The following is a 72089-nucleotide window of genomic DNA, read 5'->3' as shown; positions in this document are numbered from 1 at the left end:
GGCTAGGGGTCTAATCGGAGCTGTACCGCTGGCCTAAGCCAGAGCACTCCCGAGGCATATGGAGGTTCTCAGGCTAGGGGTCTAATCAGAGCTGTACCACTGGCCTAAGCCAAAGTCACAGCAACACGGGATCCGAGCTGCATCTGCAACCCACACCATAGCTCATGGGAACACTGGATCCTTAACCCACTGAGCAAGGCCAGGGATCGAACCCATAACCTCATGGTTCCTAGTCGGATTCATTAACCACTGCACCATGACAGGAACTCTGAGTAAAGCTGGTTTAGTGGTCCTGAATTCTCTTAACTTTTGCTTATCTGTAAAGTTTTGTTTTCTCCTTCAAATTTGAATGAGAGCCTTGGTGGATAGAGTAATCTTAGTTGGAAATTTTTTCCTTTCATCACTTTAAGTATATCATACTACTCCCTTCTTGCCTGAAGAAATTCTGCTAAAAAATCAGCTGATAACCATATTGGAGGTTCACTTATGTGTGTTTTTTTCCCTAGCTGCTTTCAATATTTTCCCCTTTAAATTGTGGTTAGTTTGATTAATATGTGTCTTGGGTTGTTCCTCTTTGGTTTATTTTATATGCAACTCCCTGTACTTCCTGGATTTGAGTGAGTTATTCCTTCCCCATGTAATGGATATTTTTGGCTATTATCTCTTCAAATATTCTCTGGTCCTTTCTCTCCCTCTTCTCCTTCTGTCACCCCTAAAATGTGAATGTTGGTGCATTTAACATTGTCCCAGAATTCTCTTGGAGTGTATTCATTTCTTTTCAATCTTTTTTCTCTTTTCTGTTCCATGTCAATGATTTCCACTAGTCTGTCTTCCATCTCACTCTTTTGTTGTTCCTCCTGTAATCTGCTGTTAGTTCCTTCTAGTGAATTTTTCATTTCAATTATCATATTTTGCATCTCTGCTTGATTAATCCTTAAATCTTTTTCTTTGTTCAGTGTTTCTTGTAATTTACCTAACTTTGCCTCCAATGTATTTGCAAGATCTTAAATCATCTTTACTCTCATTAGTCTAAAATCTTTTTCATGGAGGTTGGTAATCTCTGGATCACTTAGCTATTTTTCTGGTGTTTTTTCTTGTTCCTTTAACTGAGTCATAATTCTCTGTCTTTTCATTTTGTATATGTTTTTGGTGCAGTCGCCTCTTTCTGCAGACAATAGGGTTGTAGCTTCTCTTGCTTCTAATGTCTGGCCCCCTTGTGGCTGAATTTTGATGAAGTCCAGTTTATCTATTTTTTCTTTGGTTGCTTGTTCTTATAGTGTCATATCTAAGAGACTGTTGCCTAGTCAATGTCATGAAGATTTACATGTATTTTCTTCTAAGATTTTAATATTTTAGCTCTTACTTTTAGATTTTTGATCCATTTTGAGTTAATTTTTGCACATGGTATGAAATGATCCAACTTTTTTTACATGTGAATATCCATTTGTCCCAGCATCATATGTTAAAAACACTTCTTGATTTTGTAATGCTGATTCAAATTTTCATTCCTCAAATAAATCATATGTTAGACTCTATTTGCTAATATTTTGTTTAGGATATTTGTAAATATGTTTATGAGAAATATTGGTCTATAATTTCCTTTCTTGTAACATACTCTTCACTCTTTGGGATTAAAGTTACAGTGACCTCAAAATAAGTTGGAAATTGTCTATTCTTTTTCTATTATTTGGAAGAGTTTGTGTAAGATTATTTTCATTTCTTTAAATATTTAGAAGAAATTGCTAGTGAAGTAATCTGGACCCAGAGATTTCTTTGTGTGAAGGTTTTAGTTCTACATCTAATTTTAAATATGAATTGGATTTTAACAAGAATTTAAAGATAATTCATATTGTCTTTTTCCTCTTTAGTTGGTAATTGTGTTTCCCTGTCAATTTCATTTCATGTGGATTTCCTGATTTTTTGGCATAAAGTTCTTTGCAGTATCTATTTATGACATTGATAATTTATACTTTTAATATATTTTCTTGATCTAGCAATTTTTTCCTCACTTATATTATTAGTCTTCTTAACAAAGACTAATTATATTAGTCTTCTTAATGAAGCAACCTCTAGATTTGTTGATTTTGTTTTATACATTTTTCTATTTCATTAATTCCTGCTACTACTTTCATTATTTTCTCTACTCTTCCATCTCTGGATTTAATTTATTTTTCTTTTTCTCTTTTTGAGTTGGATACTTAGATTGATTTTTAGTTTTCATTATCTTTTATATGAAGATTTAAAGAAATTCCCCTTTAAGTACAGTTTCAGCTTTCTTCTTAAAGTTTTGATGATATGCCACATTTTTATTGTCATTTAGTTCAAAATATTGTCTAATGTACACTGTAATTTCTTTTGTTATTTAGAAATATATTTTTTTGGGCATTCCCATCATGGCTCAGCAGAAATGAATCTGACTAGTATCCACGAGGATGCAGGTTCGATCCCTTTGATTCCTGGCCTCACTAAGTGGGTTGGGGATCTGGCATTGCCATGAACTGTGTGAGCTGTGGTATAGCTCACAGATGCAGCTTGGATCCTGCATGTATGGCTGTGGCATAGGCTGGCAGCCAAGGTCAGATTTCAACCCCTAGCTTGGGAATTTGCATATGCCATGAGTGTTTCCCCCCTGAAAGAAAGAAGAAATATATTTCTTAATTTCCAAATATATGAAGGTTTTCTAGTTATCTTTTATTATTGATTACTACCTTAATTCCATTTTGGTCAAAGAACATATTTTGGATGGTTTCACTTTTTGGAACTTGTTGAAACTTACCATTATATGGTAAATTTTGGTAAATGTTCCACAAATACTTAGAAAGAATACATAGTCTGACAATGTTGGTTGCATGTCTGTTATGTATATCAATTAGATTAAATTTATTACTCATGCTGTTGAGATCTCCATATTCCTTTTTTCACTCTTTGTATCATCAGTTCCTTATAGTTCTGTTTTCGTAGTTTCTATATTTTGAAAATTAAGTGCAACAAAATTATTTTTAAAATTCATTTATTGAAGTGTAGTTGATTTACAATGTTAATTTCTTCTATACAGCAAAGTGATTCAGATAATATACATGCACACATATATAATATATATTTATATATACACATATCCACCCATTCTTTTTCATATTCTTTCTTATTATAATTTATCACAGTGTATTGAATATAGTTTCCTATGCTATACAGGAAACTGTAGGGCCTTGGTGTTTATCCATTCTATGTATAACAGTTTGCATCTGCCAATCCCAACCTCTCAATCCATTCCTCTCCCACCACCCATCCCTCTCCCACCACCCCTCTCCCTTGGCAAACACAATGCTGTTCTCTATGTCTGTGAGTCTGTTTAAAAAATACAAAATTACAGAGTTCCCGTCATGGCTCAGTGGTTAACAAATCCAACTAGGAACCATGAGGTTATGGGTTCGATCCCTGGCCCCGCTCAGTGGGTTAAGGATCCGGCATTGCCCTGAGCTGTGGTGTAGGTCACACACGCGGCTCGGATCCCAAGTTGCTGTGGCTCTGGCGCAGGCCGGCGGCTACAGCTCCGATTAGACCCCTAGCCTGGGAACCTCCACATGTGGTGGGTGCAGCACTAGAAAAGACAGAAAGACAAAAAAAAAACAAAAACAAAAACGCAATTACTATATCTTCCTGATAGACTTGTCCTTTTTTAATGAACTGACTATCTTCAGTAATGCTTCTTGACTTACATTTACTTTGATTGAAGTTTGATCAACCTCCTTTAGGTTAGTCTTTGCTTGGTGTATTTTTTCATTTTTTACTTTCAATCTTTGTCTTTACACTTAAAAGTGTGCCTCTCAAAAGCAATATATAGTTAGGTTTTTAAAATATTTTTCAATGTGGTAAATAGCTTCTTTGAGGTGATCCCAAGGGTTACCTGGTAGCCTAACATAAGGATATGGTGTTTTCACTGCTGTAACCCAGGAACTTCCACATGCCAAATGTGCAGCCAAAAAAACCCCAAAAAACAAACAAAAAAAATGTGATGATCCTAAATTATCCCCACCTTCTAGTATTCAAGCTCTTGTATAATCTCTTGCCCCTTGCATATGCACTGAACCTGACACATCTCTAGTGAATTCTAATGATCAGCCACACTCATAATTTGTTTCACACATACAATTTTTCACAGATACAGTTGTATCTGTAAGAAAAATTCCTGGGATTGTTAGGTTAAAAAAAATGTAATGTACTTTTGTAATTTTTTTTTTTTTTTTTTTTGCCGCCTTTTAGTGTCACATGTGCAGTATATGGAAGTTCCCAGACCAGGGGTTGAATTGGAGCTGCAGCCACTGGCCTATGCCACAGACATAGCAACAGTAGGATCTAAGCAACATCTACAAACTACACCACAGCTCATAGCAATGCTGGATACTTAATCCCTAAACAACCTACACCACAGCTCATAGCAATGCTGGATACATAATCCCTAAGTGAGGCCGGGGATCAAAGCCACATCCTCATGGATACTACTCAGGTTCATCACCACTGAGCCATGACAGGAACTCCTATACTTTTGTAATTTTGATAGATATTGCCAAACTCCACAGTTACTATTAACTTTTACAGTGTGTGAAAGTGCCAATTTAACTACATGTTTGCTATTATAGTTTTTTTCCCTCAAACTTTACTTTTTTTTTATTTTTTATTTTTTGTCTTTTTGCCTTTATCTAGAGCCGCACCTGCGGCATATGGAGGTTCCCAGGCTAGGGGTCTAATTGGAGCTGTAGTCGCTGACCTACGCCAGAGCCACAGCAACGCGGGATCCGAGCTGCATCTGCCACTTACACCACAGCTCATGGCAATGCCGGATCCTTAACCCACTGAGCAAGGGCAGGGACCGAACCCGCAACCTCATGGTTCCTAGTCGGATTCGTTAACCACTGCGCCACGATGGGAACTCCAGTTTTTTTTTTTTTTTTTTTTTCTTCAAACTTCACTATTTTTGATAGGTAAAAACCTTATTACAAGTGAAGTTTGGCGTATTCTCATATTCACTGAGGGCCATTTGTATTTTCTGTGAAATATCTGCCTATTTTTATGTCAAATTGCTGATCTATTTTTTATTCGAGAGGCTCTTTTTATGTTAGATAAATTAGTCCTCATTTTGGTGGAGTTACAAATACCTTGCATAAGTTCTCATTTGTTGATGGTGGTATTGTCATGAAGAAGTTTTTTTTCTCTCTACGAAGTCTAATCAGGCAACCTTTCTTTATGTTTCCTGGGGTGTGTGACATACTTAGAAAAGGCCTTCCCCACTCTTAAGTTATAAAAGAATTTTATCTTTTCTAGTATGTTTAGAGTTTCATTTTTTACATTTAAATCTTTGAACTGTCTGCAGTTTGTCCTGATGTAAGGAGTGAAATATGGATTCATCATACTTTTTTTCCAGAACACTACTCAATGATCCCACTTTCTGAATAATCTTTTTCCCACTGATTGAAAAGCCACCTTTATCATATACTCATTTCATATGTATTTAGGTTCATTTCTGAATCATTCTGTTGTGTTAATCTGTCTGATTTGTTCACAAATTATTACCACACTGCTTTAATTGCAGTGGATTTACAAATTTTAAAATATCTACCAAGCTAATCTCCCTTTGTTACTAACTCTTTCTTTCCTGGATATTCTTTTTTATTTATTTTTCCATATGAACTTTAGAAGCAGCCTGTATAATTTTTAAAAAGTCAAATTGGTATTTTCTTGGATATCTCATTAAATGTATGGATTAAGGAGAGATGACATCTTTATGACATCAATTGTTCCATACAAGAACATGGTATGTCTTTCCATTTGTTCAGGCCTTGTTTTGTGTCCCTCATTACCATTTTAAAGTTTTCTACAAATATTTCTTAATGTATTCCTAAGTATTTTATATTTTGTTTTCTTCTATTATAAAATGGACAGTTCTTTCCTTAGAGCATGTAATTGGACGTTGCGTATACAAAGGCTATTGTTTCCTGAAATTAATTTTGTACTGGTCTAATTTATTAAATTCTTATTTGTAAATTGGTTAGTTGTCTTTAGTTTCTAGTTAAACAATCCAGTCATATTTAAAAATCATAACTTTATGGTCTCTTCTAATTTCTATCTTTAATTTCTTTCTTTTGTCTAAATGTTTTGTCTAAACAATTTTAAATAACGGTGATGATTACTGGATATCTTTGTTTCTGACTTTAATGAAATTGCTTCTCTAATTCTCAGTTAAGCATGATGCTGGCTGTGGATTGAGATAAAAATATTTTATCATTTTAAGGAAATACCTAGCTAGTCTTAATACTAAATGATCCTAGTGTTCCTGAAATAAGCCTCACTTAGTGATGGTACATAGTCTTTGAGCTAGAGCCAGTTGGACTGGGTTCAAAGCGTAGCACCATTGCTCATTAGTTGAGTTCAGGCAGGACACTTTATCTCTTTTTGACTCAGTTTCCTTGTCTGCAAAATAAGAATGACACAAATATTCACCTAAGTTGTTGTGAAAAGCAAATAACTATAGAAAGTTGTGTGTCTTTTCATGTTTAAAAGACATTCGCTTTTTTTTTTTGTGAACAGTCTTCATCTCCTTTCCCTATTTTCCCATAGGACCTTCTCTATTTTTAGAAGCTGTTAATTTGTGAAATAAATTGAAAGTACGTTTTCCCAGTTATCTGTTGTATTTTACTTTGGTATATTTGGGATGCAAAAGGTGTCTTTTTGTTTGTTGGTGGGTTTGTTTGTTTGTTTTTGGCATAGTCAACGATCTCTCTGTTGTATCTGGAGTTTCAAGTCATACTTAGTCTGGAGAATTACTTTACTGGCCTTAAATCTTCACCCTTCTCTGTATTCCCATCCTTTGCCATGTTAATTTATAATTTCTTTCACCAAAGGGGTGGAAAATAGTTTCCTACTGGTCCAAGAGAACTGAAAGACACGTGGAGCAGAGCTGCCCCAGTGGCGTTTTCATGCAATAACTAACCAGTACCGTTAGGAAGTTTTCCTCACTCCCAAGTCACAGGGCAGGGGCTGACAACCCTTAAAATAAAAATATTTCAGCAAATATTTTAGGGTTTACAACCAATTTTGTTCATGTCTTTTTCCTCCTCCTAGTTTATTAAATCCTTCAAAAGTGAAGAAAATTCTTATCTCCCACAGCCTAAAAGTAGACTCACAGATTTGGACAAGCTGGTCTACTGAGGAATTCATCTTACTTTTTTCCAGTCATTGTATGGTTTAATATTGTACATCTAAATCTCTACTCAATTTGAAAATTATCTTGGCACATATTGTTAGGAACAGATCTTTTTTTCATTTTCTGTATGGGTATCCAGTGATACCAATACCATTCATTTTTATAGTCCATCTTTTCCACCGACTGACTTAAGGCACCACCTTTTTTTTTTTTTTCCTTGAGGTATCGTTGATTTACAATATTATATTTCAGGTATACAGCACAGCAATTCAATACTTGTATAGATTATACTCCGTTTAAAGTTATAACAAAATAGGAGTCCCCATCGTGGCGCAGTGGTTAATGAATCTGACGAGGAACCATGAGGTTGCAGTTTTGTTTTGTTTTTTGTCTTTTCACTATTTCTTTGGGCCGCTCCCGCGCCATATGGAGGTTCCCAGGCTAGGGGTCGAGTCGGAGCTGCTATGCCAGAGCCACAGCAACGCGGGATCCGAGCCCTGTCTGCATCCTACACCGCAGCTCACGGCAACGCCGGATTCGTTAGAGGTTGCAGTTTTGATCCCTGGCCTTGCTCCGTGGGTGAAGGATCCGGCGTTGCCCTGAGCTGTGGTGTAGGTCGCAGAGGCGGCTCGGATCCGGCGTTGCTGTGGCTCTGGCGTAGGTGGGTGGCTACAGCTCTGACTCAACCCCCTAGCCTGGGAACCTCCATATGGCATGGGTGCGGCCCTAGAAAAGGCAAAAAAGACGCACACAAAAAAAATGTTATAACAACATAATGGCTATACATTCCCTGTGCTATGCAATATATTCTTATTGCTTATCTATTTTATATGTAATAATTTGTATCTCATAATTCCCCCTTCTCTCTCTCCATTGGTATCTACCAGTTTCTTTTCTATATCTGTGGTTCTGTTTCATTATGTACATTCATCTATTTTTTAGATTCTACATATAAGTGATAACATAATTTTGTCTCCCTCTGACTTATTTCACTAAGCGTAATACTCTCTAGGTCCTTCCACTTGTTGCAAATGGCAGAATTTCATTTCTTTTTATGGCTGAGTGATACTCCATTTGGATATATAGAGAGGTATAAATGTATATCACATTTTCTTTTTCCCTTCATCTGTTGATGGACACTCAAGTTGCTTCCACATCTTGCTGTTGTAAATAATGTTGCTATGAACATTTCATGCGTCTTTTCAAATTAGTGTTTTTGGGTTTTTTGGATATATACTCAGGAATGGAATTCTTGTGTCATATGGTAGTTCTATTTTTAGTTCTTTGAGGGGGTTTTTTGGGGGTTTTTTGTTTGTTTGAGGTTTAGTTGATATACAATATTATATAAATTTTGGGTGGACAATATATTCACAATTTCTTTTTTAAAAAATTATAAAGTATAGTTGATTTACAATGTTCTGCCAATTTCTGCTGTATAGCAAAGTGACCTAGTCATTCATATATATATATTCTTTCTCTCATATTATCTTCCATCATGGTCTCACCATTTCTAAAGTTTATGTTCTATTTATAGTTATTACAAACTACAGGCTATGTTCTCTGTGCTGCAAAATATATCCTTGTAGCTTATTTATTTTACACACTTTATGTCTCTTAATCTCCTACCCCCTCCACTGGTAACCACTAATCAGTTCTCTATATCTGTGAGTGTGGTTTTGTTTGTTTATTTACTAGTTTGTTGTGTTTTTTAGGTTCCACACATAAGTTCCACATCATACGGTATTTGTCTTTCTCTCTCTGACTTATTTCACTTAGCATAATCCCCTCCAAGTGCATCCATGTTGCTGCAAATGACAAAATTTCTTTCTTTTTATGGCTGAGTAGAATTTCATTGTGTGTGTACCACATCTTAATCCATTCATCTGTTGGTGAACATTAAGGTTGCTGCCATTATCTTGGCAACTGTGAATAATGCTCCTTTGAACATTGGGGGTGCATGTATCTTTTTGAATTAGTGGTTTCACTTTTTTTCAGATATTTGCCTGGGAGTAGAAGGTGCCAGGTCCCATGCTAGTTCCATTTTTACTTTTTTTGAGAAACCTCCATACTGCTTTCCACAGTGGCTGCACTAATTTCCATTCCTACCATCAGTTTAGGAAGATTCCCTTTTCTCCAATCCTTGCCCAAAATTTGTTATTTGTGTCCTTTTTGATGATAGCCATTCTGATATGTGTGAGGTGATGGCTAATTGTGTTTTTAATTTGCATTTCTCTGATGATGAATGATGTTGGACATCTTTTCATGTGCCTGTTGGCCAACTATATGTCTTCTGCCCATTTCTTAATTGGATTGTTTGTTTTTTGATGTTGAGTTGTACAAGCTGTCTTATATATTTTGGATATTACCCCTTTATCAATCACATCATTTGCAAACATTTTCTCCCATTCAGTAGGTTGTCTTTTCCTTTTGCCGAAGGTTTCCTTTGCTGTGCAAAAGCTTTTAGGCTTAATTAGGTCCTATTTGTTTATTTCTGCTTTTATTTCTTTTGGAGACAGATCCAAAAAAATTCTCTTCTAGTTTTATGGTTTCAGGTCGTAGATCCATTTTGAGTTTATTTTTGTGTGTGGTGTGAGGAAATATTCTAGTCTCATTGTTTTACATGGAATAGCCCAGTTTTCCCAGCACCACTTATTGAAGGGACTGTCTTCTCTTCATTGTATATCCTTGCCTGCTTTGTTGTAGGTTAAATGACCACAGGCATGTGGGTTTATTTCTGGGCTTTCTATTTATGTTCTGCCGACTTAGGTGTGTGTTTTTGAAGTCACAATCTTTATTGTATCTTGAATTTTCATATGCAGTCGGTCTATTTCTGAATTTTCTATTGTGTCCCATTGGCCCATTCATGTGCCTAAACCACATTTTCATTTTAGAGGCTTTATGTTTTAATACCCTCCCTTTCCCAAGTGCTCTCTTTTTTTGGGTTTTCTTGAGCTAGTCTTGATCATTTATTCTTCCAAATGAACTTTAAACCATCAACATGCCGGGATCCAGAAGGAGCTAGACATTTCCAGCATTTTCAACAGATCACACAAAATCTTTCTACAAAGAATATGCAGTCTTGGATTTTAAACTATTTACTAGACTTGTTTAATGTTACAGGACTAATCATATCTTTCTAGATATGTGTCCATTTTGTCTAAGCTTTCAGATTTATTGGCCAAAGTTGTTCATAGTTATTACTTTATTAACTTTCAAATCTCTGAATCTATTACATACCCTTTGATTCCTAATATTTTTGTGCCTTCCCTATTTTTTCTTGTTTAATAATGTTAGATTTGCCTATTTGTCTTAATTTCTAGCTTTGCTGATCTCTCAATTATATGTTCATTTTCTGTATCATTAAATCCTGATCTCATCACTATTATTTTATTACTTTTTTGCCTTTCCTTCTCTGGAAGAATAATGTTGTTCTTTTATGCTTACCTCATAAAATTTCAGTCTTTTCTTCTTCTTGAATTCAAAACATTTCAGACCATAAATTTTCCTCTAACTATCACTTTAGCTGTATCCCAAGAGTATTAATGCATAGGATTTTTATGTAATTCAGTTCTAAGTATTTTCTAATATCCATTAGGATTTTTCATTGATTCTTTGGTTTATATATGTTAATAAATTTCCAAATGCATTAGAAAAAATTTTTTTGACTTTTTAATTAACTTTCATTATGATTGGTAAGTGTGTGATCTAGCTGATTCTAATCTTTGGAATTTACTAAGGTTTGCTTTATGGCCTAAGAGTCAATTTTCAATCTGTGCTTGAAAATAACGTGTAATTGTTCATATTCTTGGGTGTAATATTCTATTTGTCATTGTGCCAAGCTTATTTATTTTGCTGTATAAATATTCTTTATTGACCACCATTTCTGTCCATTTGTCATGTCAGTTACTGACATTTTAAACTTAGTTCTGCTTATGTATCTTGAGGCTATATTATTAAGCTTAGTTGAGAATTAGTAAATCACCCTAACAAATTGAACCGTTTATTAGTAATTGAACCATTTATTATTTTGTAGAGATATCCTTACTTTCTCTGACATCTGCCTCTTATATATTTTTTTCCTTTTCAATCTTTCTTTAAAGATTTAGATATGTCTCTTAAAACTAGCATATAACTGCATTTTTAAAGGCTTTATCTTTCAACTGGAGAGTTTAATTCATTTATGCATTACTATTTTTCTCAGCTTTCTAGTTTATCATTCCTTTTTCCTCATATTAGCTTAAATACCATACTCTCTATATTTATTCTTTTAACAGTTGTTCCAAACATTGTAACATGTCTACTTACCTAAAGTCCTACATTAGTAAGACTCTTTACTCTCCTCTTGAATAATTAAAGGATGCCAGGACACATTAACTCTCATCAACCACTTTCAAAAGTATATGCTTTTGTTGCTTGGTATTTTGAAGTCCCTCTTTTATTTCTTGAAATATATTTGAAACATGTAGTTTATATTCCGTGTGTAAACATCTAAAGTGTTTGATAGTCTGATTCTCCTGTATGTCTTTTCTGATGACTTGCACTCATGGTATCTTTATTTCCTTCTTTGGTTTGCGGTTTTTAATTATGAGTTATCCATATTCTTTATAACTTTATCAGTGGGAGTTTTTTGATACCTAGACTGAAGTCTCATTCCTCCAGAGAGAATTCATGTTTGCTTCTGCCAGTTATCTGGGGGTTACCACCTACTGGGATCCACTGTAAATTTAATTCCCACTTGCAGTATTTTGGACCACACAAGTAGTATAAATTTGGGCCGTAAACCTCTATAAGGGACAACTCATTAAACACTTTTAGGGTTTAAAAAAAAAAAAGAAAGGTTTTCCTCTATCCAGGGCCAAGGTCAAAAAGGCATGTTCCCTTGCTGTTATTTCTGCTTGGTAGATTTATTTAGTATTTACACTGTAAGTGTAGCCTTTTGAGCATTTGAGAGTCCTCACTCTGTGGGAGGTCTCAGATTAAACTCCCTGCTTTGAGCAAACCCCACTTTACTTCCTGTTCTCATCACAGTCATAACGACAGAGGCTCAAGAAGACCAGGTCTCAGCAGATACCTTCACGGTGAAAGATGGCTTTCATCTTACTTGCCTCCCAAAGTTTGAGCTTTCATATCCCTTTTGACCTCTATAGATTCTTTCATTTCTTGCCACTGCTTTGTGCATTTAGAAAGATATTTTTTGACCCTCAATAATAAAACCCCAAAAGTTAAGGAATTCAATAAGGTAGCAGAATAAAAAAATTAGCATGTAAAAATCAAGAGTCTTCACATATAAGAACAATAACCAAGTAGAAGACATAATGGCAGAGAAAACTGCTTTTACTAAGTAACAAAGATTAAATTCTTAGAAACTTGACGAGAAACACCAAAAACCTTATGAAGAAAATGTTTATAAACAGTCCTGAAGAGGCACAAAAATATACTTGAACAAGTAGAAATACATCCCCTATTCTTGGATAGGTTGACTCAACATTATAAAGATGTCAGTTTTCCCTAAGTTAGTAAATGTAATACAATCTCAATAAAAATATCAACACATTTTTTTATGGAGTTAGGTTTATACTAAAGTTTATAGAGAGAAACAAGTAAGAATAGCCAGGAAAACACTAAAAAAGAAAAATTACAAAAGGGGACTAGCTCTTCTGGGCATTAAAATGTACTATAACGTTATAGTACATCTACTGTGCACAAGTAGATGAAAGTCCACTATTAGACAAACAGTTCACTATCTGTCTACTTGTGAGATAGAATAGGAAGCCCAGAAAGAGACACAAGAGCATATGCATCCTGGATTGAATTCTTACCTAGAGAAAGGATATTGCTGGGAAAACTGGTGAAATTCAAACGAAATATGCAGTTTCATTAATAGGATTGTCTCAATGTTCATTTCCTGGTTTTGATACTTGTACCATGGCCATGTAAATTTGTTAACATAAGAAGTTGGAAGAAGGGCATATGATAACTCTCAGTTGTGTTCTTGCAACCGTACTGTAAGTCCAAAATTATTTCAAAATAAAACGTATATTTTTTAAGGTTTTGAATAAAGGCCCCCAAAGAATTTAGAGAGGAGACTCTAAGTCATACTAATGACTCATCCTAGAAAAAAGGGCCCAAACTCACCACTGCTAAGAACAATCGGCTTTGTTTTACACAGTTTCAAAGAGTTCTAGCTCACTGTATTTATTTAAAGCAAGGGTATGGATAATATGAAAATCATGGGATCAGAGCTTGGTGGAGGCCAGCTGCATTGATTGGTTCTATCTTTTTTTTTTTTTGTCTTTTTGCCATTTCTTGGGCCACTCCCGAGGCATATGGAGGTTCCCAGGCTAGGGGTGAAATCGGAGCTATAGCCACCAGCCTACGCCAGAGCCACAGCAACGCAGGATCCGAGCTGTGTCTGCAACCTACACCACAGCTCATAGCAATGCCGGATCCTTAACCCACTGAGCAAGGCCAGGGATCGATCCCACAACCTCATGGTTCCTAGTTGGATTCGTTAACCACTGCGCCACGACGGGAACTCCCTGGTTTTATCTTAATGAACATTTTCTTTGGCCCTGAAATTGCAAAGATTGCAAAGATCCCTCATCTAAAAGATGTGGAATGAATCAACACAAGTTTATTGTCACTACTGAGAAACAAAACCCCACATGCATTTACTGGTGGTTGACAGTAACAATTTTGTTACTGAAAAATAGTACTAGGAATGAAGACATTCACATAGTGTATTAAATTTTACCAAGATAGCTCAAGGGGAATAACTTCAGACTGGGATCACAATAGACCATATAAGGGAACTGGTCAGCCATGATATAAACTGCTATTTCCAATTCAGTTTAACATACTTCTAAGGATGTCAGTAGCTCCTACAAATAGGTGGACCTGGTTGTATTTTCTAGAAAAGTGACCAAGAAGATGCAAACCAGTTTACATTACGGTTCCAGTGCTTTGTTCACACAATAGGCCAGTTGCAACAGGGTTTCCATGATTGCACACAAAATACTACCATAGCTCTCCAAATCAAAAAGCAAGCCAGTGTATACAGGGCCCTTTACTTTTGTCTCCACCCACTTCTCCCTGTTCCTCTCTGCTGTCTATGGCAGCCAGGCCAAAATACTTGCAATGCCCTGAGGAGACTATGCTCTTTACCCTTGGTTGGCCTCATCCTCTCTTTTAAATTCCTGCTCAGCTTTCAAGACTTGGCGCAGTATTTTTTGAAACCACTCTCTGTTCATTTTGAGTGACTTCTTCCTTGCTGCTAAAATACCTTGATATTCTTATCTCGCAATCAATTCACATTGTAATATTTGCTTTTCTTGTCCCTTCCTCAGAAGATCAAAAACTTCATGATAGCAGGAATGCCTTTCCTCTTTGTAGTTTCAGCTCCTAGCAGAATGGTCGGCATGAAATATGTTCTATGCACATCTGTTGATTGGAGGGGACATTAATAAAGGCCAAGACTGTTAAGACAGCTATTTTATAGCAGTTTTACACGATGTTTAGCAAGATGTTTGGAAGAGTCCATCACTACCCATAACAACTCAAAGCCATGTCCTCCTGGTTTCTGGATCAGTTTTGCTTTGTCGCACAAAGGACAATACCTTTTTATTACGATCAGTTCGTTAGATTTTATTGATTTTTTGCTCTAGTCACTTTCAAAAACAAAGTAGGTCATTCTAACAGGATGCCACAGAGATTGGCTATCTTCTTTCAGGGAAACGGGCACAGAGAAGAGATTAGCCCATTCACAGTTGCTTTGATAGAGAAACTGCCCACCAAAAGCAACAGGTACATGAAGAGTCTCAGCAGACACCCAGCCCTGGGCCCAGTGGCATGAAGTTTATTTCAGATATATATGCCCACCGACAGTTCATTAATATTGTAAAAAGGGGCAGCAGGGGATACTGCTTGGGAACAGAAACTCTAGTATCATACAGACTTATATTTGAATCCCGGCTGACAATTACTAGCTAAGTGACTTCGAGTAAGTTAATTTATCACTGTTAAGTGTATTTCATTGCTTTAGAACAGAGATAAAAGTACCTACCTTAGTGTTGTTGAGGATTAAGTGAGATGCTCTTTACAAATAGTACATAATACTCAGTAACAGTCACCACTATTAGCAGGAGAACAAGCTCTAGAGAGGGTTCTACTGGTTTCAAGGAAAGTGTATCTAAGGACCTCATGAATATTCTGCTTTGGGGAAGCCACCCTTTTCCCCAAGAGGTTGCTGAGAAAGCCTGCCGAGTGAGGGCTCAGTATCTGTTGAATCAGTGAACAGGGCAAGGGCTATTGTCATTCCTATCAGCTATTTGGCATCTAAACTGCCCTCCTGTGTTTTGAGGAATTCATACATCCCCAATGGAAGTTAAACATTCTCACTTCCTGCAATTAGGACTTAGGCACCTGACTGGTAATCACATCTACCTATCCCAGATTTTAAATCAGAAATTACTGACATAAAGAAGCCAGGAACACAGAGAATCCCTTCTGGTGAGGGTGGAACCCCTAGATACAGTTCCAGAGGCAGCACGCAGTGATGGTGGTGAAGTGGAAAATCAAGTTCCACTTTATTATTAGGAATAGTGCCTGAGATCCCAATAAAATGTTCTCTGATAAAGTAAGCTCCAGCATGGTACCTGAGGTCAAAAAGGAAAGGTGAGGAAATGGGTCTGTCTCATCCCCTAAACCCAAACTAAAATCTCACCAACAGCAGCAAGTGAAAAAACTGAAGAGAGCACGAGATGTGGTGAGCCTCCTCACCAGTCTAAGACCGTGGAAAGCACAACGCAGAAAAGGAGCCACAGTTCAGCCTGACTTTTCATGAAAAGCGACGAGTAAATAAATAGGGGTGATCAATGGTAGAATCTGACTAATGTGGTTAGCAATTCTTCCTACTTCGGAGGGCTTGAAGAGGGAACAAAAGTCAGGAAATGAACAGGCACATGGAGTTAGCCTTTCTAGTTTACAGTAACTATTAATGAATGTAAGTGCTTCACGCCAGTCTGGGCTTTAAGCCAGTGCATTAAAGTGGTACAGCTAAGGATCTGAAAGGCACAGGAGTATTAATGAAGTAATGGAGGTGAGGGCACAGTCAGACGTCCCGTCTGTGTTGGGCTGAACTACTGACCAATCTGCCCACCTGTGAAGACTAAGAAAGCACAGAAGTAGAAGAGTATCAGAACAGGATCAGAAAAAGGAAAAATTCCATAAAGAAGTGGTTATATGGTATCGAGACATAAAGATCAATTTAAGGACTAAATTTTGGTAATTAGAAGTCACTGGTGAACCCAGTGAGGACAATTTTAATGGTGGTGAGGGTAGCGGCCAGATTAGGCATGTTGGCTCTCAGCCCGTTCTGGTGTAACTGGCCTGTGGTTCAGGCAGGGGAATCAGGGTTTTTAAAAATCTCCTCTGATGATCCCCATGAGCAGCCAGGGTTAAAGAGTTAAAAACTACTGCTTCAGTAGATTGAGAACTAATGGATAGAAGGTGCAAGAAAGAACAGTACTTTGGTGCTCAGAGGGTAGAGAAAAGGTATTTTTGTTTGAAAAGGGAGTCTTTGAACATGTTTAAATGTAAGGCCCTACGTGTCAGGAGTGAGAAGCTATACTGAGCAAGGTAACTGATCAAGAGAGAGCGCAGGAGAAGAGATGGTTAGGGGCAGGCAGGCATTTCCAAGACGAAGAGATGAGAAAGGGCGTGCGTGGGGCTTCCCCGTCTAAGGCTCTATTACCTGCTAGGGTAGGGGGAGACAGCTGCTGGCACTGAGAAGTGGAGATTCAAAGGCCAGTTTGCAATAGCTGCTGACGACAGGTGGGAGGTTAAGTGAGATAAATATTTAGAGCAATTCAAATTGTCACCATGATTTTGGGGTGGCAGATGTCTCTTGGAGAAATACATGGCCCACTGGGAGGAGCAAGAATCTATACATGAGACAAGTTACCAAGGCTGTCTGTAAGTTCCCTATTATCTTCTTCCCTTTTTCAATTAAAAACATTTGAATGGGGGGTCTGCAAAAGTCAGAATTCACTTCTAGGGAAAGAAAACATTAATTTTCATAACTTACACAGTAAAGTTTTTATACTCCCACACCTTGATAATCGCTAGTAACACTGACCTTCTTAGCCAGAGGTACTTTGAACTTTTTTTTTTTTTTTAATACGGAAAAGAAAAATTATATGGTGTTTTAGAAGATTACAGAAATAGAAGAGCTAAACAGCCTATAAATGTGCATTAATCATGTTTTTTTTATTTTCTAATATTACGTTTTGACATCTTAAAAAACCTTCCTGGCTGGGGAGATTGTCCTTCCCAGGGCTGGCCAGTTCTTTGAGACAACAAAGGAATCAGCCCACAGCATGCTTTTGATGAGCAAACTAACCAGGTCTGATGGAGCCATACCTCCTTCAACTGGCTTGCACACCCCAGGAAGCAATCATCCCAGGCAACTCAAGCCCACAGTGTAGCTCTAAGGCCCTGGAGTTATTCACTAGCCATTCCTAAACTGTCCTCCCTGCCCTGCTTTTGCCTTTTTGGAGAAAACCCAATCAAGGCTTTCACCTAACCCTATCGCTTGCTCCCATCTTCTGCCTCCTGACCCGTATTTGTCCTGTGGCCTTGCATGGCAAGCCACGCCTCCTGTTTCAAAGGGACCTGTAACATTAGACTTTCCTTTCAATGTGTCATCACTCAGTCACCTTTATAAACAAAAATCTAAGCACAAAACATGAACATCTGAGGAAATGACACTAGAGAACTCCTCTGTAGCCACACATATTCCTACAAAGAGAATTTTGGTTTGTAGGCTTTAGTAATAAAGTAAGCCCCAGTCAAATTCATACAGATAAACTCAAAAGAAAAGATGCCATAGTTTCATTTCAAAACTTTAAGATTAGAATACTATCTTCTGAAACACTGAATCCATAAGACAACAAAAAAATAAAACTTGCTGTTATTACCCCAACCCCTGCAGAATCACTAGCTGAAATGTAAAACAAAGACAATAGGGTGTGATTAAGAGGGATCACTGTAAATTGACTTTTACATGCTGTGAAGTACTGATATTAATTCCCAGCAAAAGATTACCAATAACTCAACAGGTATTTATTACACAATAGCTATGTACTCAGAGTGGTTTTTTCTTCCAATTTTTTTTTTTTTTCATTTTTGTGAGCCACACTTTAAAGGCTTCATCATTATGATGCTGGAAAATACATGACATTTCCCATGAAACTAAGATGTGATGAACAAGGATCATAAAACCATGGATGGCAGTGTCTTACACAAATGTTTTCCTGTCAGTTGCAAAAAATGACTGATCGCTCACAGACTAAAAACCCATTGTTATATTTTAATCCACTTTTAAAAGGTTGTTTCCATTCATCTAAAAATGGTCTTGATGGCATTTTTCTCTCGATCATCTTTTCTCAATGTCTCCAGGAGGTCTTTCAGGAGCTTGAGGGAAAACGTATGAGCAATAACAACAGTTTCTGCAAAGAACCATACACAAAACATCTCTATACTTATGGAGGAAAGCATAAGAGCACCTCAGAGCTTAGGGGGATACCAGTATGTTAAAACATTTAACGCCTGTAGTTCTCAGAGTCCCCTGGAGTGCTTGTAAGACTGCTGGGCCTCACTCTGAGTTTCTGAGTCAGCAGATCCAGTGAGGGAGAGAATGTGTTGCTGTCGGTCTCGGGGCCCTCGCACCCCTGCATCTCTCCTTCTCTTCCTCTTGCCTTCCCACTCTGGACCTTTCCAAAACTGCTTTTCTTGGTGAACAGCATCAGGAACTCGCCCATTTTTCAATACTGTGCTTGAAAAACTTTTTTTCCCCACATTTGGCAGTTTTCTCTAGTGCAGTGTAATGGCAGGACAATTTCTTCTAACCATGAGTTTGTTTTGGCGGGCTTGTTAAAAACCTAGTAATTTTCACTCTCCAGCAAGGCCACTCAACTTCCTTATTTCTGATATTGCTATTTCCAGACATTTGATATTCATCTGCTTCATGATTTTTACGTAGGTGAGAGCATCTCCGGGCCACTTGCATTTAGCGCTAATAGCAGAACACACCAAATTCCTCGCCTTTTCTCTCTGTACCAGCTTTCTAATGGGGTAGAAACCCAACCTGATTGCTGGTCACTATCAGTAACTCCACTAACTGTTATGACCAGAACAGGAGAAAAGGAAATACTGACAAGTAAAACAGGCAGCTCAAACATTAACAAAGGAAGCTGAAAGGAAGAGCAAACTGCTTCTACCACCCCTCCCACCACCCCATGAACCATGATACAGCCTGTATCATGCCACCAACTGTATCTATAGCTGCTAGAGAAAGCCACTCTGTTCTCATCCCAGCTAAGGTTCAACAAACACAGAAGGGTGAATACAGCTTCTGACGCTGAGATTTTTACACAGCCTCCTCCCCAGGAAACAAAATGCTTGTGGCTCAGAACCATGGTAGTGAAGCCAAAATAAAGGAAAGACTTGAAATGAGCCATGCATCACCAGGAGCCTTTGCCTGGAGCCAAAATGGAGAACTCATCACATCAGCAACGACAGCGCCAGCGTAGCTTCTTTCTCACTACACTCTGTGACTTGTTCAGCTCTAAATGACTTCTGTGATAACTCTGCTCCTGTATTTTGCAGCATCAGAACTTGCTATGCTGTGGTCTAGATTGCATTTCAGATTCTAAAATGCAAAGATATATCAGATTCATCTATTTGGGATTCAGAAATAGTTTAATTACCTGTCCTAGGTGTTGAGCTTTACTTAGCAAAGCAGATACCATAAGATCACAGATTAAGAAGCTTTATTTCAGCTTTTGGTCATTTTGTTGCCAAAATGGCCTTGTTTGTGGCCTATTTCCATAGCCTGTCAAAACAATATCATCTGAAATTTCCAATTGCATTTGATTTCTAAAGAATTCAAAGCTAAATGAGGCCTGTTTATCAAGAACATACCACTCAGTAAAGATCACTCTGCTCCTCCAAATTTGGCACATGTGAACAGCTACTAATTTCTTCTTCTAAACAGTTCTGCCAAAAAGCAACACAAGAGTACTGATGCAAATGAAGCTGTTCCTTTAAAATATTGCATTGAAAAATAATCTCAAATTCCCTTAAACTTGTAAGCCAAACTATCTTTTAGAAATGATACTCATGTAAGAAGCTAATGTCTTAGTAAGAAGCTAACTGCCCACTGTGGAAAATACCCAAGATTAGGATTTAGATATGCAGACTGTATAGCCAGCTGGGTAAATCAGAACCCTGAAATAAGAACTGTGGAACTCTGCTTCAGTTATTACTTTTCACTAGATCAAACACATGTGTGTTCAATGGCTATCCTCAAACGAAGACAAGCTATCAGGTTTTGTTTTTTTTTTTTTCAACAAATTATAAAACCTGATTTGAAATTATATCTTTTGTTGAAAGATAAATTTTTCTTAATTTATGACATTATACACTTTGCCATATAAAAAGGAAATTTAAAATTTAAGATTCAAAATACATGTTATTCTAAGGTTATTCCTCTGGAATGGACTCATACAAAAAAGTAGTAGTAGTCAGTTCTGTAAGCATGCTCATGCAGCAGTTTAAAATAAGCACAATTTACAACCCTGTATTAGAAAAGCATTTGTGTGCTTAATGGCTATTCTTAGGCAATTAATTTTCTTTCCTACTTATTATAGGTAGATATGGCATTCTGGGGTGCTCCCTGCTGAAAATATTCAAAATATGTAGGAAAGCTCACCCAAGAAAGATAATAAGTAATCATAGCATACCGTTTCAAAAGTATGGGTCTCCGAGTGACTCAGATCCATCAGTAAAAAAACAGAAGATTCTATCCCAGGGCAGAGAACATCTAGGATTTGTATTGGCTTCATTATGGGACCTGGGGCAAGTTACTAAGCTCTGTGACTGTTCTTGACTATAAACTGATAGCAGTCATCTACCTTTACACAGCAGCGATGTTTAAAACGTAAATAAAATTGTATATATAAATTACTTTTAACCACAGGTAGAAAGGAGAACTACTAGGCTACATGTCATGAAGAAAAGACACTACCTGAACTACAAGAGGTCTTACTTAATAGGCCATGATCACGGGACCAATCTCTGCATGAGCCATGGAGCTTAGTGCAAAGAAGAAATTGTTTATGGAGTTCTCCCTTGAATCCAACAGAAATGTGTGCCTCACAATACTATAGGGACAAAGTAAGAATGCACGAATGACAACAAAAATCTACCTTTATCACTAAAACAAGCGAGTATGGCCCTTGCGCTTATCAGACGCCATGTCTTCTACACCCCTATGGGTGCAGCCCAGAAGGACGTGCACTCGCTACTACATGAAGGCCTGGGCAGCTCCCAGGGATGCAGGCTGGCTTCAGCACTGCTCCTCACTGCGTCATCTCCATCCTATTCCGTTATGGACAGTCGCCATGTTCTCAGTCTTACATAAAGTGCTATGTAAACTTAGCTTCAAGGTCCCCTTTCCCCCTAGGTTCAAACCCACCCCACTGACAAGGACACTGTGGAGCTACCACTGATGAGGACAATACTCTTTAAAGGAACACAACAGTGCAGTGCACCATCACATTCTGTGTGAGAAAGAGGCACAACTGCACTTCAGGGAAAGGAGGCTGTGCTCCGCTCAGGACACGGCCAGGTGCAGGAGTTGGGAGTTCCTCTAGAATATGACCAAGCAGGGGGCATTGGAAAACGGCTTCTGTGTATTTCAGAATAAAAGCACTGAATTTGTACAAAAAAAGAGCCCTTCTGTCAACCAGGACCCTGAATGACAGCCATCCTTGAAAATACTGTTTTAGAAAGGGTGGCTTTTCTCCAGCAGCTCCAGGCAGTCACTTATTCCTCATTTTGACAAAGTAGCATCCAACTTCAGGCATGGCGGTATTTATAACTCTACATGCAGCTGAGCCTTCATAAACACGCCAAGTATAAAAGCATGTCAAAAAGACACTTTCCTCCCCAAAGTATGCCCCTAAGAAGCCATTATTATAATAGAGTATGAATTTCTGCTACAGGTTATTGACCTATAAGACTAACATAAAAGTCTCATTTAGTACATAAAGGCTTACACCGTGACATGAAGTATTAGACATAATTCACCGACGATTTTAAATCTGCCGCACACCTAAACCGTCTTCTTCATTATACCAGTCTGTACATGTATATATATATATATAGGTCCTCTTTTGGTGGAACACGAACTTCGGAGATGAGGCAGAGTATAATGCAGCTGCTGGCAATCCCATTAGGCCATCTAGAGAAATGGAATAAGTTTCCAAGGCCCATGCTGCTGGTGTCTCTTCTGAGCCTCCAAACTGAGAACTTGGTGGATTCATCCTGTTGGCACTTGGCTTGGATCAAGACCAGGCTCAAAGGCAAGCCTTATCTCCTACAAACAATTCCACACAGAGGCCTTAATTCTGTTTATATTTGCCTGGAACTGGCTGTACATTTGGAACTTCCTCAAATGGTATTAAATGCTCTACACAAATATGCAAAAGCAGTTACTAGTTTTTCAAGAAAAAAGACATCTGCAAAAAAGCAATAGCTCTGTAAACAGAGCTGTAGGTAACTGTTGGGACAGCAATAGCAATGTAGCAAATACAGCACAGGATGACCTTTTTTTAAAAAAAAAATGTTGCCCCAATACTTTGATTAAAAAAAAAAAATTCCACAACATGATTTTCTAAGAGAAAGAGTCCACTTCTTTGCTGGAAGAAGAGTCAGTCCTGGCGGTTGAAAGGACTAGGAATGTCAATTAAGATATGCAAGACAACAGAATACAAAGTCTGATACTTGTTTCAACAATATCTCTTAGACGGTGAAATACTACTGTCTAGCTGTATCCAGGGCTCTTTTCTTGTGGCATTTTAAAAAACGCAGCTGCAGTTGAGTCAGTGGCTTTCTCTGCGGCAGAGGTCCTGACCAACCACTCAGAGTTTGGAGATTTGGGGGCCTGTGACGCTGGTGTGGTTGGCTCCACTGCATCCATGTGAACTGATAAGAGCATTACCATGAAAGTGAGGGGAAAAAAATCAAGGGGAGACAAATTAGAATGAGAGACATGTCAACACAAAATTTTCTTAGTCCTTATATTTTATATCCTCTTAAACCAAGTGGCCACATAAGGGTTCTTTTTTTTTTTCCCCATCAAAAAATAAAGGCTATATTTAAGTATGATAAATATTTCTCCACCTCAGAAAATGAGTTTAACTCAAGCAGTAAATAAATTCAGCAGTACAAATTCATAATGTAGTAATAATTAAACACTTATGTGTCAGGCACTGTAGTATCGAAACACTGCACATGTATGATATTTCTTTTTATGTTTTTTTTGGCTGTACTCTCGGCATGTGGAAGTTCCAGGACCAGGGACTGAACCCGTGCTGTGGCAGTGACAACGTTGGATCCTTAACCCGCTGAGCCATCAGGGAACTCCTGTAATCTTAATGTAAGCTCTTAGAAGGAGATACTGTCATCTCCATTTCCTGATTGAGAAAACTGAGACACAGAGAAAGTGGATAATTTATTCAGGGACACAGCAGAGCTGCTTACGTAGCAAGACTTAAACTCATGTACTGTACTCCAAACCCTCCAGCTCTTTCTACGACTTCCTATGCTTCCAATATGTCCAATAAATACTGAACAGTAAGGCAAATGTAGAAGAATCATACAACCAAGCCCAACATTTTTTGACAAGGACATTAAGACATTCTGAACAGGATAATCATTTCTTTTTTTTTTTTGTCTTTTTTTGCTATTTCTTGGGCCGCTCCCGTGGCATGTGGAGGTTCCCAGGCTAGGGGTCGAATCAGAGCTGTAGCCACCAGCCTACGCCAGAGCCACAGCAACGCTGGATCCGAGCCGTGTCTGCAACCTACACCACAGCTCATGGCAACGCCGGATCGTCAACCCACTGAGCAAGGGCAGGGACCGAACCCGCAACCTCATGGTTCCTAGTTGGATTCGTTAACCACTGCGCCACGACGGGAACTCCCTGGATAATCATTTCTTGTGCAGGGCTGTCCTAGTTTATTTTAGGGCACTTACCATTCTGGACACTACCCACTGAGTGCCAAAAGCATTCCCCAGTCATTGTGACAACCAAACACTGTCCTCACATATCTAAATGCCCCCTGAGCAGAAGAGTACAAACCACCATACCCCACTCTGTTGAAAACAAATACTAAAATAGACCAACATCTAGCAAAGTTTTATCTTTACTCTGTCACAATGATTCCATTCCCAGGAAGGAATATAACCCAGAAAAGTTATTTTCAAATTATGGGTCAGGAGTTCCCCTCGTGGCACAGTGGAAACGAATCTGACTAGGAACCATGAGGTTGCAGGTTCAATCCCTAGCCTCGCTCAGTGGCTTAAGGATCCAGCATTGCCGTGAGCACTATGGTGTAGGTCACAGACATGGCTTGGATCTGGCTGTGGTGTAGGCTGGCAGCTACAGCTCTGATTAGACCCCTAGCCTGGGAACCTCCATATGCTGCGGGTGCGGCCCTCAAAAAGATGAAAAGACAAAAAAAAAAGGTCACAAAATCAATGTAATGGGTCATTACTGTAGTGGGACCAATACTTTTTTTTCCCCTTAATGAAAAGGAATAGAAAATATCAGAGTGCACCCAAGGGTTTCAGATTTACATGTACACCCAATATGTATTCAAACATGAATTTCTTACTGTGAGTTATCAGAAAAAAAAAAACCTTAGAAGTTATTACTCTATGTACATATACAAGAGTGTTCTAGAGGGCAGTGGCTTTCAAACATTCCGAAACTCTACCAGAGCAGCAAGAAATACATCTGACATCACAACCAAAATCTCTCCCACTTTCTCACAAAAAAGGGGGGAAAAATTCATTCATTTCTATTTAAGTGAAAATAAATTTCATAAAACTATATCTACCATTTACTACATGATCTTCAACAACAGTGAAAAAAAACTCTCCTAGGAAAACATTTTTGCTACATATTTTTATTATGGTAAAATATACATACCGTAAAATTTACCATTTTAATAATTTTAACTGTATTGTTCAGTAGCATTCACACGTTGTTGCAAAACCATCACCACCATCCAGAACTTTCATCATCCCAAGTGGAAACTCTATGGCTATTAAACAGTAACTCCCCATTCTCTTCCTCACCCAGCCCCTGGCAATTACCATTCGACTTTGTTTCTAGGTATTTCATTATTTTAGGTATCTCTCACAAGTGGAATCATACAGTATTCATCTTTTTGTGTCTGGCTTATCTCACTTAACATGTTGCCTTCATCCATGTTGTAATGTGCCATAATTTCAGGCTAAATAATAATCTATTGTATGTATATACTTCCCACATTTTGTTCACCCATTCATCCAGAGATAAACATCTGGGTTGTTTCTTTTTGGCTATCGTGAATAACGCTGCTGTGAACATGGGTGTGCAAATATGTTTGAATCCTTGCTTTCAATTCTTTTGAGTATATATCCAGAAGCAGAACTGCTGGATCGTATGGTAATTTTACGTTTAAATTTTTGAGGAACCACCATAACATTTTCCACAGTGGCTGCACTATTTTACCTTCTTATCAGCAATGCACAGAGTTTTCAATTTCTCCACATCTTTCCCAACATGTGTTGTTCCTGGGTTTTTTGGCTTTTTTTTTTTTTTAAGCCATCCTAAGGACTATAAAATAGCCAAGAAAAACTTTTGCATATATTCCTTGAGAGAGTAGTGCAGTATTTTTCACAATAGCATGAGAAGCACAAGATGTCCATCAAGAATGGTTAACTTATACATAAGCAACTTATACAACCCAACAGCAAAAAAGCCAATCAATCAATGGAAAAATGGGCAAAAGACATGAATAGACATTTCTCCAAGGAAGATACACAGATGGCCAGCAAACACAGGAGAAAATGCTCAACATCGCTGATCATAAGAGAAATGCAAATCAAAACTACCATGAGATAACCACCTCACACCAGTCAGAATGGCCATCATTAATAAATCCACAAATAACAAACGTTGGAGGGGTTGTGGAGAAAAGGGAACCCTCCTGCAGTGTTGGTGGGAATGTAAACTGGTACAACCACTATGGAGAACAGTTTGGAGATACCTTAGAAATCTATACATAGAACTTCCATATGACCCCACAATCCCACTCTTGGGCATATATCCGGACAAAACTCTACTTAAAAGAGACACATGCACCTGCATGTTCATTGCAGCACTATTCACAATAGCCAGGACATGGAAACAACCCAAATGTCCATTAACAGATGATTGGATTCGGAAGATGTGGTATATATACACAATGGAATACTACTCAGCCATAAAAAAGAATGACATAATGCCATTTGCAGCAACATGGATGGAACTAGAGAATCTCATACTGAGTGAAATGAGCCAGAAAGACAAAGACAAATACCATATGATATCACTTATAACTGGAATCTAATATCCAGCACAAATGAACATCTCCACAGAAATGAAAATCATGGACTTGGAAAACAGACTTGCGGCTGCCTGATGGGAGAGGGAGGGAGTGGGAGGGATTGGGAGCTTGGGCTCATCAGATACAACTTAGAATAGATTTACAAGGAGGTCCTGCTGAGTAGCATTGAGAACTATGTCTAGATACTCATGTTGCAACAGAACAAAGGGTGGGGGAAAAAAATGTAATGTATACATGTAAGGATAACTTGATCCCCTTGCTGTACAGTGGGAAAATAAAAGTTAACTGTAGTATATTCACCCTACATATACAATAGAATATCACATTTAGCCATAAAATATGAATGGATTTTGGTAGGATAAGATATGAATGAATGTCAAGAGCATAACTGGGTGTAACTTAACATGACATTTTATTACACAAGCTTCAAAGATATGCAGAACTATACAATATATTGCTTAGAGATATATATGTCTGTCAAAACTATTTGAAAAAAGTGACAAATGATTAACCAAAAATATATATCAGGATAATGGTTACCTCTCAGGAGAATGGGAGGAAAAATTTAAAGGTGATGTTCTTTTTCTTAAAGTGGACAGTGGATACATGGATATTTTGTATTGTTTTTCTTTCTTCCTTATACATCTTCTACAAATGTTCTTTTGTAGCCATTCAGTATTTATTGAAAAAAAAAATGATTTTAAAACATTTAAACTTAATTAAAAGGCACAGCAGGCACTAAAAATCTGCCCTATGACTCCAAGACAAGAGCCAACCTAAAATGAAACTACTGAATCCAATCACAGGGTTAGAATAATATTGAGAATAACTCTTTTTCAACTTTAAGATTCTATTCACTTATTCATATAATATCTAGTGAGACTGTTCTATGTGTGGACTATTATTTTTAGATGCTAGGGGTACAGCAGTGAGCAAAACAGGTAAAAATTCCTGCCTTTGTGAATGTATCTCTAGCATCACTGGCCTGATAACTAGTTATAAGGTTAAACATTAGGTACCCTTCTGACTGATGCTCTAAGGATACATATCCTCTCCCAGGATGAAAGAGGTCAAAAAAGGCTCTTGGCATAGCCAACACAGGGTGCTTAATATCTTATCATCGCAATTCTCCATTATCTAAAGCCATGTATTTACTTTTTGAAGGAATGGGAATTCCACACCCAAAGCTCTGTTCTGCTATTCTATTGAAGAAAATCATCTCAAAGAAATGAAGTCTTGTTTTCATCTGACTTCCTTATGCTTCTTATAACTACTTAGTCTCAATTTTTGGATAAAAATCTTTTCCAGTCACATTCTTAAAGAACATATATAGCTGGTTCATTTCAGCATGAGGCAGACACTTGCTGGGCATTCCTTGTTCTTGTGTATCGAATTTAAAAGCAAGTTTACAGCTACTAAGATCCAGGGATGGATCTGTACACTAGACACCTCCATGTTACAAGCCGTAAAAGGGAGAGGAAAGGATATGAGAAAAATAGAGGTGCTATGCTTTCAAGAAGGACCTACCTAAGACCCTAAGAAAAGGTCCTTTTCCCTGGCCTTCATTAATATTAGTATAAAAAGGCAGGAAGGCATGTTATTCCTTTTTGCTCTTCACCTTTCTAGCCTTATTAATATCTTTAAATCCAGTCAGTTTCAACTCAAAACTTTCCACTAGTGGGGGAGGGGGAAAGGGAAAAGATTTGTGACTGCATGTTTAAGAAAGAAGCTGAATTCATCACAGTGACAGGGGGAGAGTGTTGGCAGAGATCTGAGCTATTTATTCTTTTAGGAAAATCCTATAAAGAATGACACAAGGAAGCCTCTATCTGCAGTCTTGTTCATCACACTGGTGAAGAGTCCGATAACAGATGTATGCAGGAGCGTGATTTAGTGCCAGGAGCTGGCCCCTGATGTGTATTAATACAGCGGCAAAGCGGAACACACCTCTCTTCATCACTCATTTCTATAAAAGAGGTGGAATCCGAGATGGCCCGATGTTAGGTAGAGCAAGCCCATTTGTTCTGCTGACTGATGGCGCAGGCTCGGGCTATGTACTTCACCTCCATGGGGCACTCAGGTTGTGGATAGGAAAAAAAAAAAAAAAACTGTTCAGTAAAGCAGGCCTTAGTCAACAAGTGAGGGGAGGAGTCGGGCTCAGGAGGGGAATGTTTAATGCTCAAGTCCTATTTAATACCTCCCAGGACATTTTCTGATTTGAATATGGAATAAGGACTGTAAACTCTTCTCAACAGTTCTAAGCAATTAAAAGCTAGAAACAGAAGCCAGATATTAGGGGCGGGGGGACAAAAAGATAAAAGAGGGCAGATTGTGTCTTAATCCTTCCAATAACCACAGACTGGATGAGAATCTGGGTTTTGATGTGGAGTCATGGTTTGGAACCAATCTTGTCACATATAAGACCAAACACCTGCAGTGTTTAAGAGGGCAGCTATAGAGTCACAGGGAAATTGGTCTGATCCTGGCTGCAAAGTTTATCAACTATATAACCTCAGTGGGTGATTTAACCTCTCTAAGCCTCAATTTTCCCATGCATAAATTGGGACTAAAAAGATCATCTACCTTATAAAGTTGCTGCAAAGATTAAATGAAATAATTCACACAAAATGTTAAGCTCAGGGCATGTCCAGGTAGAAATCACTAAAACAAACTTACTACCATCATCAGACCTGTGATTAAGACTAATGAAATACTATCAAGCAGTCATTCCGAACAGAAGCTCAAACAGGTCAGTTTCAAAGAGAGATCAGAGTTCCTACCTCTCTGAAGTCTACTCTTTATGTGGCTATCAACTGCTCTGATCTACATAATATGCAGTATTTTCTGAGGAAAATATGATACACTCAATTCTTTCAGAGTGAACTATCATCAAGAAAATAAGCACAGGTATTTCTGATACGTCCTACAAGCAGATCTGCTCTTTTTAACCAGAATAATTCACTAAAAATGTAGTCAAATACTCGAAGTATTTCTATGATTACTAATTACATTTAACTATCTTAACTCCAAAGAAAAATATCTACAGATATCCACTATCTGGGTGATACAAATACCGCCCTTTTTTCATCTAAGGATAATATATATACATATGGACTACGTAAATCATAAATGCGCGGCTCAGAGAGTCACTACAGGTGTACATACTCAGTAATCCCCACCTAGTTCATGACAGAAAGCATTTCCGGCATCCCGGAAGGCTTCCTCACGTCCTCCTGTCCTCCTCCGGTCACCACCACCCAATGAAGATAACCACTATTTTGGTTTCTATGAACTAATTCTGCCCAGAAAACTAAAGGGTTTTAATTTGAAAACTTATTTTATTTTTTTGTCTTTTTGTTGTTGTTGTTGTTGCTGCTATTTCTTGGACCGATCCCACGGCACATGGAGGTTCCCAGGCTAGGGGTGGAATCAGAGCTGTAGCCACCGGCCTACACCAGAGCCACAGCAACGCGGGATCCGAGCCGCGTCTGCAACCTACACCACAGCTCACGGCAACGCCGGATCGTTAACCCACTGAGCAAGGGCAGGGACCGAACCCGCAACCTCATGGTTCCTAGTCGGATTCGTTAACCACTGCGCCACGACGGGAACTCCTGAAAACTTATTTTTTAATTAGAAATTTCATGAATGGTAAAACATAAACACTCTATTCCACATTAAAACAGTGATAATGTACTGTATACCAAATATGAAAGTAAGTAAATCCATGCGGCTGCTTCACTACTGACCAAACTGCCACCCTACCAGGATTTCCATTACCAGACCCCATATCCTGTCTGAGCTAGAGCAAAAGTGCTGACGACTAAAGACTGTTGATAGTGGAGTACAAGGACTCAAACTCAAGAAAGCCATGAGATGGTGAAAATGCACAGACTTCAGGGTCAGAGAGAACTAGGTTTGAATTCTGAAAATATCTGTGACCTTATATTAAGTAATTCTCACATTCTCAGTTTTCCCATGTAAAATGGAAATAAAATGACCTACCTTATCATAAAGGTGAGATGAAAGAGTATATAAAACATACAATTTAGTGTCTGACAACTTAGAATAGATTTACAAGGAGATCCTGCTGAATAGCATTGAGAACTTTGTCTAGATACTCATGTTGCAACAGAAGAAAGGCTGGGGGAAAAATGTAATTGTAATGTATACATGTAAGGATAACCTGACCCCCTTGCTGTACAGTGGGAAAATTAAAAAAAAAAAAAAAAATTTAGTGTCTGACACATAGCAGGTGGTCAATAAAGGATAACTATGTATATAATTACCGGCACTTGGGCTGGACAGAGATGCTGTGGCCACAGGTTTCCGTTTCCTCTTGATGTCACGTGAACACGGGGGTCCCAGGTGTATGTTTGCCTGTCTGCAAGTATGAGAAAGAAAAAAATACTGTTTTAACTTTGTAATTCTTATTGTAAGATAGATCCAGATGAAACCTGTGACACACTATAGACATACACTAACAAAATGGGTACCAGCATTTGCCTCGAGTGTTGGTACAAAATTACTCAGAATTAATCATAACTCTTTCATGCTATACCCATTCTAAACTTCTTACCTGAATTCAGAATAGCAAAGATTAATTTCAATAAATATGTTTCATTACATGCTGACTCTTGTACAATTATTTTTCATAAAACCTATAACCACAATTGTTCGAAACTCACTAATGAAATACCTACTCCCAAAGGGTAATACAGTGAAAAGTTTAATGCTGCATAATACAGATATTTGCATAGAATTTTAATAGGAATTTAAATTCTATCATTAAAAACCTGGACTTTTTTTTTTTTTCCTTGAGCCACTCCTGTGGCATATGGAGGTTTCCAGGCTAGGGGTCAAATCGGAGCTATAGCCACTGGCCTACACCAGCGCCACAGCGATGCACGATCCGAGACGCATCTGCGACCCACACCACAGCTCACGGCAACGCCAGATCCTTAACCCACTGAGCGAGGCCAGGGATCGAACCCACAACTTCATGATTCCTAGTCGGATTTGTTAACCACTGCACCACAATGGAAACTCCTTTTTTTTTTTTTTTTTCTTTTTTTGACCACAGCATACAGCAGCTTGATGTGGGATCCAGTTCCCAGACTAGGGACTGAACCTGGGCCATAGTGGTGAAAGCACCAAGTCCTATCCACTAGACCACCAGGGAACTCCCCTATAAATCTGTATCACAAAATAAATGTTTCATTTCTGTGACTTTTCAAAATATTAATTATATGCTAATAATATGTTCCCTCATCTGAACATTCAGCTTATCTTAGAAACAAGAGAGAGCTTCAAAGCTAGAAAAGTAAAAGATTCTCTGAAAGGTGATGGATTTAACACTAAAAGATCTGGTATGCTATTTCTACTTCCTCCTTCTCAACCTAGACAGATCCTACCTCTGATTAAGAAACAAGCTGAGTCTCACATTTACATAAAGCTGTCCTTGAACTTCAAGGTCTTATTTACCATGAATCATTATTTAAATGGTGTATAAGTTATCTTGTTTCCCTAATGACGCTAATTTCCTTGGGAACAGGGGCCATATTTATACTTCTTACATAATTTTCCAATTTTAGCCCAGGGTGCATAGCTGATCCCTACTCAGTATCTACTGACTAAAACTGATATGAATAAAAGTTCTAAAAACCAATTACTCGATTGTATACTTATAGGTGGTTAAAAAGATAAATTTCATGTTATATTTTACAATTTTTAAAACAAACCCAGAGTATAAAACAGATAAAAAAGACTCTAATAAAATCATACCAGAGGAACTTCTAATTGGTAGGCCCAGCTGGGGAATCGAGTCTCATGGCTTAAGAGTCTAAAGCTGAAAGCTCAGTCAAATCTAAGCAAGCCTAGTTAGCAAGGCAACAAGACTACTGTTCAAAGGGCAAATTCAGAGGTCCCCAATCTGGCAATTTCCAGTTTAAAGGCATATGGGCATGTGCTCTCACTCTCGCACTCATGCACTCTCTCTCTCACACACACACACTGAATGGCAAAAACTTAAGAGTCAATTCAATTAATAAATAATGAAAAGATATTGAAGTTGTAAGGAATTTTTTAGACTGTCAAGAATACTCAATAGGCAGAGATCTACAAAAGAAAGCTTGTGGTTTGGAAAATTCCACCCAAGTCACCTTACAGTGTTCATCACCTATGTGGCAAAAGAGTTAAGTACTCCATGAGTAAATTCTGAAACCCCAAAATGAAATATAAATATGAACGTGAAAAACGGGGGAAACAATCCATTTTTTCTACCTTACAGAGTTCTGGGGATAAGTCTAGATCAACATGCTGATTTAATAATAAGAAAAACATGACAGAATGTCAAAGGTAAACAGGTCTGAATGCAGAGGTAGTAATTCCCTCTGAAGCCAAAGAAACAGGCAGAAAAGAAAATGATGCTACAAATTTTGTTTTTCCTCAAAACAGAGAAATGTACAGAATAGAGCTTCCACCTTTTCTACAAACAAGGTACTTGAATATAAACTATCCAAGCTCTTTGCTCTAGTTCAATCATGCTTCTCCCGAAGACTTTCAAAAGAGAAACACGTAGAGCAAAGGGCAACAGTTTATAGCCATGCTTTCTTCTCTACCTTAGGCTCACTAAAGGACCCTCCAAAATGTTTGATCCAATGTTAACACCATTCTGCAAACTAAACTATGGTAATTAGGTATCAATACAGTGGTTACCTTGAGCTGTGGGTAGTGGGAGAAGAGAGACAGTGACTAGAAAAGGCATAAGGAACTCTGGATTCTTTCTGGTAAAGTTCTGTTTAGATGCTGGTTACTTGGATGTGGCTTGAAAATTCGTCAGGTGTTTATTTCTTTGTACACTTCTCTGGATGCTATCTTTCAATAAAAACTTTAATTGCTTCTTCAAGGTTACTGTAAAATGCTGAGTTTTGACAGAAGCAAAATAAAAAGCATAAGAAAAGCACTCAGAAGGATTTTAAGATAGTAATTCTCAAAGTATCACATGAGTTAAACGAAATAAATACTGCCTTTTACTTATACACCATCCATCATTTCACAGCTCTGCATATTTGATATATGTCAGTAAGATGGTTGAGGGCACATATTATCACTCCTTTATGGACCTAGACATTTCTTTCATATTTTCAAGGTTTGACCCGTTTTGGAGTAAAAAAATGAAAGCTTTTATGTACCAAAATGCTTACATTTTTAACCACTTTAAATGGAAATCTGGTGGCTTTAAATGTTTTAGTAAAATGAAAAGAATATTACTTACCTACTATTCTGAACATAATTATTCACTGCACTATACCCTTCACTGTCCTCAGGAAGCTGCTGTGGATGTGAAGGCTCAGGTGGTCCCTACACCACCCTGCCTCTGGGCCATGTTTCTTGGATCCCCACGCGTCCCTTGCTCAGTGATATAAAGGGATTCAGGGTTAACTGTCCCCTACATTAAATGACCCCTGATTGTCACTTCTCTGCAGTAAATGATATTCTACCACCTCATTCCCACTCCTGTCACTTTGAACATTCTAAATCCTTTAAATTTTAATTCCTCTGGTTATAACTTAGGAAGGAACTATAAGCTTTCTGAAACCAGGTAATGCAATTTATTAATAATCTTTTTTTTAGTGTTATAAAAGAATATTTTTCTATGTGGACTATTTCCCTTCTATCAGCAGGGGGTTTTGCTTCTTTCATTGTTCGCTGAGTTATTACCAAGCACTGGGTTATGGTGGTGCACAAAACAGAGAGTCTTGTCCTTCATGGGCTTGTAGCCTAGTCCCATTCTAGCTGCACTGCTTTCCTAGTTACAGAATCTCCCTAAAAGAGAAGCTGAGGTAGGGATAAAAAAAAAAAAAAGTCATGCTCATTCCTAAAATTCAACTTGGTACTCCTTCGCTCTTAAAAACACTTAAGACCATTTCCAGGTTGGAGAGCTACTTCATAAGAAGCAGAATAACTTCACACCTTAGGGCTAGGTACAAAAGGGCTATTTTTCTCTATATCCCTTCCTAGCAAAAACGTGGGGAGGGAGGAAGAATCAAATCGTCAAGTGAGCCCAAGGAATGGCAGAGTTTACAGCTTGAGAAAAACCTTAGAGGACACAGAAGGAAGAGAACTCAGAAGGAGCCTGGGAAAAGCCCAGGGCGTGGAGCAGGAGCAGGAGACGGGATCTGCTGTGCTGAGCGGCGCGTTCAGAGCTCTGGGAGAGGCCTGGCCAAGAGTGAAGAACAATCTGTGGGGCTGGAAGGGCCCCTGTATCCTTTGGGAATCTGAGCGCAGAGGCAGGCAACTGCTGCAACTCAGCTTCCTATTCAAAAGGCAGTTCCAATTTTGTGTTTACCCCCAAATAATTCCAAATCAATTATCTGTAGACATAAAGAATTAAGGAAGGGAAGGAAAAATAGACTGAACTACCCCCACCCCCATTTTCATTTACGAGTATTTAACCACTTGGCTCCCTTTCTGTTTAATGTGTTATTTCTTTAATTTGTGATGTTTTACTCTGACAGTGGCACTGTCTACTCTCACAAGACAGAAACTGAAAAGAGACAACACACAGACAGAGGAAGAGTCTGAACCTCCCCTTCTCACCAACACACAGATTCCCATCCTTACAGGTGAAAGGGTAGAAGATTTAACTAGATTTTTTAAAACTCTTTTTCAAGAGCAGTACACAACTGTCCTTGTGTGGTGAACCATGCACGTACTGTGTGAGGAGGGAAGGGACCTTTCAATTATGCAAGGGACAATAAAGGCTGAGTATACATTAATTAAAATCTCTACTAAGTTAAAACTTCCTTCTCAATTGGAGTGGCAAGTGGTTATCAGAATCACATAAGGAACTTTTACAAAATACACATCTCCCACCATGCTGGGATGGGAGAAGAATCTCTAATATGTTTATTTTGAAATTCTTCCTCAGGTAATTCTGATAAGCTTCTACCTACTGTGAAAATTACTGAGCTAAAAAAAAAAAAAAAAAATCAACCAAATTCCCAAAGCCAAGCTAGACCATAAAGAAGATCTAAATAAATATTTAAAGAATAACAGAATGAATAAATGAATAAAAACTTAGATAAAAACATTGTTCCCCAGTATGTAAGCAATTAACCTGAGGAAAGATAGACTACACTGGTTCTATTTCATCTGATCTGGGCCTCACTCAGTATTCTTTGGGCACAACCTCTTTCACAGTATGAGTGCCAGGTCAGTACTTCCCCTAAGAGCATCGTGTTCAGCAGCTTTTGCCAAAAAGTACTGAGGGAGGTGGGGTGGAAGGAATCGTTTAAGTAATAAATACACCCTTTAAAAATTCTTTAGGAAAAATCACTAAATTCACATCATAAATGTAAAGGTGAATACAGAAAATTAACCATGAATTGAAAGCATATTCTGCATATCCACACATAAACACATCTATTTTATTTTTTACTGTAGGTAACTGAAAAGATCAGGTGAGTTGTTTAAACTGCAATGTTATTTGGGAAACTGGGCAGATCACTATGTCCCTGGGGCAGGAATGTACTTTTAGGGGGAAAAAATTACTTTGAGAAATACATGCATGTTTAATAGAACCAATGTTGGCAAAAATAAATAACTCAAGTGACTGCTTTAGATTTAGAACAAAAATGTTTAGCGTCACGCTAAAGGAAAGAGAACACTCTTTATTTGCCAATGGCAGGCTAATTGAAGGAAGAGTTCACCTTCAAAAATCACTCATTTTAAAGACTCATTGAAAAGTTTATTTTTCTGTATGAAATAAAAATAAAATTTATTATGAAAAGCTATTTACTTGCTGTGCTTTTTCTTCAACCTACACAAATAAGTAACATCGGGAAAAAATTAATGATATTTCTAAGGACCAAAGGTCTTATATATCATACATTCCAATTATTCTCCTTAATTACCAATCTACTCACCCCAATTATTTTTTAACAAAAATTTATGGAGGCCTACGCTATGCTGGATGTAGAGGGGTTACATACTAGATGACTGAGCCAAGGGCCCATTCGCCAGGAGCTCACAACGCCGTGAGGAAGACCGACGCATACAGAACTAAGAGACACACGACACTGAGCTGCCATCAAGGAGCAAGCAAAGTACGAGTGCAAAATGAGGAAAGGGGACTCAATCTAAGGAAGCAGAAACCCCCTTCCTCACATGCAGTCTTCCCTTCAGGGTTAACTGACATTTATTAAACACCCAGTAGGGGGAATATTTTCACAGACTTGCACATGTAAGAGGACCCAGGCCTGTGACATTAGAAGCAGCCAGGGAAAGAAAACAATTTCACAATTAGGGGACATTAAGGAGGTTTACCTAATAGGAAGGAATCCTCACAATTCCGCCAGTGTTTTCACTCAAACCTAACCCTCAGTGGTCTGTGACAAAGTGCTCACTAGCACCTGAAAACTTTCCATAATCCACTTCCCTTGGCTGGGCTAAGGGTGGCATATCATGAAGCTGTTTCATGCCACCCACAGGAGCAAAACAGTTTCACATCCATTGGAAGGATGAGGATATTACAACAGCGAAACAGAGAGAGAGAGAAAATGCTTTCATCATTCTGCTCAGGGAGTAAGATGCCAGCTGGTTGAGAGCTGATTTAAGACTATCCAACAGAGGACAAAAGATTCCAGAACTGTATGTACTATTTAATGGCAAGTTCCAGCAGGATTGTCAGCCTTATGGACAATACTATAGCAGAAATATTTCCTAAGACACTAAAGAGGTGAGTGAGAGCTGCTGTGCATCACAGCATCCCCATCAGATATAGGACTAATAAAAGGTTCTTTCCCCCAAGCCCTGAGGTAAAACCTGAGGCTGTTTACTATGGCTCCAAAGGTCAAAATTAATAGCATGAATTGAGTCTTCTTTTTTGCTCTTTGAAACTCCTTGTCAAGTGGCACAGCCAGCTGGGCACACAACTCTGATATGCAGATCATAACGTTCGTGAACAGATAAAATGAATTACAATGAGTGCAGCCCATTGTATTTCAACCCTCTAATGGGCAGGAAAGGTCTCTCTTTTTCACCCAAGCACTGTTCAAATGCCTTCTCTTAGAGTCCACTTGAGGTCATTTAAGAACCTCAAGAATCTGTACTACATCTCATTAGTAAATGACTCTAGAAGCCAATTCAAGGTTTGTAAAACTGCAGTTATTCTAATATCCTAGATCAGGGTAGGGTAGTGACTATAAACAAAAATAATTTTAGCTACCACCATACTAAATATTCAAATACACCATTTCAGTTTGATACCTATTAGTCTAAAAAATATTGATATCCCCATTTTCAAGGTGAGGAAACTGAGGTACAGGGAGGTTGAGTCTTTCACCAAGGTAATGATAAGATTCTTACCTGAGTCTGCCTCACACTAATATGAGATGAAGAACTTAAAGGAGGAATAAATGGAAATGGTGATACACTACCAAGTCACCACCCCAAATCGAAGAAAGGTCAGGAAAGTTAGAGAAAACTCAAAACTGCCTCAAGACACTCAAAAACTACAACTGGTGACTTGTGCATCATACAAAGAGATGTGGCAATTAATAAGTTCCAGTTATGGTTTTCTCAGACAATAACAGTTAAAAAAAAAAAGCTACCCTTCACAATCAATAAATCTCTCATTTTGGGAAAAGCTGCCTACAGCACTAGCTCCTTATTACCATTCCACACCTGTGTCCTTGACAGCAATACCACTGCCTCTACCAGAACACCAATCACACCATCTGCTGTCTGAGCAGCTGCAATTCGTAACACCAGTACCAACCCTACTACTTTAATAGCAATGTCCCACTACTAACAACCAAAACAACTAAAACAGCTGGTCTTCAAATTTCATTTGTGCACCCCGCCCACTATCCAACTGTCCACCCACCAACTCTGCCCATCTGTTAATCACTATGTGCCAGGCACTGTGCTAGCCCCTAACACTCTCTTCTTCACCTGCAGCAGCAGTTCTCCAAAGGGAAGAGCAGCCCAGGGTTCCACCTCCCATACAGAACTGTGCTCACAACACCAAAACACAGAGCTCGTGCCAATTATGAAGTGGGATTTCCTGTTAAGCAAATTACGAAGCCCTAGTCATAAACCATATGCGTTCAGGGCAACAGTTCCCAACCCTGGCTATATATTGGAAACACCTGGGAGCTTCAAAATACTGCTAATGCCTGAGCCTCATCCCAGGCCAGTTAAATCAGAATCCTGGGAAGTGGGGGTCCAGCACGGATATATTTTTTAAGGCTTCTCAGGTGATTCAAAAGTATGGCCAGGGTTAAAAACCACCAAACTTAAGTATTTCTAGAGTGGTATTTCTGAAATCCTCTTAGCCCACAAATCGAAAGACCACAAAGACTCACTCTCACGCACATGCCATCTGGGCTGTATTAAAATGACACATCGAATGGTCTCTTAAAATTACAGTGCCATTATTTCTTTGTTTATAGCAAAGAAATGCTAAGCAAGAGAGTACCTTGAGGTCACTCATCGCCCCCCAGCGGCCCCCAGGCCTCACACAGAGAACCAGAGCCAAATACAGCTCCAGCAGTGCGGAGGTGGCTGAGGAGCCCTCACTCTCATGCAGCTGAGGGTGTGGGAGTGGAACTGGCCACATCCAGACAGGAAGCAGCCTCAGCTCAGTAACCGACAGAAGGAAACCTTCACAGTTCAGGCATGATTATCAAACTCTTTGTGCTCTTACAGGAGAGTAATTATAGGCATGTGAAAAAAGGGAAGCACTCCCTGAGGAACTCTTCCTCACATGCTTCCCAAGAGGCAGTAGAGCCATTAAAAATTCCATGATGAAGAGGAAAAACAGCCTGGGAACAGCCAGGAGGCAATACAGCAAATTAATACACCAGCCCTCCTCGGGGAAAGCTGTGATAAAACAGGAAACACTTCTCTCTTCGCAAAATAAAATTATACCACTAATGATAACATAGTCACCACACACACACACAAATCGTTCTAATGATGGGTGTGAAATTCCCAATGCTGCCCAGATGCTTTGAAAAGAAATCATTTCGTACTACAAATAAAATGGAACAAGATACAATTTCCATTCGAAACAGTTTTTAATATAGTCATTCACCTGCCTCTTCCCTCACCACCACTCTTCAACATTTCTTCCTAGGTGCCAGGTTTTGTTAAATGGTCTACTCTCTACAAAGCCCACCATCCACTTCCGAATCAATCTCATCAGTGAGCCACAGTGAAGCTAGACTGCTCCTTCTCCACGGACCCCTTGCTGGGCAGGAAGCCCCACCATTTCAAAGGAAAAAGGGGGATCCCCGAGTGTTAAGTGTTCTATCATCTACATTTTCTAAAACCTGCAGAGAGGTCATTTGTGCTGACCATTTCCCACACATCAGTGATTATCTATCTTTATTGATTATGCACCTTCATCAGTAAGAAAACTGAGCAAACACTCTTTATATATGTAATACATATAAAACAAAACATGTGCTGCTAGACTAATACATGTATAACAAGGAATTCCCTTGTGGTATGGCGAGTTAAGGATCCAGCATTGTCCTCCAGCTGTTCAGGTTGCTGCTGTGGTATGAGTTCAATCCCTGCCTTGGGAATTTATGCATGCCACGGGCACAGCCAAAAAAAAAAAAAAAAAAGAATAAATAAATGCAAGTTTAAACAAATTTTCCCACTACCCCAAAGAAACTTCCTGTTTGCAATCCACTTTGTATCCACTGCCCTGAGAGTGATGTCTAAAAGGCCAATGAGGAGTTCCAATCGTGGCGCAGTGGTTAACGAATCCGACTAGGAACCATGAGGTTGCGGGTTCGGTCCCTGCCCTTGCTCAGTGGGTTAACGAGCCGTGAGCTGTGGTGTAGGTTGCAGATGCGGCAGGGATCCCGAGTTGTTGCGGCTGTGGTGTAGGCTGGCTGCTACAGCTCCAATTAGACCCCTAGCCTGGGAACCTCCATATGCCGAGGGAGCAGCCCAAGAAATGGCAAAAAGACAAAAAAATAAATAAATAAAAGGCCAATGAGCTCTAATTGTCCATATACTCTTGTCTTGCTTTCAGCAACAGTCTGATGCAATAAGCAGTATTTCCCTAGAGCTGAGCACACCAGAAACACAGCCTAGGCTTGCTTATGTTTCCAAGCCCAGCCACAAGCACTGCAAATAGAGAACAAAGATAATGATGTGGATAATGGGATACACAAACAATAAGTTCACACCCACTCCAAGCCAAGGTGAGGCCTTACAGGTAGCAGAAAATATGATAAAAGCATGAATACCAATCTCAGCACAGCACAGCTCTATGTAGCAGAAGTAAAGGAAGGAGGGCAAATGATCCACTTTCAGCATCTAACATGACATGGTGCTACTCATACAGTTTTCCCAAAGAGCGTACATGGCCCTTGTTTAATTTGGTATTAAGACAAAAAGCTGGAGGACTGTTCTCCTATGGACTGAAATCTTGTGTCTGGTTCCAAGACAGCTTGGGCACTACCATCTCTAAGAAAAGCTACCTGAGCCTGAGTTAGGCACCGCTCCTCTGTGCTCCATGTCACTCTGGTGCACACCTTTAGGCACACATCACTCCAAATTGTAGCTGTCCATTTCCACACCTGACTCTGCCAGGAGGATATAAACGCCTCCTTAAGGGTAGTGCCAAACAAAGCGCCAGGCACATAAAAGGGAATCAGCAAATGATGAAAGAATGAATGATGCATGTGACTAAAGAAAAGGACGGTGTTTAATATTCCACAATTTCCCAAGTTCTTAGTTAACACCACATGTGGTAGTCTCTCTTTGCAAAAGACCTTTCCTACTGAAGCACTACTTTTCCAGTAGAAGGCTGGGCAGCAGGTTATAGTGCAGAGTTTATTATCATAGCCTATAGTGGAATTTCTACCTGTATCCATGAAAGAATATTTTGTACACTCTACACCACAAATCTATGAACATATCCACTTAAGAACATGTTAAGAAGAAAAAAAAAATCATCATGGAATTCCCGTTGTGGCGCAGCAGGTTACGAACCCTACTAGCATCCATGAGGATGCACGTTTAATCCCTGACCTCCCTTAGTGGGTTAAGGATCCGGCATTGCCATGAGCTCCAGTGTAGGTCACAGATGCAGCTTGGATCTGGCATTGCTGTGGCCGTGGTGAAGTCCGGCAGCTGCAGCTCCGACTCGACCCCTATCCTAGGAACTTCCATATAACTCAGGTGCAACCCTAAAAAGCAAAAAAAAAAAAAAAAACCAAAAAACAAAACAAAAGAAACAAAACAAAACAAAAACAGAACCTTGGAAAGAAATTCTTTGTGCTTCTAGAAATAATAGAAGTTCTATGGTTTGGCCTATGTGCACAGTAACTCGCTGGGGCAGGCTTCCAGTGAAACCATATTTGCTCTGTGAGTCACCCAACATAGAGAATTTATATTCAGAGGCACTGGTTTCATTCTACTACAGAAGTGCAGGATTCATTCTGACGAAGGTATGCTGAATGCCCAGTAAGTGCCAGAAACTGTGTTAGATGCTGGGGACACATCAGGGAACAAGATAAGGTCCCGGCACTTCTAAGCTTATATTTTAGTGAGAGATGGGGGAAGGTAGGAAAAGAAACCAATAAACAGTCATTACAGACTGTGATTAAAGCTCTAAAGTAAAGAAACAGATAATGAGTGGTGAGCGGTACAGATGGCCCCTTTAGACAGGATGGTCTTGAAGGCCCCCCGAGGAGGGGCCAGAGCTGAAAAGAAAATCATGGAAGAAGAGCTCCAAGATGGTGGGTCAAAGCAAAGGGAACACGTGTGAAGGTCCAGCGGCAGGAGAGGACTGTGATTTTTGAAGAACAAATGGGAGCTTCCTGGCACAGCTGGATCTCCTCCCCAGTGAGGAGGAAGTCTATGAAAGGAGGTTAGACATGAAGCCCAGGAGTCCGATCATGCAGGGTTTTGCAGGTCATGGCAACAGCCATTAATAATGTTTTTTTGAAGATGGGACATTTAGCAGAAGAAAGACAGAACAGGAGCCAGAGCTCAGGTCAAAGTTGAGATTTAAATCACATACTAGGAAGTTCCCACTGCGGCTCAGTGGTAACAAAACCAACTAGTATCCTTGAGGACACAGGTTTGATTCCTGGCCTCACTCAGTGGGTTAATAAGTATCAGGCATGGCTGTGAGCTGTGGTGTAGGTCACAGACACGCTTCAGATCCTGCATTGCTGTGGCTGCGGTGTAGACCAGCAGCTGCAGCTCCAATTTGACGCCTAGCCTGGGAACTTCCATATGCCTGCAGTGAAGCCCTAAAATCAGTCAGTCCATCAATCAATCACATACTAGCCATGTGATCACAGAAAAGATACTTCAATACTCTGCCTCAGTTTCTACATCAGTAAAACAACTACTGACTTCAAAACGTTGTTGTATAGATTGAATTAGATAGTATACACAAACATACTTTAATTTGAAGTGTTAAAAAAAGAAAAACAGGAGTTCCCGTCGTGGCGCAGTGGTTAACGAATCCAACTAGGAACCATGAGGTTGGGGTTCGGTCCCTGCCCTTGCTCAGTGGGTTAACGATCCGGCGTTGCCGTGAGCTGTGGTGTAGGTTGCAGACGCGGCTCGGATCCCGCGTTGCTGTGGCTCTGGTGTAGGCCGGTGGCTACAGCTCCGATTCGACCCCTAGCCTGGGAACCTCCATATGCCGCGGGAGCGGCCCAAGAAATAGCAACAACAACAACAAAAAGACAAAAAGACCAAAAAAAAAAACAGTATCATCTGGAAAAAAACAGACCCTAGAAGAAATTACCTGGCAGAGCAGTGTGCTGGTGAACATCTCCGGTGAGAAGCATCAGCGAGAACATCCAGGGAGTAAAGGGGAGAAAGAGGATTAAACTGCAGGAACAAATGAGATTATTTTAGTAAGGTTTATGAAACAAGACTGATCCTAAAGGGCTGCTACCTGCTACTCCATTACTTTTCCCCCTTTGTTCACCTTGGTAAAGTTAAGCCCATTCAATAGTGGCCCCATGAATGTAGCATGGCTAATCTAGCACACCTCAAAAACAGGTTATTCCTTGGTAAACAACAGCTTTTCAAAAACTTCTGATACACAATAACTACTTAAGTGGCAGGAGGTAGTACTTTCTAAATGACAAAAAGGGAACTTATGCCTATTGATTATCAGCCCTGTTCCCAAGGATACTAGCATGAAATTACCTTTTCATTTCCTTATCCTGGCAGATGTTTCCAGTGAATAACTGGTTAGCACATACCAGCAGCAGTGTAGTGGAAACAGAACTAGATTAAGAATTAGAATACCCAGCGTTTAGTTCCAGTCTACCACTGAGGTGCCATATATTAAAAACTACAAAATCTATCTGTAAAATGGATGTATCACTAGCCATCTTACCTATTTTATGGGGTGACTGTGAAGACTAAAGAAAATATTGCCTTCAGTTTATAAAGTAATTTCAATTTCTCATCTATAAAACATCCATTCACCTAAAAAGGGGGTTGTAAGGATCAACTGGGATACTATACATAAAAGTACCTCACTTTATGTTCACTAGCTTTCTTTGGATTTTTTTCCACAATAAATAATCCTCCCTCCAAATTTCAGAACTAAATATATATCAATACTGGAAGAACTCTAATTTCAAAAGAACTTAAAAAGTATACAAACTAAGCAATTGTTCTGTCATAGAAGTTCCAGTCCCGGAGTTCCCGTCCTGGCGCAGTGGTTAACGAATCCGACTAGGAACCATGAGGTTGCGGGTTCGGTCCCTGCCCTTGCTCAGTGGGTTAACGATCCGGCGTTGCCATGAGCTCTGGTGTAGGTTTCAGACGTGGCTCAGATCCCACGTTGCTGTGGCTCTGGTGTAGGCTGGTGGCTACAGCTCCAATTCGACCCCTAGCCCGGGAACCTCCATATGCCGCGGAGGCATATGGACAAAGAGACAAAAAAAAAAAAGAAAAAAAGAAAAAAAGAAGAAGAAGAAGGTCCAGTCCCAATGCTGCTAGCTGTATAACTGTGAATGAATAGTTTCAATCTCATTTGTAAATAACAGATCTGGACTAGATAATCAACACAGGTCTCTCTGTCTTTAGATCCTCTGGTGCAAACACAATACTATAGCTTAGCATTCCCTAAACTTCAGTCTTTCACGTCCCACTTTAATGACTTTTTCCTTATCTGCCCACCACCTGCTCTACTACTTACTATTTTTCTTCATATCAATTATTTTTACTCAGCCTTGTCCTTACTATATTTCCATGAAATGACAAGTTTGATATAATGATTACATTTGCCTACTATAAACTATTGTGACTTAAATTAAAAACCATGTATCTACATGCTATCTAAGTCAGAGAAAGACAAATGTCATATGATGTCACATATGTGGAATCTAAAAAAGATACAGGAGTTCCTGTCATGGCTCAGCTGTGGTGTAGGTCACAGATGAGACTTGGATCCCACCCACACTGCTGTGGCCCTGGAGTAGACTGGCAGCTACAGCTCCAATTCGACCCCTAGCCTGGGAACCTCCATATGCCGCAGAAGAGGCCCTAAAAAGACAAAAAGACAAAAAAAAAAAAGATAAAGCAAGCCCTCACCCAACAAAAATCAAAAGTTTCAAACATTAAAGGAACATATTGAGAACCACTGTTAGCAATTTTAAAATTATGACCCCATAAAGGCCTTGATATTAGAAATGCCAAGGCCCCCTCAGGGGTAGCTAGGGAGAAGAGTAAGAGGCTTTAAGGCCTCAACTGCCCTTCACCCAAAGCAGCTCTACCTTCTATTTCACGTTTAGGATTCAACATTGTACTTAGCACTCTATGCTGATGCTGAACTAAACCATAAGCAGATAAGGTTCCTTTTGATTTCTGACTGCAAAATTCAAAATGAGAATAAAAACTGGATTCCTATGGAATGTGTTACAAGTAATAAACTGAAAGTCGCCATTGAACCTAAAAAGGGGAATTAGCTACAGTTCTTATCCATGTACATAAGATATTCTTGGAAAACAGTCCTCCAAGAAAATCAGAATAATTTAAGGAAAGGGAACCTTACCTCATGTGCACAAGCAGAAATGTGAGGAAAATCAGAAGTCAACGCTTTATTCTTTCTAAAGAAAAGGAAATCAAATGATAAAATAAAGATGACAAACAGAAAAGCAATCTTACCTGATTTCGCTCTCTTTTCCCAGTTGATGGTAACCAGAAACTAAAGAGAGGGAGAGAATAAAGGGAAAGAAAACAATAAAAGACATGGTAGGAAAATTATAGAGAGGAAAAGATAAAAAGTGAAGACAATGAATGAGAGAAAAATGGAGAGGAGAAAAGGTGATGTTAAATGTGTATGAACTTTTTCCCTCCAGAGAATAACTCTTCAAAGGAAAAAGAATGGAATGCAGCAGACTGGACACTAAAAATAAACTCAAGATTATGGTCTATCACCAATGCACTCTCAGCTAGCTGTGCAGTGAAGACAGGCTTCCCAATTCAACAAGGGCATAAACAACATTCACGTCTTGCCTATTTTATAATTTAAAACTTCAGGAGTTCCCTTCTGGCTCAGCGGTTAACAAACCTGACTAGGATCCATGAGGATGCGGGTTCGATCTCTGGCCTCCCTCAGTGGGTTAAGGATCTGGCGTTGCCACGAGCTTTCATAAAGGTCGCAGACGCGGCTCAGATTCCCACATTGCTGTGGCTGTGGTGGGGCCAGCAGCTGTAGCTCCGATGAGACCCCTAGCCTGGGAACTTCCATATGCCTCTCAGGTGTGGCCCTAAAAAGCAACAATAACAAAAAAGCTTAAAAAAAAAATAAACTTCAACCAGGCTGGATGGGTGTAGGATCATAATTGGACACTGACCATGACATGTACAGGAGACATCAAAAAAAAGCCAATTATGTTAGGGGACAAGGCTGTCACAAGAAAGGGTGGCATGATTTTCCTATCACTACACATACGCTTTCCAATTGCACTTAGCACAGAAGTTAGAACGAAATGGTATTTCTCTGTCTAGAGGTCTAAAAATGGGAAAGGCATATAGGAGAATATAGAGGCAATCACCCATTTTGAACAAAAAAAATTTTTTAAGATAGAAAAATTAGTTTAAGAAATAACATCCTTATTGGAAGCTACTTTTATAATGTATCACCTATAGACATAAAAAGCAAAGAAATAAAAACTAGCCTGGAAAGAAAAAACATCTCTCATGAGTTCAGGGTGTTAGCCATGTTAAGTGTCTTAAAGTATCAATCTTTAAGAGGTCCTCTTTCAGCTCTAAAAGAAAATTTCCAGGTTCCAAAATAAAACTTCCCTCTGCTGCCTCCTCCAAGGACAAGCTCTGATAGCCGGTAAATACATAAGCACTTACTCTTTCTGCCGAGGATCACTAATGAGGTGGCTTATCCTCTCAGTACCCAAATTACTTATGCTGGTCTCCTGAAGAGGCAAGGAAGACAAGAGTGTCATCTAACCACAGAAACAAATATGTAAGTATGACCTGTTGTCAAGCTCACACTTTCCCATAATTATACCAACAACCCCAAAGGCACATGTCAAATCTCAATCCTAAAACCCAACAGCAAACTATGTATCTTTTTGTAGAACCCTGCTGTAAAACTACTGCATGTTATTCTAGATTTATTTTTTTCTAGTGTTCAAAAAAAAGTCACTATAAACATTTTTTTACTATATATAATATTTTAATATAGTGAGTAATACTTCCTGGAGTATTTAACGTATATCAAAATAGAAACACTTGAAAAAAAATTCAACAGCAGCCAATTTTTAATTTTTAACAGGCCAGCACACCAAGCTCCCTGGTCATACGGTTACAGCTTCAAGAGCCTTCATAATGGGACATCTACTGAGTACTCACTGGTAACACTGAAGTATCTACTGACTAAATGTATACATATCAAAGAACTTTTGTTACTTACAAAAATCGTCACCCTTTATTTTGTCTGTTAAACATCATCTCTTAAAGTAAAAATAGGTGTTTGTATAGATTGGTTCTTAAATCTGCAGTTCTCAAGACTGTAATAGGAAGTTATGCCCACAAGACCACAAATAGTTCAGAAACTAATCATCTCCAAAAAACTAGAAAATGGCATAAGGCACTCACCCTTCATTTAACTTGAGTACATTTACAATGCCTACCTATCACAGAACCTAGGGAAGCATACCAACAGTACATGAGCAAGCGTTACGCACATCTGCGTGTTAAGATGAGAGCATAAGTCACTGGCATAAATGTCAAAAACGGCAAGCCTGTTACTCAAAGACATTTGTTTCTGGGAAAATGTTGTTATCTGTATTCATCTATGTGTATGGATTAGCCTAAATATTAGGATACACATTTTAGCAGAACTAGCTATCGAAAAATTAAGTTGAGGTCAGACTTTGTAAATGAAATGGTTTCACACACTGTATTCTTCATACTCTTCATCCCGTACACCTAGGCCTCTGGCTCAGACATGACCATGGTAGTCGGGCCAAGGGAAAAGATGGGTGAAAAATGAGCTATTTGTTACAGCAGAAAAATTGTTAACTTAAAGTGCCGTAATGTTTAAATTTACAGTTTATTACTGTGTAAATTACAAGCAGTACTTTGCGTAATTAGCAGCTCGCTGGCAGGGAGCTGTGAATGAAACTCATTATTTATGATTATAATTTAGAAAAAGAGAAGAGAGATGGGGGAGGGAGAGGAAGAGGGAGGCAGAACAGTGACCTCTGGTAGAAATGACAAATATCCCTTTAAGGTGATGAAGATGAATTAAACAAGTAAATATTATCCTATTCATTTGAAATCATTAAAGAAACATCCAATAGGCCCTACTTTCCTTCCAGGCAAGCTACAGGGAGACTTCAGGATGAAATGATTTACTTCCATGGAAGTAGAAGGCTCTTATTTTATAGGAGCTGAAACAAAGTTAGGTAGGTGGTAGAAAGAACATCATCTGTCAAGCTGAACCAATAAAGAGAAAAAAATCAAACTGTCACTGTTTCCCACTCCCAGCCTCCTGCCTCCCTCCACCACACATACTCCTACCCTGCTAGCTGTCCTGTTAAGAATAAGCCCCCAGAAGAGCAAGTGCAGCATTTTATTGCCTATAAAGTGAGTAATCCAAAAGAAGAGGTATCATTCTTCCAATAATCAAATGTCTTCCTAATTAGAGATTTGAAATTGAATTTAAAGATAAAAATAATATGAATTCATCTGAAAAATAAAGAGCCTCATGTCTTTTACAGAAAAGTTTCCTGATTAATCTACAAAACAGTAGCTCCCTGAGGGCAGCCAGAGTGTGGCTCTGACTACTACAGATCTGGCTGGACACAGAGCCTGCCCCTCGTAGCCACTAAGGAGGCTTACTGAGTGAACAGATACACTAATGCTCCAAAATGCCTCTCCCGTCCTTATTCTTGTCCACCACAATCTTCTCTGACTGGGTATGAGCCTCAATCTTAACCTATTTTCAATCTCAATGCCAGAGTAAAAAATAAATTAATTAAATTTAAATTTTTAAATATAAAAGAGGGAGTTTCCTTGCAGCACTATGAGTTAAGGATCCAGCGTTGACACAGCAGTGGCTCAATTCTTTCTACTCTGCCACTTCTATCTGGGCAACATCAGACATTCCTTAACATCTCTGAACCCATTTTCCTCATCTGTTAAAGGGAGTATCACCTTTTTTATAAGATTTTGGGGAGGATTAAATGAACTGCATGCCTAGCATGGTCCCTGGCAAAGGCAGAACTGAGTCAATGGTAGATATTCCTCCCTCATGGCCAAGGAGGGCTCTTCAAATTTGTTAACAGGTCCCACCCCCCGCCCCAGTTTTTTTCTTTTTTAATGAATTCTAGAATAAAAGACCAAAGTTAGAATAGAAGAAGCATTCATGAATTCAAGAGGAGTCATAAAGAAGCCAAGAGTATTTCAACTTATATAATAAGATCAAAAGAAAAGAGGAGACAGATCAGGTCTGTAGATTTCTTTACAAATAGAAGGCACTGTCACAACAGTGTTTGCAGTCAAAACTTCTGTATGAATCAAGCTTCATCTTTTATTGTGTGTATTCAGTCATGTCCTATATAATGTTCACTCTTGTGAACTTGCAAAATACCTTTGGCTTAATTAACCCCAGGGAGTTCTGCAGCACCTCTGATTATCCACAGAATATACAAATTCCACAAGGAATATTACTTTCCCAACTAGCCTAGCAAACAGGGAGAGCTATCACCTTCCCAACAAGCCTTCTTCGCCCCTTTCTGAGGCATCGAGCTGCAGCTCCAGGCAGACGATTAAAGCGAGCATGGTACCCTTTAAAAAAAAACAACAAAAAAAAAACGACCTCAGTACTGAATACAGAAGATTTATTAGCAATGATAGGCTTCTAGTACACCAAAGGCCTTACTAAACTGACCTTAAATTAGTATCACCAGGCTATTTGCCAAGGATTTATTATCCCCACGTCTTTGTCACCAGTAGTATGATCTTAGGCATGTCATTTACCTCCAACTTAGGCATCCTCATTTATAAAAGAGGAATAATCACTTGCTCAGTCCTATTTTACAGGATTGTTTTAAAGACTCAATGAAATAGCGCATGGAAAATACTTCATAAACTGAAAACACTACATAAATATAAGGTATTATCAACAAATTCTAATTACAAATTAACTGTTAGCTATTATCTCAAAAACAATCTAACTCATGAAATAGGTAAAAAATAACATGTATGTATAATCCCTTTTTTTTTCCCTAAGAGCTCTATATGTTCTCCATATAGAAAGACAACTGAGGAGTTCCCGTCGTGGCGCAGTGATTAAGGAATCCGACTAGGAACTATGAGGTTGCAGGTTTGGTCCCTGCCCTTGCTCAGTGGGTTAACGATCCGGCGTTGCTGTGATCTGTGGTGTAGGTTGCAGATGCGGCTCAGATCCAGCGTTGCTGTGGCTCTGGTGTAGGCCAGTGGCTACAGCTCCGATTCGACCCCTACGCCTGGGAACCTCCATATGCCACAGGAGCGGCCCAAAGAAATACCAAAAAAAAAAAAAAAAAGAATGCTAAAAAAAAAGAAAGACAACTGAGAGTTTCCATCATGGCTCAGCAAATCTGAGGACACAGGTTCAATCCTGGCCTCGCTCAGTGGGTTAAGGATCCAGTGTTGCCATTAGCTATGGTATAGGTCGCAGACGTGGCTCGGATCTGGCATTGCTGTGGCTATGGAGTAGGCCAGTGGCTACGGCTCCAATTTGACTCTTAACCTAGGAACCTCCATATGCCACGGCTATGGCCCTAAAAAGACTAACTAACTTATTAATTAAAAAAAGAAAAGACAACTGGAAGAATCCACACAAAATGTTATCAATGACTCTGAGTATGAGTTACAGGCCTTTAGAAGTTTCTTCTTATTCTTGCTCATGTGTACTTTAAGTGGTCCATAAAGAACTTTTAGGAGTTCCCATCATGGCTCAGTGGTTAACAAACCTGACTAGCATAGATGAGGACAAGAGTTCGATCCCTGGCCTCGCTCAGTAGGTTAAGGATCTGGCGTTGCCGTGAGCTGTGGTGTAGGTCGCAGACGCGGCTTGGATCCTGCATTGCTGTGATTGTGGTACAGGCCAGCGGCTACAGCTCTGATTCAACTCCTAGCCTGGGAACCTCCATATGTTACAGGTGTGGCCTAAAAGAAAAAAAAGACAAAAAGACAAAAAAAAAAGAACTTTTAGAAGTAGTTACTGAAACGTTTATGAAAGTTAATAAGGTAGCAAAGAATGTGCCTCAGCCAGGCATGAGTCTTTACCAAGAACCAACTGCTCTGAGAAGGCCTTTCAATCACCCAAATTCATTATAATGAAATGCTATAGAATAGGAATTTATGGCTCTTAGTGTAATTCTGATCACCAACAGATGCTCAACAAATACCTGATAACTGATTAACTGGCTGATAATTGATTACCAGGAATCTTTGCATCATAAATTTAATGAACTAAAAAAAGAAACCTCTGAAACAGTTTTGTTCAATGTCATGATATCTTAAGTGATGACCCTGATGTTCCAAGGAAATGAAGTAACTGTCACAGTCACAGAGCAGGGGAGACAGTACTGGAGAATATTACCACCACACTTCCTTCCCCTGTCCTAGGTGCATTCCACTCTACCTTGCTACATTACATCATAACCGATGGAAAACAAAGGGAAAGGACATACGTTTGTGTTACAGTCCACAATAATGGAGTTACTAAAACAAAAATTTTTAAATATTTTTAAATCATCCATTTAAAAAATGTCATTATACCTTGTATGTGAATGCTGTTACTGAAATCTGCTCTCTTCCAAGATCTACTATTTCAGGCTTCCACTGAGCACTCAGAAGCCCATCAGTTTTCACAGCAGGACAAGCAGCAGTGACACACTGCTAGGCTTCTTAAATCTGGCACGAATGGCAATGGCAAGCTGAAGGAATGCCCTGCTAATGTATATATATTCCAAGAGTCTCCATGGACTGATTTAGGTAAGAGAACCTCAACCTTTGAGACTCACCCTTGAATTTTTTGAGAAAAATCCCTGAGCTAGTTCTAAAATTCAGGTAGTTAGCACATGCTTACAGGTATAAGTATGCTTCCCCAAAAAGAGCCATAAAAGTGTGAGGTATATTTTGGGCTCCTCAGAACTCACCTCTCTGAGCTGGCCGAGAAGGTAAAAGGAATGTGGAATCTGAAAGTTTATCCAGTCCGGAATCCATTCTCTCTACTTCCGAGCAATGGTCAGGAGCCCACTTGGGCAGAAGGTTAGGAACAGTGAATCCTGGGACACATTCTCCTTCATAGAACCAATCACTCTGCTCATCATCCCCTAAAGTAAAGAGATCCTCCCATAAGCTCGAATTTTAACATGCTCTATGAAAAACCAAATGGAAAGATGATTTCTCAGCGCTACAGATTTAAGAACACTTTAAAAACAAAGTACAAAAAAATTGTTTTGATACTTCTTGATCCATACTACAATGAAAACAGGAACATTAAACTAGTTTCACATAAACGTCATACTGTGGTACACTCAACTGATTTTGATGGTAAAAACTAATAGAGTTACCGCTTACTAAGCCTTAGAATCCATGCTAAAAATCTGTAACTTTGTTACCTCTTTCAAACCTTATGCTAACTCTAACTTATAAATTAGGCAACTAAAGCACAGAGAAGTCAAGGTCAAGACAGTAAATGAAGCTACTGTTTGAACCCAAAGCCTAACTCCAAAACCTCTAACACAAAAATAAACTGCCTTCCATGTACCATTCTAAGTGTTATAAATGAATTTGAGGGTTCAAAGCCCACGAACGTTTCTCAATTCAAAACTAGGTGTTCCCAAGGGATTTCTTGCTATATTTGTGTTTCTCATAATAGGTGAATAAACAATGTATATCCATAACTTGTTTCACCCTTGACAATTCATTAATGGGACAGAAAATCATCCTGATGGCAATCCAAGCTATCAGGAAAAAAACTAGCCATAAGAAAATCCCCCAAGGCTTGTCAAGAAGTTATGCAATATGCTCAAGGCCATACTCTTCATTAATGACAAAGTCAAGACTAAACCCAAACAGCCAGAGTCCTGGTTCAAACTTCTTTCTACTGGATATAAATATAGCATCTCAATTTCCAAATTGAGCTTATTCCTGCCCATTAAGTGTAAGATGGATAACTTCATGTCTGCCACCCACATCTCTTTCAAGACAGCAAGGATGAAGGAAATTATTAAAGAGTTCATACTGCATTCATGCTCTAATGTGTTCTGGATCCCAGGGAAACTGCTCAGGTCATGCTCATCACATGAAGTATCAGATTCACGGACCACTAACAGGATAATAACTCAATGCAGAAATCTTTAAAAGGGGAAAATGAAGCCACTAAAGATGTTACTTGAAGTGTTGGCTTATAAAAACATACTGCCAATAGCTATATTTCTAAAACTATGGTTCTCAACCTTTAGTGTGCATCAGAAGGACCAGGAAAGGTTACTAGAACATAGACTGATAGACCCTAACCCAAAGTTTCTGATTTTGGTACAGAACAAAATATCTGCAGTTCTAACAAATTCCCTAGTGACTGATACTAAACTGGTCCGGGGACCACATTTTGAGAACCACTGCTCTAAAAGCATCTCACCAAACCACGTATAAGGATGAATTAAAGACAGGCATCAGAATTATCAATGATTAATTTTACTACAAGTCAATGTATTAATTCCTTCATATCCTTAAGTATTCCTTAGGCCATTTAGAGTATATTTAGCTAGATCATATTTTCTGAGGACAAACAGCAGGACAATGGAGTTTTTTTTGGTTCTTAAGCTTTCACTCAAGATTTTTTGATAATATAAAAAGGGACTCACTGGACTGGAAGGAACCCTATGAGATCATCTAGACCAGCAGTCTTCAACCTGGGTTCGCTAGGATGCCTGATGCAGGAGCTCCTCAAAAGAGTGCTGCCAGGGAATAAGGGAAAGACTGAGTGGATCAGGCTCTGGACAGCCTGCTCCTCTAGGATCTTGCTTTAACCAAAATAGATTTGGTTGTTTTATAACTTAAGGTTCTATGTATAATCCTGTTTGAGGGAGAAAAGGGAGCACTTTCCCCTTATCTGGGTTCCCAAATAACTACTTATTAAGAGCTTATATATGTGCCAGGCAATGTGTTACCTACTGAGGTAACGAATAATAAAAAAGTCATGCCTCTGAAAAGCTTCAATAGCACCAATGCATCTATAAACAATAATGTAATAATATGGTAAGTGATAAGAAAGCAGTAAGGACAGGAAAAGAAAAGAGTTAAGGGTTCTAGATGACCCCTACACGGAGCAAATTAGAAATCCTTTAGGAAACATGCACACATTTAAATGGGGTATTTGAGATTTCAGTGAAGTGATCATTTACAAAGGTTTAGTCAGTATAAGGAGAAGCCAAAAGGATGCAGAAGCATCCTAGAGCCAGCACAGCAGGGAGTTTCTGCCATTCCTAGAGGTAGAGAGAACTGTGGTTCCAGGAGAAGCAGCAGCCTTCCTATACACAGAAGAACACAATCATGACTAACCTGCAGTCCAACGGAAAGGGAGTTGGGGAGAGCTGTAACCCGATGTGGTACACTGCATGATTGTTTCCAACTCTTCACTACCTCCCTATAATAGAATGATACACCCCCGCCCTTGGCCCTTTCCCCTTGAGACAGAGCACACTTCCTCATCTAAAAATACTGGGTTTATGGTTACATGACTTGCTTTAGATAGGAGAACATTAGTGGATGAGATTCAAGCAAAAGCTTTAAATATTCATATATGGTCTGGCTTGGTCATTTGCCATGCATATCTGCCACCAGGAGAAGTCCATGTCACAGAGAGCTCATTGTTCCATTAGTCTAGGTCACAGAATAAGAAAAAATGAGAAGCTACAAACCTAACTTGAAGCCTGGAGACCAGCTGAGCCCAAAAAAGATCAACTGAACCACAGCCAACCTCAAGTCCCACAGCAAGAAATTGATGTAGTAAACCACTGAAATCTGAGGTCTGCTAAAGAGTATTATCATAATAAAAACCTGACTAATACGCCCAGTCTTATTTACCTCCTTCTCAACAAACTTCTGCTGTTGCCTCTTACTGGCCAAACCCAATGAGAAATTGAGGCCAGGAAACCCCACACATGGAGTCCATAAATATGCCCCAGAAGAGCAAAAGGAGAACTTTGTCTTGGAAGATGACCATTCAAGGAAAAGTAAGAATGAGATTTCAGGCAGAAAGACCAACGTAAACAAAGACATAGAAGCAGGAAATAACGAGACTTTGTGCTGAGAACTCTAAGCATATAAATATTACCAAAATGTGTGAAGTTGAGGCAGAAACAAAGAGGAAAGCTAAAACTATAAAATATTCTACAAACATCCATAATACACCAAGGATTCCTTAACAGTGGAAAGGTTTTCCAAAGGTCCCAAACTTAACCTGTTGTAATAGGTCCACATTTTCATATACCTCTATATACATATTCTATAGCCTTTAAGAGGTGCCTTATGATTCTATATAGAAGCAAAGAAAAAGAACAAAAATGAGTATTCTGAAAGTATGCTCCAGTCTTTCCTAAGAAATCTAGACCCTAATTAGAGCCCACACAGCTTCTAATGACACTAGCTCCCTCAGAATCAGAAAATGATAGAAATGAACTCACAACCTCCATTATGGCAGGAAGCTCAACAACTCTATCTATGCCCCCAACTCTGGTATGGGTGAGATACTTTCTCATGATCTCTCTCCAAAATCAGGACCTGGAACCTAAGTCTCACAGACACAGGATCCCTTCAGTTACTAAGGAGCCTATCCGTATCAATCCAGACATGTAGCCACCATGCTTCTGTCCTTCAGTTACTTAACCCTTGGAGAAAAATCACTGGATTTCATTAGGGACTTCAGAGATTTTCCAAATCCCTTATTTAGATTAAGAAAACTAGAGGCCAAAGGAGCTCTTAGAAATTCTTTTTTGGTACACAATTAGTATGACACTAAGCAAGTGTACAGGACAAGACCAAATTACTGTTTGAGTAGTAAAAATAAAGAATAATTAACATATACCTTATTCACAGTGCTCACCAAACTTCAGAAAGATGTTTTCTATAATATATTAGCCCAGAACACTACAGTGTTCTGTATAAATAAGACTATAAAATAATTTCTCTGTGAAAATAGGAATGTCTTAACATCCAGTAATAATGAGGTTATTTTGGAGTTCCCGCCGTGGCGCAGTGGTTAACGAATCCGACTAAGAATCATGAGGTTGTGGGTTCAATCCCTGGCCTTGCTCAGTGGGTTAACGATCCAGCGTTGCCGTGAGCTGTGGTGTAGGTTGCAGACGCGGCTCGGATCCCGCGTTGCTGTGGCTCTGGCATAGGCCGGTGGCTGTAGCTCCGATTCGACCCCTAGCCTGGGAACCTCCATATGCTGTGGGAGCGGCCCAAGAAATGGCAAAAAAAAAGACAAAAAATAATAATAATGAGGTCATTTTTTGGTTTATAGAAGCAACTTCTCAAAGTCCCATCCTTGACACTATAACCCCCTGGGATCAATCATTCTCAAAGTCTTAACTACCTGCAAAAAAAATCACCACAGGTGCTTGCGAAAAAATGCAGATGCCAGGGGCCAACTCTAGACCTATTTAATTTCTAGAAGCTCATGAACCTATAGTTTTAACACTTTGACAGGTGGCTCTTATGCCCTGTCAAAGTGTGAGAACCACTATCAGACAGCCATCGTATTCTCAGGAAGTTACTCCCAGAACCATGAGAATCTTCCCAGAAACACTGAGCCAATGTCCCAAGGCTGGGATCAAGATTACCTTGCCGTCCTTCATCATTGGTAAAGAGCCCTGTGTCACTGCTGCTACACACACTGCTGGTTTCACTGAAAAAAAGAGTAAGACACAAGAGAATGTATCAGCTCCAGTCACAAACAAAGCATGTCTATTCATCTTCTGGTTTTCAGTAAATGCTACATAAATGGAATGAACTCCTTCAAATCAGCTCTGTTGCCTCCCCTTGTACGGCCTCTGTGTCATGTCACTGCACCTCTCTAATCCTGTTTCCATGCACATAAAATGTGGATGGACTGCACCGAGGATGGGATGCTATGAGGCATGTGAACCCACTTTGTGAGACTGTAGGGCTATTATGTGAAGGCAAAGGATAAAAGAGTAAAAAGCTACTTCTAGGGCAAAATTCTTACATGTTCCCAAATATTATTATTTCCGAGGCTAAACTAATAGTAATTTCCTCACTTGCATTCTTATTAAAATAGTAATCTAAATTCTAAGGGACTCGAATCTATTTTCACTTTAAAAGGAAAACTAATATGTGGCCTGTGAAATCTAATATTTTTCCTGCACTGAGTTCACCCGAGAGGGACACACTGCTCTCAGCAGATATCTAAATGAGTATCTCAAGAACAGGTTTGGTAATTGAATTATTAGGAAAACTATTAACATAGACGGCTACTATTAATATCAGTAATACCATTTTTTGGATCTACTACAGGCCAAAGTACTAAGTGCTTTATAGTCATTACTTCATTTCTTCTACCACAAAACCTTATAAAGTAACTATGGCAACCTCACTCTACAGATGAAGGCATGAGGCTTAGAGAGGTTTAGCAACTTGCCCAGTATTACACAGCAAATAAGCAACAGAGCCAGGGTGGCTTATCTCCATGTGCTCGTTGAATGGCCACCAAAACATAGGTGGTACAGACAGATTCACTTCATTAACTAAAAGTAAATTCCATGTTTCTCTATTCATAAGATACTTAAGAATTTCAGCACTTCTCATTTCTCATTCTCCTGAAAATGTAAACAGATTAACTGAACTAGGGAAAAAGTATTCCTTTGCTTTGTGCTACTTAAAACATTCACACACAGCTGAAGCTCTCGCTGTACTTTGACTACTACTGCTTATCAGCTAAATATGCATCATACATGCTGAGCACCAAGAAAACTAATCACTAACTCACTTCAGAGAGAAGCTCTCCTCCTTAATGCCATATCTGAAATTTTAAAAATAAATATTCAGGGAGTTGCCGTCATGGCTCAGTGGTAACAAACCCAAGTAGCATCCATGAGGATGCAGGTTTGATCCCTGGCTCCATTCAGTGAGTTAAGGATTCGGCGTTGCCATGAGCTGCAGCGTAGGTCACAAACATGGCTTGGAACCTGCCTTGCTGTGGCTGTCGCGTAGGACGGAAGCTACAGCTCCAATTCAACCCCTCACCTGGGAACCTCCATATGCTGCAGGTGTGGCCCTAAAAAGCAAAAAAAAAAAAATCAGAAATTCCCTTGTGGGCACAGTGGGTGAAAGATCCCACACTGTCACTGCAGCAGCTCAGGTCACTGCTATGGCCTGGGTTCGATCTCTAGCCTGGAAACTTCTGCGTGCTGCAGATGTGGCCAAAATAAACAAATATTCATCTTCAGTATACCTACTTAAAATACAACAATATACACTCTGAGGCTCTATACTTTGCTTGCTTTTATAGTTCTTGAGTGTCCCTCCTTTGAAATCAAAGTAAAAACATTCTTTTAGTAAGTTTTGGGAAAATATTAATCTGAGAATACTATTCCTGAATTTAGCTTCACACTAAGTTAGGAACAAGTTTCAGAAGACCAGCAGCCACCTGTGGTAACCAGGCTCCCAGAGATTGCCAATGATCCCAGCCTCCTGGTACTTCACACCCTGGTTGGCCTATGTAACCATCAGCAGAGGCAGGTGGAAAGGTATGTCACTTCCAAGACTAGGTTATAACTGACAATGGTTTCCGCCTTGGGCACTCGAATGAGAGTTCCCTCTTGCTCCTCTCTCAGACAGTTCACTCTAGGGGAAGACAATTACCATGTCTTGAGGATGCTAAACAGCCCTGTAAAGGGGGCCACATGGAAAGAGACCGAGGCTCTCCAAGAGGAGAAGGAAACGAGGAAATGAGATCTGCCAAAAGCCCTGTGTGTGAGCATGGAAGTGGCTTCCTTAGCCCCAGTTGAGCCTGAGACAACTGCAGCCTTGACCAACAGTTTGACTGCAACAGTGTGAGACTCTGAACCAGAGTCAGCCAGCTAAGCTGCTCCCAGATTCCTGAATTTAGGAAATCTGAGACTATAAATGTTTTATAAAGTTACTAAGTTTTAGGGCAATTTTCTCTGCAGCAACAGATAATAACAGAATTTTTATGAATTCTTTCATGAAAATAATTCCCCTCTTCCTAGCTCTAGTGAGACACTTCTAACTTCAATAAGACATACCTCTCTGAATTCCCACAATGGAAAGGAAAAAACACAGCTTGTCCTCTGACCTAAAATCTTGCTAATTCTTTCATTCCTAACCATGGAAGACTATAAACTTAGAACTGAATGAGAGTAATTTATACCTTTCACAATTACAGTTAAGGAGACACAGAATTAGTTTATCTTCTATAATCAAAAGTTGGTATCAGTAAGTTACCACTTGGGATTCTCATTCAAGATTAGCCAAGTAGCTTAAATAAGAGGTGTCTTTTACATCCAATTTTGAAAGAAAGAAGCAAGACAGAGTTATGGCTTATATCATCATGCTAAGAAGTAAGGGGTTCTCATTTTAATGTTTTATTAAATAAAAATACATTTAACAAAAAAATATTGACTTAGAATTCAGAAAAGAAGAAAGGTCCCTCCTACACCTATCATCCAAAACATCTCTGCTCAACTTTTTTTCCTCCTTATTCCTGGATTGAGGTGGTACATTTGTAACCATATGTAATTAGACTACTGAGTCCAGAAGTAAACATGACTGAGGGACAGGTTTTTCAGAGAAGTATCTCACACCAACCACAAGATTATTCCCGTAACAGGTTATGAGAATGTAACAAGGGAGTTTGTTTTTCAGTTTCGTTCAGATGGTACCACAAAAGGTGGCAGCAACCTCTCTACTCTCACACATTCATTTACGCAGCTACTGTAACCAGGTACACTCTGTGGAGATGATAATTTTTGTCAGGACTCTACTATTGAGCTATGGGGTAGGCCTTAGAGAAGTCCCCCTATCCTGAGACTTACCTTTTCTTAGCGCTAACAGAGATTCATCCTCAGTTACATGAAACGTCTTTTCAGAGTAAACTTTTAAAGAGCATACACTCTGAGACCTGAATATCTGAGAATTAATTTCTGGTGCCTTTCCACCTGAAATCTATCTTAGTAATACATAAAATTCAGAGAAGGGGCGGGGGAAGACAGCAACACTCCCCTCCTCAAAATTCTACAGGCAGGTCTAGCCCCTCACATTCAGTGCCGTGGGGATGAAGGCCAACCTTATTTTCATCCCTTTTGAGACTTTTCCTAATAATTGCTCCACTCTCACCACCAATGCAGAATGCAAAAATACTGCCAAATATATCTAAGGAGAGGTCTCTTTAGTTTTCCCTTCTAATCTCTATACTCAATTTTTTTTCAACCCAGGAACACGTTTTCTCTTCAGCTATACAAATTATTCTTCCACATCAAAGCTTTGGTTTCTTCCTTGGGAATATTTACATACTTGCCGATTGGGCCTCTATTCTCTGTCCTCCAGATCTATCATCTATCTTCTCTCTCACTTTTATCTCCTCTCTGTACATTTTGGGAGAGTTTCCAAAGTTTTCCACATCATCAACTCAGTTTTCTGCAGAATGAATTGTCCTTCATTTTAACATTACAATTACATTTCGAATTTCCCTTCACTTTTTCCTCCCATACTAATGGGTTTGATATAGTTGTCTTCCTGTCCTTATGACTCATTGCTCCTGTTTCAAAGTGACTATACCTCGTTGTATCCTAACGAAGATTTTCTAGAAAGTTCTTCTGGTTTCCACTGGCAATCATTTTCAAAGATGTGTTCTTCCTGTGAACATTCAGGATGATGATCTCTCTCCCTTATTCTGCAGAATTTGTCCAATGGCCTCCTGTTGAGAAGTGCTTTACCTAGAATTTGGTATACACCAACAGAAAGGGTATGTAATTACCCTGGTCCCATTCTCTACTCCCTTGGATATGGGTAACGTGCTCTTCTCCCATCTACAACTGGCCGAGAGGATGATGTACAGAGTCCCTAGCCTAATTCCCAGTGTCACTGGTAGCATTTCATCTCATCCAGCTATGCTGGACTGAGACGGGATCTTCTTCTAACCCTCACTGATTCTGAGCCCACTCCAGGAGTTTGCAATAAATGAAGGTATATAAAACATTACAGTTTCCAGAATGCACTACTATTAAGAGTGCTTCCTCTTTCTCTCTCCATGCCAACAGTAAACTACTCTTGGAGACTGCCTTTCCCAGGACGCAACACGCTATGACTACCTCCTCCTGCCAAACACAAAATGCACACACTATGATTCCCTATCTGAGAATATCCTGGGAGTTACACCCTCCAAATAGAAACTGAAAGATACTGATTGGGAAGTAAAGGATGAAACAACACTCTGGCTCAAAACTGAAGCTACCCAATTTTATGACTGAACCAAACCCTTCCTTTCTGAACCAAGGGCTGACTACCTACCGTCAGGGCAGGCTCAGCACTGCTTATGTGGACTTCCAGCTGCATCCTCCAGTGCAGCTCTATCAGCACTGGTGTCGGAGAAAACCTGGCCAATAAGCTAACTTTAAGTCCTGGTCTCTGGCAATGTATGTCTGCAATGTTTTATGTTTTCATAAGTATTTGGGGGAGCAGCTGAGGCTGCTTACCAGATGCTTTTTAAAATATGAAGTTACAGTGATGAGAAGGAGGTTGTGACCGAGAAGAATTACAAAATCAGTGTTGCAAAGGGCCTCAGAGGTCATTCAGTTCAACCTCTCCAACTCTACAATAACTCAGTAAGTGGTCGCCAAGCCCAGGGTTGAATCCCTCCAGTGATCTAGAACTCACTACCTGGTAAAACAACTCACTTCATTTTTATAAAGTTCTAATTTTCAGAATGTCGTGTTTTATACTGAGGCAACACTTGACTCTGTACTTTCTACCTATGAGTCCAAGTTCCATCCTCTGGAGTCACAGAATAATCTTAACATTTCTTTCAAGAAGACAGATCTTCAAACACTAAAGTATCAACTCCACCTTCTAAGTTGTCTTTTTCAATTGTTCCTAAGGAAACAGCAGCAGAGCTTTGAATAAATCTATATAAGCACACTATGCTAGCTATTCAATACTCTCAAATGCAATGGAACAATTTGCAACAAAGGTAAATATCCTCTTGGTCAGAATAGAAAACAGAACATCCTCAACCTACCACATATATTCTTTCCCACAGTTCCAGTAACCCCTGATTAATGACCTCCACTTGCAAAGGAGGCTACTTACCTTAACCATGAAATAATGAATGCTATTGATCCAACAAGCTACTGCTATAGAGTGTTATTGATCACCCAATCTTTGGTTAAAATGGTCCTCATTTAGCAATTTCACTGTCGCAAATACCTGGAGCAAAGCACGCTCATAATTAAAGAGTTTGAGGGAGTTAAAGTGAGAGGTGATGGACAGAGATCTCAGCTTTCTCTCATTTATTCTTGCTTCTGAGCTATTGTTTGTGTCAGAAGGGATATTGATTTTCTATAAAAATAAGAAAACAAGAGGCACCAAGGGGCCGCAGAAGGTCAGCTTGGGCTAGAGAAGGAGGGGGAAGGTTTAGCACTCTATCTCTGTCACTTGGCTTCCAAGAGAAGGGAATATTTTCTTTCCTGTGAGATCAGCTTCTAATACATCACCTTAGGAAAGCTCCTGACTGCAACTTCAGGCCATCACCAAACCAATTCACTTACGAAAGAAGAAAACTATATTTAAGGGAAATAAATTCATGATCTGTTAGTGAAGAATAAAGCAAAATTAGGCTATGACTCACCTAATTAATAGCTGTTATATAGACAATATGAATAAAGATCAGTAGAAAATAATTTTACAAAAGAGTTGTTCCATTTTAGAATGGAAAACACATGCAGAGAAAAATAATAAAATAATAACTGCTTTTTTCAGGCATTAAAAAACTACTACATCATAACCACTTTCAGTTCCTCAGAACTCTTGAGGGATTGGTTGGGTACAGAATTGAAGGAAGAAGGGAAAGAGAAAAGCAAAAATTATCGGTTAAGCTGAGAATTACTCGATGTTTAGTTAGCAGGGTGAATTTAAGGAAAGTAGAAATAAAGTTGACTGAAACATACATTTTCAAACCTAAAACACCTAACACACACTTTTTAAAAGAACTCTATCCTTTGACTAGGCAAGTAATACTTAATGACAACTTCCTCCTAATAATTTTGCAAGCTGGATCATTTACTGACAACTCTCCATACCACTAACAAAGAGTAAGCTTCACACTTTGATTTGTATGCAAATAAAATGGCTCATCCAAGGAGATTTAAATAACCAAGAGGATTCTTGAAAGTATTACCTTTAATGCAGAAAAGAGGGAAAATTCTGACAGAACCAACTCACTAAAACAGTAAAATATCTAAATCATAAACTATTTCCTACTTAAACATACTCAAATGATGGTTCTTTTTTTTTTCGTCTTTTTGCCATTTCTTGGGCCGCTCCCACAGCATATGGAGGTTCCCAGGCTAGGGGTCGAATCGGAGCTGTAGCCACCGGCCTACACCAGAGCCACAGCAACTCGGGATCCGACTCGAGATGCAACCTACACCACAGCTCACGGCAACGCCGGATCGGATCGCTAACCCACTGAGCAAGGGTAGGGATCCAACCTGCAACCTCATGGTTCCTAGTCGGATTCGTTAACCACTGCTCCACGACGGGAACTCCCGCTGGTCCTATTTTATGAGGTGTGCCTAATAATTCCTCACTGCTGACAGGCTGAACATAATATGAAGTCAAAGAATAAGTAAGAATCACCTTCTTTCCCCAGAGGGAAAAAAATACAAAGCGCTTCTGTTTGTAACTACAGATGAATTAGCATAAGCAAAGGTGAACTTAAATAATTAGATTTTAAAGAAGAATTTTTCTCATTCTTTGTCTGCTACTATTCCACCCATTATGCCCTCATAGCTACAAGGATTTTGGTGTCCACCAAAGAACTCTGGGTTCTTCGAAAAAACTCTTAAATCATGGGCCAGGGAAATAGCCCAAATAGGGGAACAAGGTCTCCTCAACTTGAAAAGAATAAGTATTTCATAAGAATTGCTGCCTATCTCAGTTTATCCAGGCTTTCAGATAACTAGAATATATATTATCACAACTTGACTAGAACGTGCAGCAGACATGTCTGGGGTAAGAAGGATCTAGAAAGACTGAAGTGCCTCACTGCAACGTTACAGGCTCTGTATCTGGAACCACACTTGGGCTGTGATCTCAGAGTAGACAGAGTTAACAGTCGCTCACACAATTATGTCATGATTTAACAAGAAATTCTGGGGAAGAAAGATACACACCCAAAAATATCATCCCCAAAAGAGATTTTTTTTAATTACCATTCTTAACAGTAAGATGATGACTATTTGGTATGTAAGCTTGATAGTAAAACAAACTTGAATGCCTCAATTGAGGGTTTCAATATTGTGAAGTTGACAAGTTGACTAAGCATTTCTTGTTTGATTACAAGAAGCACGATGAGGGGAATAAAAATCTTTATATTCCAAAATTACACATACAAATTGGGTAAACAGGTCTTAGAATACGCATTAGAGGAAAATCATGAAAGCCAAATTATAAGCCTACCTAGGTGCACAGACTGGCAAATATAAAGTTAGTAAGAAAAAATTTTAAAGCCGGATTAAAAACCACCTATGAAATGTACAGGCACACAGACCTGAACAGCTTTTCCTATTACTGACAAAGCCTCACCTCCAAGTTCCTAAGATTTATGCCTTTGTTTTTCAGACAAACGTCTGAAGCAAAGTCCTCAGAAAGGTCATCCGTTCTACACAGTCATAAAAGTTAAGAAGAGAGAGAAAAAGAGCCATGAAAAGGCAAGCTCAGAGAACACCACAACATCATGGTTAACTATGAGCTGCGTAATCAAGTTTGAGGTCCAGTTTTGCTACTGGGTGACCTCGGGCACATCATCTACACACTCATTACCTCCACTTCCTCTTCTACAAAATACAAATAGTGGTACCTACCAGACAACGGAGTTGTGAACATTAAATAAGAATACATGTTCCACACAATAATACAGTGGACTGGCACACAGCTAGTGTTAATAAATGCTAACTAATATTAAAAATAATAGAATACAGTGGTTCTCAACTGAGACTTACTCAGCCCACCTGGGGAGCACCCACAGAGCCATTTGTTTTGATACTATGAAAGGAGGGGACAACAGAGGGATGCCATACATGCTTTAAGACATGAGACACCACAAAGAACTGCCGCATCCAAAATACCAACGGCATCCTCACTGCGAAAAAGATATCACGCATTAATATTCATAATAATATTAAAGTATCAAGCCAGGGAGTATATCAATAGTCCTAGGACTACCTACTTGAGATGTAAAAAAGTTAAAAGCCCCCAAAATTACACTGACTTTTTTTTTGTCTTTTTTTTTTGCTATTTCTTGGGTCGCTCCCACGGCATATGGAGGTTCCCAGGCTAGGGGTCTAATCGGAGCTGTAGCTGCCGGCCTACGCCAGAGCTACAGCAACACGGGATCCGAGCCACGTCTGCAACCTACACCACAGCTCACGGCAACACCGGATCATTAACCCACTGAGCAAGGGCAGGGACCGAACCCGCAACCTCATGGTTCCTAGTCGGATTCGTTAACCACTGCGCCACGACGGGAACTCCTACACTGACATTTTAAATGTGCACTCATTAGAGACATATTTTTCCGGCCTGATGACATCTGCTGTAAGACTAATGAGATTCAGTACTGTTATTTTCATAGCCTACCATGTGTTCAGACAACTTGCATGTCAGCCATAAAAATAAACTCAATAGTCAAACTGTAGGTAGCATAGAACAGAATTATAGCCTATAAATATCTAAAACCATGATTCTTAATGGGTAAAGACAGTTTACCAGGAACATTTACAAACTCCATATGCCTGACACCTGCATACTTCCCCCCAATCCACACATACACACCCCCCAGCCTCTGCTGAGGCCCTGGTTCTAAAAAACAGAAAGTATCTATATATGAAGTACATGGCATAAAGAGCAGCAAAATGTTTTAAAAATAAAACTCTTGGTTATACATTTGAGGTACATGTTTTAAACAATTTTTAGAAACAAGTGTGTTTCTATAAAATAAGCCTTCCTGGAGTTCCCGTCGTGGCTCAGTGGTTAACGAATCCTACTAGGAACCATGAGGTTGTGGGTTCGATCCCTGGCCTCGCTCAGTGGGTTAAGGATCCGGCGTTGCCCTGAGCTGTGGTGTAGGTCGCAGGCGTGGCTCGGATCCCGCATTGCTGTGGCTCTGGCGTAGGCTGGCAGCTACAGCGCCAATTAGACCCCTAGCCTGGGAACCTCCATATGCCACAGGAGCGGCCCCAGAAAAGGCAAAAAGACAAAAAATAAAATAAAATAAAATAAGCCTTCCTGATGTAGGGAAACAGGACCATGAATTTACTTTAAGAAGCTAAACACTACCTGATTAGTTAAAGGAGCTACAAAGTCAGCATTACAGTGGCAGGGGTGAAAGAAAGTTGAACTCATCAAGACTGGGGATTTGTGCTTTGGGTAAAATTAACCAGGAAAATCTTTGACTTAGTAAGGGAGATCTCACCATTCTGACATGTTCTCATCAGAACCCTGTTTTTGCTCATCTGCTTCACACTCCATCCTTTCCTTTCTTCCTGTTTTGCTTAGGAAAGTCCTCGTTTCTCCTGATTCACACAACCCATGACCTGAGGAGGTCCAAGGAGTATTCTCTTTCCAGCGGGACAGACGCTGCTTCTTAGCAGACTTGAACCTGCAGCCTCTCTCGTAGCTCCAATCTGACACCTTGAGTTTCTGCTGAAGGCTGGCAGCCACCTCTGATGTCACTCGCTTCACCTTGCGACGGCGTCTGAGCGGTCGACAAGGTGCATTTTCAGTAAAGGAGTCAGACTCATGCCAAGAATGTTGCTTACTCTTAACAATGGCGTTGAGAGCTGGATGCCTTTTGGCTACCATCGTGTCATCAGAGTCACTAAAATTGGTGACTGGGGCCATTTCTCGACAGTCCTTAATGGCTTCATCCAGACTTGACTCAGAGGCCTCACTGTAGCAGCAGGTATGCTCTGCCAGGTGAGTGAAGTCTGAACGGCGCTTCCGGCCTCTCCGTTTGCGAAGCTGCCGCCTCTGCTGCCGAGGGCTCAGGGCCATCTCCTCCCACAGCTCGCCGAGCTTATTCTGCTCAGATGTCTGCTCCAAGGCTGAGGCTAAGTCATGTACCAGCTCATCCATGAGGCCACATCTGCCAAATGGAAATTCGCCAAAAAAAAAAAAAAGAAAGAAAGAAAGAAGAAAAAGAAAGACTCAGGATCTGTTGTTTTTGAATAATTTAAAAAAATTGATCATGGAACTGCAGAGTGCACCCTATCTATAGCAAATAAAGTCACTTTTTACCTGGCTACACTTACACTCTATTCCTACCATCCATGCTCCCTTAAACCACTAAACATAGGTGTCTGGCGCTTGTTAAATTCCTGAGGTCAACATATTCTTAAGCACCAGATGACAACTGGGTTGTTAGTAACAACAAGCAAACTCAGTGAAATAAACCCTTCTCATTTTCCCCCAATTAAACTTGCTAAAGTAAATTACCTGATGATGAGATCTAAAAAGATTAGAAAATGTCTCATGAGACAGGAGCAGAAAAACACTCAACTTCAAAACCAGGATGAAAGACTGTTCTATGGTCTGGGGTCACTAATAAGAGTGCTTGTGGCAGGAACAGAAAGACAACTTAGTGACATACTTTCTGGAAGACTGCTTGCAGTTTTAGTGATCCAAGAATTTATAGTGACCCAGGCTTGTTCTCTGCATGGAAAAAAAAAAAATCTGCATCCATTCTGGTCCCAACTACCACCCAGAAGCTACCAAGTAAAGAGCCTTATAGAGTACATGAATAATTAGAATCTTTTAAGTTCTCCTCATCCTTCAGAAAAATAAATTGAATGATCAACCAAATTCTGTGCTTAGGGCCAGATAATCACAGGATATAACTGAGGCTGAAATGACAAGTATGAGTGGAGTCTACAATGTCCAGCTAACAGCTTTCCAAAACTTCCTATTTTTCAACTTATTCTTGTCAAACCATCATACTTCACGGATCACTTCACAGGCAAACCTTCCAGATCCTGAGAGGAGGAGGAGTGATTTTCAATATGCCCTCTTAAAAGGAAATGTCTGATATATTTCATACATCTAATTAAATACATTTTAAATTAGCTCTTTTTCCTTAGCCCTTAAGTCCAATGTATTTCAAGATCATAATTTGAGTTTAAAACTCTGTAGCACCACTCTCATACCGTATTTACCTTTCAACGGTTTACATTTTGCAAAGGACTTCCTAAAAATCTATTTTCATGCCAACCAATTCAAAGGCAGAAGGAGCAATAAGGGCACCTAGCTCCAAAACCACCAACCAAACGAAACTTCTCAGTGTAAAAAGCCACACTCATAAAACGACCAAGTCTCTTTAAGCAATAAGTAGTTTAAATCTCCATGACTGGGGTTTGGCGAACAACTGTCCCTAAAACCAAGCTATATAAGTGGGGGCGCACTTATCTAAATCTATTTCCCTGAAAAGAACTACTGCTTTAAAAACCACAGGCAGAAGTGTACAAACTTCAACTTGGAACTAAGTTACCGAACAACTTGCCAATCAAATGCCTGTGCAGGAGAATGCTCGCCTCAAAGGCTGCAATTAGAGCAGTAACAGAAGAACCCTGCAACTCCCAGCCCTCCCCGGATGCACAGTCCGATAAGACCCCCGAGATAGGCAAGCAGAAAAGGCAGTTTTCTCCGCCGCAAAGGAAGGATCTCGAAACTAGTATAGTAGAAGTAAAATGAGAGGCCGGCCCAGGGTCGGAGAGGGAGACGGGATTGGGGGAGGGAGCGTAGGAGGCAACTTCTCATTTGGACTGACCCGGGTCAGGGGGTCAGCCCTTCTAGGGCAGAAACTGCCAAAATGCAAATCCTGACGACTAGGGTCCCTCGGGGCTCAGGGGTCGCAACATGGCCACGTACGTGAGAAAAAGCGTGTTTCGAAGGACTACCCCCCACGCCCTGGCCCGCTCCTAAGGACGAGGGGGACTGCAGCTAGGGGCAACAAACCCTTTCGCTGTCGCCAGCCCCAAAGGGCCAGAAAGCAAAGAAGAGAGAAGGTGACTGTCGCCCCGGAGATGGCCCGACCTTCATCTCCCGAGATGGGCTCTGAAAAACAAGGCTCCGTCACCCTCGCCCTTCCCGCCGGCCTCCGCGGCTCCGCGGCGCCCCTGGACACTCAGCAGCGGCCCTGAGCCGGGATCCTCGCTGGCCCCGGCCTCCTGGGCCCCGACCCCCACACCTCCCCTCCCTCTCACCGGTTGCCGCAGCCACCTCCAACGGCCGCCGCTTTTGGGACCGAGACTCCCCGCCGGGGCTTCCCTCTCTGACCTCATTTCCGGTCTGGGCCGGAGGGGTGGGACGGGGGTAGAATGGGAGGGGCTGTCTGAGCGAGAGGGCCCGCCCCTGTCGAGCGTTTCCTGCCCGCGGCCGCGCCCACTTCCGCCCCACGAGGGTGGGGGTGGGGCAAGGAACCCGGAAGAAAGGCAAGGCGCAAGGAGGGGAGGCGGTCAGGGGCAGGCAATTCATGGGGTGCCTATGGGGTGGAGGTGACGGTCTTGGGGAAAGGCCTGCCCTGGCAGGCTTCATCTACCTTGAGGGCGTCAGGAAATTGGACGCTGGAGAGGGGTATCGGCCTCGCCCTTGCTCGCCGATCTACTTTATAAAAGGTGCCTGAAGTTAGGGAACCCTTCGGGTTGTATCCCCTTTGGCGGGGTAGCGTTATAGTGAGTTACTCAGACTACTAAAAACACACTTGCCTTGAGTAACAAAGCGAGTAAAATAGTCTTGAATTATAACTTGAAATATAAAAGTAATATCCATAGGCCAAACTGATATGTCAATTATTGATACAAATAAATTTATAAATGGGTAAGAAGAGATAAATATCTGGTGCAGAATTCCGAGAAATTTATATAGATACTCCTCCAGGCATGCATAACTCACGATTCTAAATGTGGACTCTGCAATGACTTCCTTCCGATTAGTACAATATGGAAAGGGGAGAGGGGAGTAACTTTATAGTGGAGAAACTAGATAAGCACTACTTCAGCTGGGTGATCAAGGTTCACATAAACAGTGATAAAACATGTCGATAGTATGTGGACTAGATCCCATATGAAGGAGAATGGCATTTTATCTCTACTGTACTTTCCTTCCACAGGTCACAACCCCAATCAAATCATAAAGGGAGAAATGGACAACTCCCAAGTAAGGGACGGTCTACAAAATGTCTAACCAGCATTTCTCATAATTGTCAAAGTTTTCAAAGATAAGGAAAGTCTCAGAAACTGTCACAGCCAAGAGGAGTCTAAAGAGACATGACAACTAAATGTAATGTGATATCCTGATGGGATAACTGGAATAGAAAAAGGACATTAATAAAAACTAAAGAAATCTGGACTTTTGTTAATGATATCTCAACATTGGATCATTGGAACTGTGACAAATGTGCTATACTAATGTGACCTGTTAATAATAGAGGAAACAGTGTGGAGTATACAGGAACTGCCTATAGTGCCTTCAGAATATTTCTGTAAACCAAAAATTATTCTGAAAAAGTTTTATTTGTAAATATGCACATGCCATTTGACCCACAAATTCTACCTCTCCAAATTTTATTCTTTTAAAAAAATGGAAATGAACACAAAAATGTTAAATACAGCTAAATGCATCTTTGTAGCATTCTGGAGGGAGGAGCGAGAATACTAGAATAAAGCCAGAAATCCTACCACGGGGGTTAGATACCTAAATTACAGTATAATTATGGGATGGAATACCTTGCAGCCTTTTAAAATTGATTGTGGAAGACTAATTACTTGAAAAGGCGTTAGTTTCTGCTTGTGTAGATCTCTGTATGATGGCTGTACTTTAATAAGATTTAAAAATGTAGAGTATGACTCTATTCATACATAAAGGAAATTAAGTCTATACTTGCATGGGAATATGACCAGAATCATCCAAAATATTTCCATTATAAGTGATTGTATCTCCCACCTGTCATTTTTATGAATTTTCAGAATTTTCTATAGGTGAAACTTACTGTGTAAAGAATTAAGGGAAGAGACAAAGATGACTGAGGTCTCAAGCCAGAGTGACTAACAGTCATTGGTGCCATTTGCACAGTTAGAGAAGTCTAGGAGAGAAAAAGGTTTGGTGGGAAGATGATTAATTCGACTTTGGACATGCTGAATTTATGACTCCCGCAGGACAAAAAGATGGAAATGTTCAAGTGTCTATAGCCATCAGCCCTTTTTTCTGCTTAAGTGAAGTTCTCTCCCACAAATCATATCAGCTCTCATGGTGTCAGTTGCCTCCATCAGCCCTGAAAGCTCCCAAATTTCTGGAAATCCAGCTTTTGATTTCAGCTTTCTGCTAGATATTTCCACTTGTTTTCTCCACCATCTCTCAGATTGAAGATGTCAAAACAAATCTTAGTTTATTCCAAAGCCCCTATCATATTTGCCCCTTCTCTGCTGTTCCCAGCTTGGGAAATATAACCACCATCATGCAGTTACCCAACGAGTTTGCTAGTAGAACCTACTTTTTCCTTATACCTTCTTCTAGCTAAATGCCAAGCCTCAAGGATTCTA

At 39.6% G+C, this 72089-nt stretch overlaps 1 protein-coding gene across 8 annotated transcripts; it reads right to left on the bottom strand.

Annotated features, from left to right (window-relative positions):
* Positions 1 to 17443: 17443 nt before the first annotated feature.
* Positions 17444 to 69836, bottom strand: GPATCH2L (G-patch domain containing 2 like). Of its 8 annotated transcripts, none has more exons than XM_047794543.1 (10): positions 69756 to 69836; positions 66971 to 67642; positions 57081 to 57145; positions 52386 to 52562; positions 49946 to 50025; positions 47077 to 47144; positions 45877 to 45916; positions 43496 to 43581; positions 30990 to 31084; positions 17444 to 23245 (listed from the first exon to the last, which is right to left on the bottom strand). In XM_047794543.1, exons 2-10 carry the CDS (start codon positions 67630 to 67632, stop codon positions 23085 to 23087), a joined length of 1434 nt encoding a protein of 477 aa, XP_047650499.1. In that variant the 5' UTR covers positions 67633 to 67642; positions 69756 to 69836; the 3' UTR covers positions 17444 to 23084. The 8 variants fall into 8 exon arrangements, 6 of the variants coding, with proteins under 6 accessions (XP_047650499.1, XP_047650498.1, XP_047650500.1 ...); XM_047794542.1 differs by lacking the exon at positions 45877 to 45916 and adding an exon at positions 45764 to 45818; XM_047794544.1 differs by lacking the exons at positions 17444 to 23245; positions 45877 to 45916 and adding exons at positions 27229 to 28775; positions 45764 to 45818.
* Positions 69837 to 72089: the final 2253 nt, after the last annotated feature.

Source organism: Phacochoerus africanus, chromosome 9 (assembly GCF_016906955.1).
Source record: "Phacochoerus africanus isolate WHEZ1 chromosome 9, ROS_Pafr_v1, whole genome shotgun sequence".
Lineage (NCBI taxonomy): Eukaryota > Metazoa > Chordata > Mammalia > Artiodactyla > Suidae > Phacochoerus > Phacochoerus africanus.
Note: the sequence above shows the minus strand (reverse complement) of the source record. Positions and strands in the feature narration are given on the sequence as shown.

Bases quoted from the DNA above. Each gene is read 5' to 3' on its own strand.
- GPATCH2L (XM_047794542.1), bottom strand. From the start codon at position 67,632: ATGGATGAGCTGGTACATGACTTAGCCTCAGCCTTGGAGCAGACATCT. The intron at 57,146-66,970 runs GTGAGATCTCCC...TCTTTTTTTCAG, and splicing joins GATGAGAACATGTCAGAATG to TGAAACCAGCAGTGTGTGTA. The intron at 47,145-49,945 runs GTGATAGCTCTC...TTGCCTCTTCAG, and splicing joins GAAGAAGGCTTGTTGGGAAG to GAGACCAGCATAAGTAATTT.